The sequence below is a fragment of the Brassica rapa genome, chromosome A10 (genome assembly GCF_000309985.2).
Source record: "Brassica rapa cultivar Chiifu-401-42 chromosome A10, CAAS_Brap_v3.01, whole genome shotgun sequence".
Lineage (NCBI taxonomy): Eukaryota > Viridiplantae > Streptophyta > Magnoliopsida > Brassicales > Brassicaceae > Brassica > Brassica rapa.
In genome coordinates this window covers 7,521,776-7,593,864 of record NC_024804.2, presented here as the reverse complement: position 1 = coordinate 7,593,864, position 72,089 = coordinate 7,521,776, and the positions used below count along the sequence as shown (strand labels likewise).

Here is a 72,089-nt window from a genome sequence, read left to right as displayed (position 1 = left end):
AACGAGACTCTCTGCCGTCAAAACACTTGCAGTATATATTCTACTAGGTTAAAAACTCGTCAGGGCATTTTGGTAATTTGGCTTGGCTTTGGTTTTTAAGTCTGCTGGATCCAAAATGTCGCGTCTAGTGTCTCGACATCGATCGATGGTACTTGTGGCGGCCAACGACGGTGGTGGCTTACCAGAAAATAACTGGTGGCGGCAGAGGCGCGGCGGCGATGGCGGACGGACGGTGGCTGGCTACAGCGGCCCCGCGAATATCTGGCGGAGACGGTGGATCGTGAATCCCACGCGCGGGACTTCTAGCTGCGCATGAGGGCGTGTGACAGTGGCTCTTGGGCTGGTCTTCTTTGTCCGGACTCGTCTAGCGCGTCACGAACACAATGGTGGCCTTGGATTCGCGAAATACCACAAGGTTAGAGAGATATGTTCAATTTATCAACCGAAAAACATGAACCTAGGCCATGCCGGTTAACGGTGGTGAGATGTTCGATCTCGACGAATGCGACGGTGGCTGCGGCTGGACTATCTCAGATCTACTTGACGGCTCAATTTTATCAGAGTTTCGAGGCTTTAGACTTTTCTGAATAAAATAATAGGCTAGCACTATTTAAATAGGAACTCACCTAGGGTTTCCTGCAACCCTACTGAGCCTTGACGGGCCAAAATTACTGGGCCGTGAAATGGTTCGTTACAGAGGGGCACCTCGAGAATCAGATCATCAAAGAATCATAAGAGAGGGACACGGGAACGAAAATTCATACTTGACAGAGTTCCGAATAATCCAAACGCAAACTCAGAGGAGTTTATGTCGGGAGACAGAGAAGGGTTCGCCGCTTATCATTGGTTTCTAAATCGAATTGAACCATAAAATATAGGGGAAAATGTAAAAAATGACTCAAAACTTGATTTTCAATCCAAAATTGTACCCCAAATTCAATCAAATACAAAAGTAACCCAAAAGGCTAGTAAAATAAAAAATGATTTTTGAAGCTTTCTCTGTTTTGAAGCCATTTGAATGCTTTTGAATATTCAGATTTTTTTCAGATCTGAGTCAGATTTTTGAAGCTTCTCTGAAGACTCTTGGAAGACTCTCAGAAGACTTTTGGAAGACGTCTTATGAAGTCTTCTAATGTATTTTATGCTAGAAGACTTCCCACAAAGACTTCGAGAAGTCTTCCGAAGTCTTCTATGAAATCTTCTAAGAGAAAATGAAATTTTATTAAGCATTGACATAAAAGACTCAGAGAAAACTTCTACATAAATCTTCTTCGAGAAGATTTCTTAAGAAGTCTTCTATTTAGGTCATTTTTGCAATTGCAAATTTACTAAGGAATATTTCTTAGGAAATCTACTTTACATAAGACATCTTAAGAAGTCCTCATTTGTAAATATTTTCTTACTTTTGAATTAAAAAAAATCTCGAAAATGCCAGAGAAGACTTCTCGAGAAGTCTTTGCGGATAAACATGTTAGTTTTGCAATTGACCGAAATTTGTCAAAAATTAGACTTTTTTATAGAAACTTCTTGGGAAATCTTCTCGGGAAAGACTTCTATATAAGTCTTCTCAAAGTCTTCTCAATGTCATAAAAAGTCTACATGGGATACTTTTGCAATTGACTATATTTGAATTTTCTAGAGAAGACTTCAATAGAAGTTTTCTCTAGTAACCAAAGGTTTGACCAAAACCCGAAATAAAATTTGTGAAGACTTCTCGAGAAGTCTTCTATAAAAAGTCAATTTTCTGACAAACTTCGATCAATTGCAAAACTAACATCTTTATCCGAAAAAATTTCTCGAGAAGTTTTCTCTGAGATTTTTTGGTTTGTTTTCTAAATAAAAGAAAGTCATAAGACTTCTAGGGAAATCTTCTTGATGGTGAACACATCTAGCGAAGTCTTCTGAAAGTCTTCCCGAAGTCTTCTGAAAGTCTTCGCGAACAGATATGTGAAAAAAACGATTTTATACTTTGAACTTTTGAGATGACTTGTTTAGCTTCTCCAAGCACCCATAACTTCACTACAAAAGCTACCAAATCGTTAATGACCGCAAATCATGAGCTTCATTGTCTCTATGAACCTTGCAAGCTTAGAATCAAAATCTTGATTTTTTTGGATGAATTTGAAGAGAGAGTGAAAGAAGTTTACTGATTTGTGTGCATAACTAATGAGATAGGAAGAGTAAAAATCAATATTTTGGTGCATTAAGATTCAAATTGGTTTTTCATGGTGGTTAGTGTATTGATGGCAATGACAATATTGTAAATATTTTGTGAAGATGAGAGTGATAAGGTAAAATCTCATTTTCGAAAAAAAAAAAAAAAATTAATGGCATTTTCGTGAATAACTCAAACTTTTAGGGTGAATAGGGAAAAAAGTTAAAAAAAAATTGGATAATTTTTGTGTTTAACTTCAAATTTTATGTCATATTTGGAAAAAAAAACCCTAAAATATATTCGGTTTTGCGTTTAACTTTTTTGTGTTTTATTCGGGATTTTATAGCTGTTTTTTCTTTGACATTTAATTATTTGGTTAAATTAAGTGTAATGCCTAGTATTTTTTTATTTTATTTTCTTTCGACAATAAATAAACAAAATAGCAATTTTCTTTAATAGTTTTATCCATTCACTAATTTTATTACGCAGATAGATCTTACATCGTATTTTTTGAACACAAAAACATTAAGGGGAAGAAAAATGAAAAGAAACACATTGAAAAATTAAGAAGAGGGGGGGGGGGGGGGGGGGGGGGGGAGGGGGGGGGATGAAAAACAAGAGAAAGATCATTCATTCATTTTATACACTAATTATCTTCTCGTTTGCGTTTTCTTCATCTGAACACAAAGTAAAGAAACACCATCAGCGAACACGTCGCAACAAAGATAGCACACATTCGCAGTAGACGAAACACCAGGTTGATCAGCCGCATCAGGACGGCCATCCATACGTACTGCACTACATAGATAAACCAGTAAGCAACAGCCAAAAAAAGAGCTAAGAAAAATAGAATTTTCCACATCTCTCTCTAAACTTTAATCCTAAGTTTTCTGTGCTCCACCCAGATAGATAGAAGCCATGGACGCCATGGAAGCATATGCTTCCGGCCTTGACAATGTAAAAAATTATCCAATTTTTTTCCACATCTCTCTCATATAATGCAAATATATATATATATATATATAAACCTTGAGTAGGTGACCAGTGTTTAATACTACTGATTTTCACTCAAAATAAGAACATGGCGTCTCCAAGTTTCCAAAGTGTTTTTAGCATCTGCTTTTATTTCCATACAATTTTCTATATAATTCAGTGATAGACTCACAGAGTATACTTTCCTTATTTAACTACTGAAGTCTGAACAAGTATGGCATGTATATCTCTATCCCTCTCCTTTTCGGTTCTACAGTTCGGTCCAGTTCTACATTATGTATTTGGTGTTGTGGACGAACAAACCCACCATATATATAAAATTTGGGAAAGGGCATTTACCTCCATCATTGTGGCTAATGTACTACCATCGCCCGCCCCCCCAATATATATAATTGCATCCTAGAAAACTGTATCAGAAGGTTTTTTTTTTTTTAATTGTCGAACGGTCATTCTATTATTTAAGCTTGAGGTGGTCTGTGTAACCAGACCGGAATAGAATAACCAATGAAAAGGTTAAGTTATAATATAATTCTACTTTAATAGTTCAAACTTGTAGTTAGTTATATTTTACTTAAAACAAAATTTGACTGGTTGTGTTCATTAAATTAGATCATTTAGAATACAGTAACTATTTTTATGTTATATATGTACGTGTTAAATTATATCATTCATTGATTCACATAATTTAACATTTTTATACTAACCAACCATATAAGTATAAGTAGTTGATGAAACAATTAGATTTATGTGTCTGGAACAATATTGTCGGATGATAAGTTCGTCTATATAGCTCTTGCATTAATATGATCAGAGGAATAGTGTAGAATAAGAGCTCCATCCTCTTGAGAGGAAACAATACCAAAGCCTAAGAGCATTTTGGTCTTTTGGAGCTACAATCGTCGGGTAGATAGACAAAAATAACCCTGGAGAGATGAAATGTGCAATAAAACAGAGCAGAATGCTACGTTATTTTCTCTATAAGCACAAAGACGTACTTGAGCCAGATCATTAATTAGAGCACTGATTCCACTTTAAAAGCAGCAGAATAAGATAAAAAAGATATATCCAACAGCTTTATTTATAACCAAACACCTGAACAATTGATTAATCTCTTGTTCACACCAAGTAGGTAATTCATTTGCCTAACCTCTTTCTTTTAATTATTGTTTACTCAGTTTAAACTAAACTTGGTACATATTTCAGAACAAGAGACAAATTTTACACTGATTCCTTGGTTGAAGCAACCAAAACATTCCGCAAAACTGATATATCTTTTTTTTTTGTTTTGGGTGTAACTAATATACGAGTTATTCTTGGGTTCACCAACCAATAAGATTTTTGTTATTTCATATTCGATTTTTTTTTTAAAAATAAAAAAATATATTGTCATGTTATATTATGTTTTTAAAATAAAAAAGGTAAAAAATAAATAACAAATAGTAGTATTTCCAAAAAAAAAGAATTGTTTTCTAAACATATTTTAACCGTCCTCAGCAGAACACTAACCCCTAAACCCTAACCCTAATAGTGTTTTTAAGATTTAGTGTTTAGTGTTTTTGATTTAGAGTTTTTTTGAGCAGACGTATTCTTAATTTACTGTATCATGAACGGTTTCGAAAGTATTAATAAAAGGGACTAAGTTTCCAATGATTATTGAAAATTAGGCATGGGCACTTTATCCGCCCATAAAAACTGAACCGGAGATGACCCAAAAATACCTGATTCGAAATCAAACCAAAAATTTATAATTACCTAGTTAGGTCCAAAATTCTTATACCAAAAGAACCTGAACCAAACCACAACCAAAAAGAACCGAACCAGAGAGACCTAGACCCAAAAAGAACCGACTCGAATAGATCCAACCCGATAAGAACTGACTTGAATAGACCCAACCTAAAAATATGAATATCCAACACTTTTATTTTGTTTTGGTTTTATAATTTATATTCTAGTTTATAATTTAGTTAAAATGTCTTTTTATTAAAAATTTCATTATTATTTTGTAACATTTTCAAGTAATATGAAACTTTAAATGTCAAATTTATAATTTAAAAATGTTTAATTTCAATTATTAATAGTTTATTTTTGTTTATTTTATAAAATTAAAAATACATATGACGGATTCGGGAAATATTTTGACGGAATTTGGATATTCGGATATTTAAAATTCTAAATACTCGAACATGACTCGAACCCTCTACGGACCAAAAAATTACACATATTTTACATGTATTTTAATTATAGATTTAAACCGACTCGGACCCAAAAGAAACCGACCCAAAAGGAACCGCCCCAAACCCAAACCAAAGTTTTTCAAGTACCTAATTGGCTCCAAATGTGTAGAACCCGAAGGATACGGACTCAAACCGACCTGAACTTGACCCGAACGCCTGAACCTATTGAAAACAAAAGCAAAGAAAAGACAGAAGCTGCTTAGTTGCAAAGTAAACTATTTCTTTTTTTGAAAAAAAGGTTAAATTCGGGTCTATTAAAAACACATACCTAACCTCCGGGTGGGAGGTGCAACCCATGGATGGATTCTCTCCCGGGTATTCAAATGGGCCGTAAGCATGAGCCCATATCCGCGTGGCCAGATGTAGAGCTAATAATTTCGCACTAGAGGGGACTAGATCCCTGGCATGGACCAACATGGCAACTCCTCCTTTAGTGGAAACCACTAGGCCACCACCACGTGGTTAAGTAAACTATTTCTTCTTAACAAAAAATATCCCTTGTCTGAAAATGACAGCTTCTTTCTTGCGATGATGGTGTGTTTCGTCGAAATCTCAAAAGAAAATCAGGAGGATGCTGATATGCTGTTGACTCTGTGGTCGTCTCTACATACTTGGTGACTTTCTCAGTGTTCATAAGTTTGTGTGTTTTCCACGAAGATCACATACTTCAACTCTGAAGTGATCCTGGATAGATTGATCACGTCCCTGAATGTTCTCCAACGATTGTGATGATGAAATAAGCAGTGGATTGAGATGATACTTCTAAGAGTTGCGGAATTGGCTCTCAGACTATCGGATTTTGCTTTCTATGTAAGGATGAATCCGAAATACACTAGACAAGCTTTGATCAAACAAGATTCAGAGATAATTTTTATTAGAAAAGAGTTTGATGATTTTATTGAGGAATTTCGTCCATAATATATAGAGAAGAAGACTGTACATGCACAACTTCTTGGAAACACAACATAATTAATGAAAATAAGGACTAAAGTTCAAATTTAAAAGATAGACTTATGGATAATTCTTCATGGACAAAAATGGGACAAGAAATGGGCATGGTTTCATCAAGAGTCTCATGTGTAGTGTTGTGTCCAAGCCTCATTAAAAACCTTGTTTGGAAAACCTAGTGGGACAAAAGCAAACCAAGGAAAAGATTGCAGGTCACAACACCTCTCTTGATGAATGACCTAGGCGGCTTGAATCACAACCAGTGTGGTTGGATCAGGACACTCTAGACTGCCTTGGATAGTGTGTAGGAGTTGGTGAAGAGCTTGCTGCAACCTTGCTTGTTTAGAACGAGTCATCGGACCAAGTGGTATGTGTAAATCGTCAGAATGGCATCCACGGGGTTGCATCCATAGAATTGTATCCACTGGATTGCATCCCTTCTGTAGCATCCACCGAGTCGCATTCTTTGACTTCCTTAAGTTCTGGTACAAGCTGTTCTATCTCCTTAGTTGCATGATACCACTCAAATTACCCTAAGGAGTATTACTCTCATCAAAAGAGGTTCAGATGTAGTACTTAGGGATCGAATCCACAAGGAGCTAGGGAACAATTAAATCTAGTGTTTATTAATTCTAAAGGTTGTAATGTTTTAAATAAAATAGTAATAGTAACTAACGAGTAAATGATAAATGTAACTAAGGTTGGAAATGATATTAGATGCAGGGCCACTATTCAGGTGTTGGAGATTATAATTTCTATAGATGCCTAACTGTTGCATGCATGATATATTAGAGCTCATTCGCTTAACTCAGTGATCAGCTGTCGCATGTACCACTGGTTAACAGACTAGATCTTGTGTCTCACCGGTTAGATGCAGACACAAGAGAGTGTCGATCGATAGTCTATTAAGACGTCGACCGATACACTTTTGCCAACATCGATCGATTGTCAGTTGAGGACATCGATCGACGGGTTCTAGCCAGGCCTATGCGCGAGTATGAAAATGCTCTACTAAGATCCTAAATTGGCGGTTAGCCCTCTCTAGCAATCCTAGTATGATAGATAGATGTCAGGATGGGATAACAAGGGTGCTTGAATATGCAATCCTATGATCATGTTCTAGTTAGCTAGGCTAAAACAAGCAATGAATACAAATCTATCATGAATATCACGACAAGGCAGATCTATAGTTTGGGGCTAATCCCACAAACCTATCTGAACCCTGGATCTAACAGTTGAACTACTCAGACATAGCAAAGCAATTCATATCAATGGGTAAATAGAAACTCATAGAATAGATGATAAGAAATAGAAACAAGGAGTTCCAATCACAAGTGATCTTCTCTCCCAAATGAAACTTGTAACAAAACTAGGTCTAGAAAAGTAAAAGCTCTCTCTGCCGTCAAACACTTAGGTAGTATATATTCTACTAGGTTAAGAACTCGTCAGGGCATTTTGGTAATTTGGCTTGGCCTTGGTTTTTAAGTCTGCTGAATCCAAAATGTCGCGTCTGGTGTCTCGACATCGATCGACGGTACATGTGTACATCGATCGATATTAATCTTCATCTGTCGAGGCTTTTCCTGATATCGATCGTCAGCACTGATGCGCATCGATCGATTATTCTTCCTCTCGTCGACCTCTAAGTGGTCAGCTCGGGTGAAATGTCCTTTATGCTCTAAAATGCTCCAAAGTCATAGCTTTACTCCGAAATGCACCTGAAGCTGAAAACATACCTAGAAGAGTAGAAAACATAGATATATATAGTAAAATACTAATATACCATGGATAAAAATGGGTCAAATCCAAGGTATATCATAAACCCATTGAATAAAATCGTAAAGCTTGTCATCATTCTGATTCAAAAAAAATGTACATATTAGGATTTAGTAATAAAAGAGTAGACACCATGACAGTGAGTTTATCTAACCTTGTAGTTCAAGTTTGAGATTGGCTCGTATTGTTTTCTTTGAATAGTTGTGTGGCTTATAGTCCTAAATATTCTGATCAATTGCCATGAACCAAGCTATTTTATAATCCGAAACTGAACCATATGTGTTTAAGTGCTTTTTTTTCTTATGACTGTGGTTATGATTGAAATCGCACCACCGGTTTGAATTTCGAAAAAAAATTCAGTACTTTCATTTTCTAAGGCCCTTTCACCTAAGGGCCCATCTGCCGCAGAACATTGATCTATTCCGGTTTGAGATAAAAAGGTGAGAGATGTATGTCCACTAGAGATGACTGTCCACTAGGGCACTGTCATCACTTCAGCTCTGTCTAAGGGCCAATTATTATATTTTCCCTGATTCCTGCTTCATGCCTCTCTTCTGGTAGAGTTTTTCATTTATGTTGCATTTGTCCCTTATCATTCCCATTTTCTATTGGTTTTTTTTTTTTTTTTTTTTTGCCTAAACTTAACTTTTATTTCATCTGCAAAAAAACGTTTTTACAAGCAATAGCCTAAACTTTAAGTTCTAAAATAGAAACCTATAAGCAACTTTTAGAAAAGACTAAGCCAAATTCCCAAGTACGTAAGAGAGGAGCTACTAGCGAGCCTCATGTTCCTGGACAGAGGATCCAGCTTCAGAGACATGGTCTTCTTCAACTCTTGAATGATCGTTTGAGCCGGTTTGCATGTGCCAGAGTGCAATCGAGAGTTTCTCTCCTTCCAAATCAGATAGATGGTGGCTTGGAAGAGAAGTCTAGTAATGAGGACAACGTTCGTCTCTGAGGATGGTGCCTTCAACCACCGTAAACAATCCTCATAATCAGCAGGAGGTGAAAGGCGCAGGCGCGAGCAAAAATGACTCCATACTTCAGCACTGTATGTGCAATCAAAGAATAAGTGTTGTCTACATTCAACAGAACCTGAGCACAACAGACAGCTTGGAGACACCTCAATTCCCCACCCTCGCATTCTGTCCCGTGTGGCTAAACGATTCCAAGCAACCAGCCAAGATATGAAGGCGTGTTTTGGAACTCGATCCTTAAACCAGATCTGCGAATGCCAAGATACTAAGGGACCTGGCGGGTGAAGGGTGATCCATGTCCTTGCTGTAGAGAAGCGGTTTGAAGGGGAATCATTTCCCGTTCTCCATAGGTATATGTCGTCAGATACCGACTGCGCTATAGGGATAGATGAAGGCAAGCACTGCTTGAGAAGAGTGATGATCGCGTTTCTGCTTCTTGAAGCACTTAACCACCAATTCCCATTTACTAACGCTTCAGCAACTGTCGCATCCTTATGCATACCCGAGACTAGGGGACCTCGCTCACCAGTTAGATGAATCAAAGGTCCTAGGTCCGTCCAATTATCATACCAGAAGCTCGCTGAATGACCTGCTCCCACCTCACACACTACAAAAGGCCTAGCAACTGGTCTCAGCTTACATAACTTCTTCCATATCCAGCTGTCTCCTCTCCGAGGTTCCAGCTCCCAAAAATTAACGGACCTAATTCTATAGGTTTTCATCCACGACACCCATAACGAACCTCCACCTGCAAACAGCAGCCAGATCAGCTTCAGTGCGAGGACCTGATTCCACTCAGCCAATCTCCGCAAGCCAAGACCTCCTTCTGCCTTAGGAGTACATACTGTTTCCCAGCTAATCTTAGCTCCTCTCGCAGATTGAGGGGCTCCCCTCCAAAGGAATGCGCTACACATGCGCTCTAGGATCCTGATACACTCATTCGGGAGAATGAATATCGAAGTCCAGAAAGAGATAGTGGAGTAGATAACAGCTTGAATAAGTTGGAACCTTCCCGCAAAAGAGAGATGTTTAACCGTCCACGAGTTAAATCTAGCTTCAATCTTGTCAAGCAACGGTTTAAAGTCTGATTTTTTCATCTTCTTAGCAGATAACGGCACTCCAAGATATCTAACCGGTAAAGAGCCTTGCTTAATCCCCACTGCATCAGCCAGCTCCTGACACAAGGAGTAGCTTCCACCATCGATTAGAAGCTCTGTTTTTTCTCTGTTGACACTAAGACCTGATATCTGCTTAAACTCCTCCAAGATTTCCAAAATACCTCTCAGCGATTCCTCAGACCCATCAAAGAAGACTAATACATCGTCTGCAAAGCTTAGATGTGTGATTAAAGGGGCTTCGCATGATGGATGTGGCTTAAACCGTTGATTCAAGGCTCCTTCATCAAGCATCTTTGATAGGACGTCCATGGCAAGAACAAACAGAAGAGACGAGATCGGGTCTCCTTGTCTAAGTCCCTTCCTGCCTTGGAAATAACCATGAAGCTCCCCATTGATCACCATACTGAAAGAGGTTGTCGTGATGCACTCTCTGATCCAATTAATTACTGTTTCAGGGATGTCAATCGCTTCTAACAACCTGAGTATGAACTGCCAGCTGATATTATCATAGGCCTTAGCAAGATCGATCTTCAAACAACCCCTAGACACACGACCCTCCACATGGAAATCTGTCACTAGCTCCGACGCTAGCAACACATTCTCACACAGTAATCTTCCCTGAAGAAATCCAACCTGATTCCGCTGAACCACCTCGTCAATGAACAAGTTGATCTTCTTTTTTATTATCCTCGCAATAACTTTATAGATGGTAGAACAGAGAGAGATTGGTCTGAACAGACTTAATCTGTCTGCTCCTATAATCTTCGGGATCAAGGCAATCGCTGTTGCGTTAAACTTCTTCAACATTCTACCTCCAACAAAGAACTCCTTCACCGCTGCAACTACATCATCTCCGACAACAGACCATGCTTCCCAAAAGAACTCAACAGGGAAACCATCTGGTCCCGGAGCTTTGCTCTTCGGCATAGCCATCAATGTTGCCTTGATCTCCTCCGCACTAGGCACCACACACATCAAGGTACCTATAGAGGTGGGACATTGGTACCTCATCAGGCTCCGGAGATCCAAGACAGAGGGAGGAACTGAAGGCGAGTCTGACCCAAGTAGATGTTGAAAGTAAGATACCACCATATCCTTTATCTGAGCCCTGTTGGTTATCTTCACCTCAAACTCATCAAACAAATAACGGATAGCATTTCTTGCTTGATGCGCCAGCACTGACTTGAAGAAGAATCTAGTATTCGCGTCACCTTCTTTCAGCCATCTAATTCTTGACTTAGCTTTGTAGAAGATCTGCAACGCCTCATCAAGAAACTTCCATTTTTTCCGGGCCACGAATTCTCTTCTGAATACAGACTCTGATGGTAATGACAACATCTCTCTTTGGATCTCTTGCAACTCCTCCATCGCAAGCTTTGTTTTCTGTTGGATATTCCCAAACCCAATCCTATTAATCCTCCTGCAAGCTCCCTTAACAGCTTTCAGTCTTTGGGCCAAGAAAAACAGTTCTGATCCTACTGCAATCTCCTTACGCCAAGCTTCCAATATACCATCCATGAACTGCGGATGAGTTGAGAGGAAAGAGAAGTACTTGAAGCTGACCTTTCTGATCTCAGTGACCGTTAGTAAATCCACTATACACGGTGAGTGATCTGATTCTCCTGGCGCTTCAAACTGAGCAACAACATCTGGGAAGGCTATTCTCCAAGCTTCATTACCTAGAGCTCTGTCTAGTTTACGAAGAATCGGGTCCTCTGGTCTATTATTAGTCCATGTGTAGAAAGTTCCTCGAGTCTCCAAATCCTCTAGTTCACATTGTAGTAGACAATCACTAAACTCTTCCATACCTCTGATGGGCAGCTCATATGGTAAGATTGAGAAATGCTCTGAAGCACTCACAATCTGGTTGAAATCGCCAAGGATGAGGAATGGCTTATCCTTAACCAGATGATGAGCCGACACACTTCTAAGCTCCTGCCACAAAACCCTCCTCTGTGCTTCCGTATTGAAAGCATACACAAACCCCACTGTCACTGATACCTGAGACGCTGGATCAAACACTCCACAAACCATTAATTGCTCCGACTTTTTAAATACCACCACTGACAAAGACTGTTCCCACACGATCCAAATTCTCCCTCCATTAACTTCTGAGTAATTACTGTCATAACTTAACCCCTGAAGCAAACTTGACATCATAGCTGCGGAATTCTCCTCACTGACCCGAGTCTCAATCAAAGCACCCACTGAACAACCCAAACTATTCACAAAGCTACGAACTTTATTCTGGCGACTGCCATTATTCAGACCCCTAACGTTCCAAGAAAATATCTTCATATATACAAGTTTGAAGACCGCCTTGCGGTTAGAGATTGTGCGTCTTCATTGAGGCTGAGCCCCAATTCCGAAACGAGAACGCACTTTTAGGAGGCTGCTTCTTAATGGTCGAATGCCATAGCTCTTGTCTGATGGCTTTCCGGACTGCCTTAGGGTGTTTGAACCAGAGCCTCTCATCCTCTTCACGATCGTCACCTGATGGAGTTTTTGGCTCATTCTCTTCCTCCTCTAGCAAAACATCCTGATTCACTCCTTTTCCATCACTAAGCACAGACACTACACGTGAATGCTCCTTCACTTCCTCTTGATTTTCATCAACAGCCACATCCCTTATCTCAGACTTCTCTACTTTCTCGATCCTTTCCACAACACCAGAGCCCTCTGGGATGACTAGGAGAGGCTGATCCTCCAAAGTCGTTGAGTTCACTACCAACGAAGAACTTGGCACACGAGACCGAGACCGGCCCTTTCTCTTAGACTTCTTCTTATTTGCTCTCTTTTCTTCCGGCACCTCGTGGTCAACCTTGATTTCTCCCTCCTCCTCCTGTTCTGATGCTCCTGTCTCCAGGCTTATCTTTGTGGAGGTAGAAACCATTTTGTCTTGTTGAAGGCTTGTCTGAACAAAAGGTTTATTTCTCTTGACAAGCGGCTTCAAACATCTGTTGAGGAGATGACCAAATTTACCACAGTTAAGACATCTTGGTGGTAAGCTAGGATACTCAACCTGAATCCGCACAGCATTACCCTGATCATCCCTTACTTCCACCAGCCTGGGAGGTTCACTTTCTAGCTGGATCTCAATCTTAACCTTTGTATCTCCAAAATGGTATGGATCCAGTCTTGATTTCTCCGTGTGAAGCGGTTCACCAATCGCACTCGAGACCACACTTATTCCATCGATAGAGTATAACTGTGGCGGGACGTAACCTTTGAGCGATTTGCTACATCTTCCTCCCATTTTACATGTGCCTAAGCTTGGACCAGTATATCCTACATATTTTCCGTCTGGTAGCAGACCCCTTTTAAACGCCAAGATTTTAGTTGAGCATGACATCCTAGGATGGCTACCTTTTTCTTGTTCAAGCGCGCTATATAGCTACACAAAGGTTCAGCTCGATGCAGGAGGACCTCGTAGAGGTCATCGGCTGTTTTATAGGCTCCTGCTACTTACGCATTGTTCAACAGACTTGTCAGGCAGGTTTGCGAAGGAGCGTATCGACCCATTTGGTAGGTTGATGTACCATTGTAAAGCGGGTCCGGTTAATGTTTGGATAAAACCGTTCAACATAGTGGCCTCTATGAGCTCTTTTTGGATTGCTACAGCAAGCATCCGTTGCTTGTATTGGTAAACATGATTGTCTTGATCATTGGAACCGTCATATATCCTTATATTGTGGAAATAGAACTTGGCACCTGCACAGATGTGATTTCGTCTGCAAAAGGCTTATCCACATAGGAGTCAAGAGAACTTCTTCGGATTGGAGGAGCTATCCCTGGAATTCTCTATATTATTGAATAAACGGCTTTTAATTTCTTAGAGAACATTCGCTCAAGGTATGCAGTCATGGTGGACTTCCTTGCCATCTGGCCTTCCGGTGTCTCCTCGTCGGTTTCCATATTGGAATCATCGCCCTCTGTAAAGTTAGCTTGACTTCTTCTTTCACCTTCAACTCTCGTAGTCGCCTCTCCATTCAAAGGTGGAGCTGTCGGGTTGTGTTACCCTTTTCAACCGGAGTTTCCATAAATTGCACTCATCGTTAGAGAGCTTAATTCTGTTCTCGGAGAAGTAGGTTCTCAGCTTCGACCTGTAAGAACTTCTCCATGCTTTTCTCTTACAGCTTGGAGTGTTTGTTCAACGTGTTCTTAAAGAATTGAACCTCTGAGAGAATCTGAGGATTATCTGCAGCAAAGTCTCAAGCGTTAGGTAACTTGGTGACTGGATTATGCAAGGCTTTGATTCGAGCTTGAAATTGGATTTCGACTGGGGTGGCCGTAGGTTGCTTGATATGCTCACTTTCTATCATCGTTACGTATATTATATCATCGTCCTCCTTCTAGTGCCAAACAGTTAGGGATCGTATTTATATCGTTGTAATCCAGCGAAATAATTGTAGTTGTTTTTAATAAGTAAATAAATTTTGTTAAATCATTTTTGAAATATGTTGGGATCAAAATCGGTAGCGACGAAATCAATGTCGGAAATTTCTGAGAAACCTTTCTAAAACGAAAATAAGAATACGAAAAGCTAAAACTTCGTATTTTTAGAGACTATTGCACAACAAGCTCCTCGCAAGGGATCACTCACCCCATCTAAGGGACAATCCCTGAGCATTGGAACAACCAAACCAGCATTGTCCGACCCGCCATCGGGGAAATTGGATAAGCAAAGTCCAACTCACCCAATGGCGAGTTGGATCAGTCTTTTCCAGTTCGCCATTAGCCAAGTTGGATCAGTCCAATGATATGCATTCTCGTCTCCAGAACTCCCCCCCCCCCTCGAGTCTCGGTCAAATTGTGTCTTATTTCGTCCTGATCGGAGTAACCGTTGAAACTTTACGAAAAAAACGATGAAGACTTATTTTCTCGTATAAGTTCGGATCAATCGTATAAAACGATAACGGTTTACTAACCACCAATGTTATCTCAGCTATATGATTGATCTCCACTGTTTCGTAAAACCGGCCTCGTACTGAAAGTTATTCTTCCGGAAAAAACATTGTAAAAATGTTTTCGTCGAAAACGCCCCAAAGGGTCTAAAACGCGGCCAAAGCCCACTTACGATTTTTAACGAAAAATCGGTCCAAAGTCACAATGACGGTTTATTTATTAGTCGCGGGAAGAGATAAATGTCAAGTTTGAAAATAAATTTTAAGTTTGAAGATAAATGTCAAGTTTGAAGCGATAATTATGTAGATCGGGAAAAATGGAATATTTCCGTAAGAAGATTAACTCGACCCAAGAGCAAAAAAGGAATGCCCAAATAGACCTTTGTGGAAACTGAAATTCGCACTGTCAATTTCGTTGATTTAGGAAAGATAGGAAACCCTAAATTTCCCATAGGTCCCGAATATCTGCTAAATCACACGCCAAGCAATCAAAAACACGAAAATATAGACAAAAAAATATGAGAATCGAAAAGAGAGGAAGAAGTGTTTTATTTTGAATCTGCGTTTGAGCGTTAAAACAAGGTAAGAGCCTTGGCCACGAGACCTGCCGGCGAGATCTCTAGTTCTAGCAACCTAAGACTGCGGAAACCTAGTTGAGTCGCAGCTCGATAACAAAAACAAAAAGTTGCCTAAATGCCCCAAGTGCTAAGTTTGCTCTGGGAAAAAAATTGCGTCTCTCTGCATCTTCAACCTTGACATCCTTATATACTCCTCCAAGAGGCGGTTTGCTCTTTCCCTTTTTGCCCTCGGTCAAGTTTATTACTTCGCGGAAAGATTCCATTTTTCTTCAATCTTCGTATTTATCTTTGGAAACTTCACATTTATCCTCCAAACTTGACATTTATCTTCTCATGTAGAATAAAAGATAAGCCGTCATAACGATTGGGCTCAATTTCATATAAAATCCTAGTGGGCTTCTAGCCGCGTTCTGGACCCCTCTGAGCCGTTTTCCGACTTAAGCGTTCTTACGATTATCAAAAGAGAGCTTCCGAAATGACGTCGATTCCGAAGAAGGTTCAAATTTCTCATATAATGGAGGCTGTTCAAGGTGTTTAGTTAACCATTGCAGCTTTATATGATCAATTCGAACTTCATACGAGAAAACGAGTTCTTGCGGTTTTTAAATCGTAAAGTTTCAATGGTGACTCCGATCGAGATGAAACAAGATTAGGTTGGGTCCGATCTTGAAGGAGGGAGCTACAAGGACGGGATGAAGGCAGACTAGTTGATCCAACTCGCCGAACGGGCGAGTCAGACTGCTTGTTTGGTCCAACTCGCCCGTTCGGCGAGTTGGAGAGCTTTATGGTTGTTTCGCTGTTTGGGATCCGTTTGTCCGAGTCCTGAAGTAACCTTTCTCGAAGACATATCGTGTGAATCCTTTTCAGATTTGATACGAAACTCGATTTAGGTTTTCCTCCTTTTCTCTTACTTTGAATTTTATCGTTTCATTTTCAAAGAGGACATTTCCTGGGAAGTTTCTGACGTTGATTCCGTCGTAACTAATTAGGACCCCAACAACCATGGAGGAATATATAAGTGACGCAAAGGCAAGAGGCGCAAGAGAGAACCTTACACACAACAAAATTTAGCATTTAGAGCAATTTAGGCAATTTAAGTTTTTGTTATCGAGCTGCAACTCAACTAGGTTACACAGTCTTAGGTCGTTAGAACTAGGAAGAAATGGGCAGAATCGACCAGCTCCATTGCGACCCACTCGTTATCAATCTCGTAATCAGGGATCTCGTAATCAGAGATCTCGAGGTCGCAAGGATCCTCGTTGATACAGGAAGTACGGTCAACAACATCTTCCGCGACACCCTCAATAGGATGAACATCGAACTAGGTGTTGGGGTCAAAATCGGTCACGACGGAATCAATGTCTGAAAGTCTGTAAAAATCAGCACGAACGTTTTTACGAAAAGTAATCTTCATAAAGATATCTTTACGAAGAGCCTTGCGGGAAAATCTTGTTCAAATCTCAATCGAACCACTAAATACCGATTGTCCGAAGGCAACGGACATGTATCCAAATCGGCCGCGGACAAGCTCTAGTATGGAAATCGGACCACGGACAAGCCAAGCTCGATCGATACACGGCGACCAAGCATGCACACAGATCGATCGCTACGTAGCGACCGAGCCCGAGCCTAGCTCGGTCGCCACGTAGCGACCGAGCGTGATGCGCCCTTGAGTAGCGCACCGGGCAAAACAGACATGCATAGCTTGATCATGGAAAGCAGTAATGATATATGTTCATTGTTTGACTCATATCTTCCAAAATACGAGTCCTCTACACATGAAATAACTTGAAGAATGTTCTTAACTCAATTACGGAGCTCCTCGAAGAAGAATCAGATCAAACGGAGTTAAGATGTGGGAGTTATGCAATTTGCAAATCAGGAGACCTTCAGTTCTCGCGAATTTGGGCCGTACGGATCGTCCAGCCCACATCTTGATCCTTACCGCGAAGGAACCACTTGGTTCAGACGAACCTGGACGTTAGCCGAAGAGTCTCTTTGACCAGATCTGAGATCCAAGAGTTTTAATACATTGTCTTTAAATTTCTCATCTTGCTTCGATTTACTAAGTTTGTCTTTAATACATTTTTAAGTCTTTTTCTATTCCTCAAGTAGTATAAATATGTAAACATTTCTCCTAATAAAATCAGTCTATGTTTTTGAGTTTATTTTGTTTCTTCTCTGAGTGAGAGAGAGAGTTCTTTAGCTAGTTCATTGGTGTGAACCGGCTTGTTGATTTGGTGGTCAGCCAATTTATCTTTGTGTGTTATTTGGTGGCTAGCCAACACATTCTTTCTTTCTTAGGTGGTTAGCTTTAGATCGTGGGTATATCAAGAGCCATTCCGTATCTCTTGACGATCCTTTCAATCCATCTCAGTTCAAGAAATGCCGTTTGCCTTCTCGGATCATATCCAACACCCAGCTAAAGTGATCCTTCCCGATTTAGGGCATATCAAGTGGTATCAGAGCCACTTTGGCTGGTTTGTTTTCATTTCATCTTTTCATCTTCTCATCTCTCCACGATTTTATTTTCTTATTTCTTGTTGGATCCTGGCTGTTCCTTTACTCCCTTGTGATCGCCAGTTATTAAAAAAAAAGAAAAGAAAAAAAAATCGATCAAAAAAAAAAATGAGTGAAAGTTTTGGCTTGAATCACTTCTGAAGAGAAATCCAGGGGGAGTGGTGGAAGAGAAACCCTGCTGGCTGAAGAGAAACCCAACCTTAGGAAAAATAAGACGGATCCATATCAAAATTCTCTTGATCTTTCTTTCTCTTTTCTTTTCCCACAAAAGTTTGTTTTGGGTTTTGATTGCTGAATTTTGACTGCCTATCATCCTTTGAACCAGTGGAAAGAACTCTGAGTGATCACCTAAAAATCGTGAGCTAAACACTTTGAGAGTGTGAGGATTTTTATTTGCTAACTCTTTTGTTAAGTGTTTTCAGGATGTTTGGACTTCACAAGAAATCAAATCAGGCTTCAAAACTACAACAAGATGTTTATTATCCTTTTAAAACCGTGCTTGAAACAAAGCAAATGATTTTTGGAGATAAGACACATTTTTCTTCTAATGGTTTGATTCTGCGCAGAAAAAAAGAAACCAAAGAAAGATGCAAAACAGGTTCGATGATGATGAGAAAAGGGTCAAAAATGGTGATCGTCCCTTCACCAAGGCCAAGAGAAGCAACTGTGATGTGCTTGACCGAACGAGCTTCAGACTTATGCCAGTTTGGAGAAGATGTTGCATAAGGCAATTTTTGCTATTCATCAACTCAAAAAGAAAGGAAACACCAACACTTCGTCTCCACCAAAACAACAATGTAAGTTTTCTTCTCTTTCAAATTCCGATTTGAAAATTAATGTGTTTTCTTTTGATAAAAGCAAAGCTGTGAAACCCACAAGCAAAGCTCATTCTGCCAGGTGCTTCAAATACCATAGGATCGGTCATTATGCTAACAAGTGCCAAAACCAGAAACCGTTGGTGACTTTGGAGAATGAGAACGTTCAAACCGAGCCAGAAAAGCTAGAATTTGCAGACCCATTGCCAATTTTCGATAACTACACACATGAGCCAATGGCAGGTTTGAAATCTTGTGAACATAAGGACTTATTTTCTTCTCAATCTGAATCAATTCCTGATGAATCTTGCTTTCAATTACCTGTTTCACAACCAGAGAATCCAAGTAGTTTTGAATTAATTTCTCAGTTTGAAAAGGATTCTGAAAACGTTTTGAACAAGGATGAATTTTCTGGTCCTCTGAATGCTCTTGATATTGGTGCATATGACTTTGGTCTTGAAAGCTTTGTGTCAATGCAGGAAGGGCCAGATGAAGAACAAAACTGTGGTCATCAAGCAAACCAAGAAAGCTCTTCTTCCATTCAAAAACCGAACCAAACTCAAGGTGAGCAATGTTCTGATTATAATTCCTTTTTTTATAACCCTTTTCCTTTTAATGTTCCAGATTTAAGGACAAATATTTTTGAAGAGGGAGGGAATGATGCGCCCTTGAGTAGCGCACCGGGCAAAACAGACATGCATAGCTTGATCATGGAAAGCAGTAATGATATATGTTCATTGTTTGACTCATATCTTCCAAAATACGAGTCCTCTACGCATGAAATAACTTGGAGAATGTTCTTAACTCAATTACAGAGCTCCTCAAAGAAGAATCAGATCAAACAGAGTTCAGATGTGGGAGTTATGAAATTCGCAAATCAGGAGACTGTCAGTTCTCGCGAATTTGGGCCGTACGGATCGTCCAGTCCACATCTTGATCCTTACCGCGAAGGAACCACTTGGTTCAGACGAACCTGGACGTTAGCCGAAGAGTCTCTTTGACCAGATCTGAGATCCAAGAGTTTTAATACATTGTCTTTAAATTACTCATCTTGATTCGATTTACTAAGTTTGTCTTTAATACATTTTTAAGTATTTTTCTATTCCTCAAGTAGTATAAATATGTAAACATTTCTCATAATAAAATCAGTCTATGTTTTTGAGTTTATTTTGTTTCTTCTCTGAGTGAGAGAGAGAGTTCTTTAGCTAGTTCATTGGTGTGAACCGGCTTGTTGATTTGGTGGTCAGCCAATTCATCTTTGTGTGTTGTTTGGTGGCTAGCCAACACATTCTTTCTTTCTTAGGTGGTTAGCATTAGATCGTGGGTATATCAAGAGCCATTCCGCATCTCTTGACGATCCTTTCAATCCATCTCAGTTCCAGAAGTGCCGTTTGCCTTCTCGAATCATATCCAACACCCAGCTAACGTGATCCTTCCCGATTTAGGGCGTATCAGAGCGTCTGTCCCGCTCGGTCGCTATGTAGCGACCGATCTCGAGACAAGCTCGGTCGCTACGTAGCGACCGAGCTCTTCCGATACATCGATACGACACCAGTCCATGGATTCTCGTCTATCCTTCGATGCTATCTCCAGAAGACCGTAGCGAACTCGGTTCATGTTTTCCGCCATTCTAAGTCATCGATCAAACTTTGCAGTAAAAACCGCGGAAAGTTCGTTCTTTATCGAAAGAAGTCGCAATAAACGTTTCGAGTCGGAAGACGGCCCAAAGGGACCGAAGACACGACTCGAGGCCCATCTTACGATTTCTTAACCAAAAGCCTGTAAACCGTAGGACGGTTTACGCTTGGCGCGCAAGGAAGGATAAATGTCAAGTTTCCGCGGATAAATACGAAATTTTGAAGATAATTACGAAGATCGGAAAAAAGGGAATATCTCCATTTTATGCTATGACGGCTTAAGGGCAGAAGAGTAAAAGCATAAACCGACATTGGAGCGAGTATATAAGGAGTCCTAGGCGATAGGCATGGGGGAAGAACTTTTTCAGAGCAAACTTAGCACTTAGAGCAATTAGGCAACTTTCCGTTTTTGTTATTTCGAGCTGCGACTCAATTAGGTTTAGCCGTCTTAGGGTTGATAGAACTAGGAATCTCGCCGACAGCTCTCGAGCCCAGGCTTATACCTTGTTGTAAACGCTCATACGCAAATTCGGAATAAAACTTCTCTTTGCTCTCTTTTACGATCTTTTATATTTTGTCGTTGTTATCTCGTGTTCTGATTGCTTAGCGTGTGGTATTAGCAGATATCCGGGACCTCTGGGAAACTAGGGTTCTCCTACTTTCCTTATTTTAACGGAAATCGACAGTGCGAATTTTGGTTCCCACACTAGGCAAAGTGGAATATTTTTCCCTAACAAGGAGAGCAAGAGGCAACAAAAAAAGGATCCGCAAATAATCACACACACTTACTTTCGGCTAGAACTAGGGTTTTCATCTATTTCTCGCCGACTTGTACGATCCGGGCCGGTTTGCTTTCTACCGCTTATTTCCTTATTTGTAAACCGACCAGATGATTTTCTGATCTAATAAACGCTTTTTTCTCGACCCACCGACGAGTTCTCATCTTCTTTTCACTAGTTTCCCAACAGATCTCGGTTCAAACAGTTGGCGCCCCCCGTGGAGCCTGACAATGTAGCGTCAGCAAAGATCAGCATGGTTCGCTCAGACTCGCCGTCCGGCGAAGAGTACACCCCAGCTGAAGCAGCTCCAACAGCAGCATCTTTCATCGACACCATCATGGAGAAAATGGCTCAACAAGACGCCGTTCAAAAGGCGATGAACGAGCAGCTCATCGCTATTGCCGCCATCCTCGCTCCCTTAACCAGAAACCCTGCAGATCCGGCTTTGACGATTCGACGACAGCTATTTGATACCCATCGAACGGCCTGCGCCGGAAAAGTAGGTACAAGCGCCGCCCAAACTCCCGGCGGCCCAGATCTGACGACTGTCCAAGAACTCGCAGAGCTTGAACAATCACTTCAGGATATCCAAAGTCAGATCCACAAAGGCACAACCTCTGCGCTGTTAATCGAAAGTGTTCTCGCCGAAACCCTAAGAAATCCATTTACCCGGCGAATCACCGATGTACGATTCTGACCGACGGAGAAAATCCGTCTACCGTCTTTCGCTGGAAAGTCCGACCCCACCGATCATATTACTGCGTTCAACATAGCAATGGGTCGAACTAACTTCTCCGACAACGAAAAGGACGCTGGGTTTTGCCGATTTTTCGTAGAAAGTCTTCAAGGGCCAGCACTGGGTTGGTTCACCTGGCTGGAAGAGAACTCCATCGACAGTTTCCACGCCCTGTCGGCCTCTTTCCTTAAACAGTGCATCATGTCTACGAGAGAGGGAGCTACCTTGTCCGACCTATGGCACCTATCCCAAACCCAAAACCATAGCCTCCGCGACTTCATGGAGAATTTTAAAGTTGTCGTCTCAAAAGTACACGTCCCAGAGAGCATCGCCGTCGACTCTCTTATGAATACTCTCTTTGTCCATTACCCATTCCGAAGCGATCTCTATCAAAATCGCACCAGGTCGCTTCAAGATGCGATCGCGAGGTCAAACATGATGTGCCCCGGTTCGTGGATCAGTCCATTGGAGCCAACCAGCCTGGAGATTAGGACGTTCTGAACAATTTGACCGAGGTTTGTTCATCCGACCGTACCGATCAGACTGACCGAGCCATCCCGCATGCGTCCCAATTGGAGCTTTGGCTGGAACCACAGCCCGTCTTCCCCGACCAACTCGACATTCTAAGACCCACGGTTGAGCCAGACTTAGCTTGGGTCGTGAAGAAACCGAAGACGAACATGCATTCTTATCCAGCGGACCATCCGGACAGTCCCGCAAGCATCCTTATCTTTACCCCGTGCATCCATCTGGTTCAGATGAACCTTGACATTATCTGAAGGGTCATCTTTGACCAATCTGCATGGAAGACTGAGTCTTTGACTCATTAATTCAGATCTGGTCAAATTTGTATTTTCTATGTATTATTTTCCGTGTATTATCTTTATTAGTCTTTGACTACAAACACTATAAATATGTAGTCTTATTCTATGAATAAAATCAGCCTATGTTTTTGAGTTTATTTTAGTTTCTTCTATGAGTGAGAGAGAGAGAGTTCTTTAGCTAGTTCATTGGTGTAAACCGGTTTGTTGATTTGGTGGTCAGCCAATTCATCTTTGTGTGATGTTTGGTGGTTAGCCAACACATTAATTCTTTCTTGGGTGGTTAGCCTTAGATCGTGGGTATATCAAGAGCCATTCCGCATCTCTTGACGATCCTTTCAATCCATCTCAGTTCCAGAAGTGCAGTTTGCCTTCTCGGATCATATCCAACACCCAGCTAAAGTGATCCTTCCCAGTTTAGGGCGTATCAAGTGGTATCAGAGCCACTTTTGCTGGTTTGTTTTCTTTCATCTTTCATCTTCTCATCTCTCTACGTTTTTCTTTTCTTATTTCTTGGATCTGGGCTGTTCCTTTACTCCCTTGTGATCGCCTATTATAAAAAAAAATATATCGATTAAAAAAAGAAAAAAGTTTTTGCTTGAATCACTCCTGAAGATAAATCCAGAGGGAGTGGTGGAAGAGAAAACCTGCTGGCTGAAGAGAAACCCAGCCTTAGGACAGTTAAGGCAGATCCATATCAAAAATCTCTTCATCTTTCTTTCTCTTTTTTTTTCCCACAAAAGTTTGTTTTGGGTTTTGATTGCTGAATTTGACTGCCTATCATCCTTTGAACCAGTGGAATGAACTCTGAGTGATCACCTAAAAATCGTGAGCTAAACACTTTGAGAGTGTGAGGATTTTTATTTGTTAACTCTTTTGTTAAGTGTTTTCAGGATGTTTGGACTTCTAAAGAAATAAAAATCACAACAAGACGTTTACTTTCCTTTTAAAACCATGTTAGAAAAAGAGCAAATGATTTTTGGAAATAAGAAACAGTTTGCTTCTAATGTGTTTGATTTTGTGAAACAAAGAAACCAAAGGAAGAGACAAAACATGTTCGATGATGATGAGAAGTGGGTCAGAAGTGGTGATCGTCCCTTCACCAAAGCCAAGAGAAGCAACCGTGTTGTGTTTGATCAGAATGAGCTTCAGACTTATGTAAGCTTAGAGAAGATGTTGCATAAGACAATTCATGCTATCCGACAACTCAAAAAGAAGGGAAACACCAACACTTCTCCTGCACCAAAACAACAAAGTAATTTTTCTTTTTTTTCAAATTCTGATTTGAAAACTAATGTGTTGTCTTCTGATAAAAGCAAAGCGGTAAAACCCACAAGAAAATCTCATTCTACCAGGTGCTTGAAATGCCATAGGATCGGTCATTAAGGTAACAAGTGTCAAAAGCAAAGACCGTTGGTGACTTTGGAGAATGAGAACGTTGAATCCGAGCCAGAAAAGGTAGACCCATTACCAAATTTCGATGACTACACATATGAGTCAATGGAGGCGATAGATGAAGAACAAATTCGTGGTCATCAAGCCAACCAAGAAGAATCATCTTCCATTCAAAAAATGGACCAAAAGGTGAGAATTGTGCTGATTATGGTTCTTTTGCTTATAATCCTTTTCCTTTTAATGTTTCAGATTTGAGGACAAATATTTTTGAAAAGGAAGGGAATGATGTGCCCTGGTGTGTGGATCATTCCATTGGAGCCAACCAGCATGGAGATCTGGATGTTCTGAACAATTTGACCGAGGTTTGTTCATCCGACCGTACCGATCAGACTGACCGAGCCGTCCCGCGTGCGTCCCGATTGGAGCTTCGGCTGGAACCACGTCCAGACGACCGAACCAACAGAATCATAGCCTGTATTCCCCGACCAACTCGACATGCTAAGACCAACAATCGAGCCAGACTTAGCTTGGGTCGTGAAGAAACCGAAGACGAACATGCATTCTTATCCGGCGGACCATCCAGACAGTCCCGCAAGTGTCCTTATCTTTACCCCGTGCATCCATCTGGTTCAGATGAACCTGGACATTATCTGAAGGGTCATATTTGACCAATCTGCATGGAAGACTGAGGCTTTGACTCATTAATTCAGATCTGGTCAAATTTTTATTTTCTATGCATTATTTTCCGTCTTTTTTCTTTATTAGTTTTTGACTACAAACACTATAAATATGTAGTCTCATTCTATGAATAAAATAAGTCTATGTTTTTGAGTTTATTTTAGTTTCTTCTCTGAGTGCGAGAGAGAGTTCTTTAGCTAGTTCATTGGTGTGAACCAGCTTGTTGATTTGGTGGTAAGCCAATTCATCTTTGTGTGTTGTTTGGTGGTTAGCCAACACATTCATTCTTTCTTGGGTGGTTAGCCTTAGATCGTGGGTATATCAAGAGCCATTCCGCATCTCTTGACGATCCTTTCAATCCATCTCAGTTCCAGAAGTGCAGTTTGCCTTCTCGGATCATATTCAACACCCAGCTAAAGTGATCCTTCCCGATTTAGGGCGTATGAAAACAACTTCATCCGAATGGAAGAAGACACATCAGCGATACTAAAGTAAATAAACGCGACTAAGCCGACAGTTCCGAAAAATATAGAGATACGACAGGAGCCTCGACAGTACGCTCCCAACATCAAACCAAACAAAAACAAAAAATTTCTTTATGTCGTCAACGAAGACGACCTCTCGGGATCAACTGTCGTCGTATGCAAAAAGGGATGGAACCACTGGGACATGGAAGATGACGAGAAGTCACCAACCTCCTCAGCACCTTTGAGTTCGAGTCCTAAGTCAGCCGACCTCAATCAATGGTGCAGCTACCACAAGTCTAAGGCTTACGATACGAGAAACTGTAGGCACATGGTCGACCCCTTGTTCTCATCCAACAAGAGAGGGACACCAGACATCGAGCTACCTAAGCCAAGACAGAACAACGCCAAGACCTGGAGCAAAAAAAAGGAAAGGAAAGCTCAGAGTCCCCAGGATAAGGCTGCTCAGACCAGCGCACGACCGAAACGCGCAGAAGATGATAAGCCCGACGAACAGGAAGAAGGAGAAGCATGCGCTGACGACGACCAACCTCGCAACCGTCGACGCGTTCAGGTCATCTTCGCCTGACCAAGTTCTTTGTATGATGAAGAAGAAGATACTAGAGTCCGCGATTCACATGAGCGTTCCATCGAACGACCGAGTGAAAACAGCAACGCAACCGGAGCCTGCGACTTAAGGAGTAAACTTAAGAGAAAATCGCAAGCAATCAAGAGCGCGTATGTTTCCAAGAATGACCTTCGAGCGGTCATCAAAGAATCCAAAGCTAAAATAGTTGATAGTATCAGCATTCGACCTCACTCAAATCCTCGAGTGTCGACCTACGCGACCGGTTTAACCCGAAATCCGAAGACCTCGGATCAAGCTCAATCGATCAACACTACAAGAAAACACAGATTTTGCGACTGATTTTCCCGACTGATTGTGTAGTAGCTAAATTTACTAACTGTTTACCGACTGATTAGCGACTGATGTGCGACCGAAAGATTTCAGAAGCGAAACAGTCGTTAAATAACGACTCGGGAAACAATCACCTTTTAGTCGTAAATTAGCTACTAAAATGCGACTAATATATAGTTGGCACATAGCAGTCGGAAATCAGTAGGAAAACAGTCAGTAAATATTATCATAAACCTAAAACTGATACCCTAAACATATTTTAAACCCTAAACATGTTTAAACTCAAAACTCTAAATACAAACCTTAGAAATCTAAAGTTTCACACAATAAATCTTAATCTAAACCCTAAACACAATTTCTTAAAACCCTATATCATAAATACAAACTCCAATTATAATATTTTAAAACTTAAATATAAAATTTTAACAACAATTCTTAAATTTAAACTTAAAACTAATCTTATAATAATGAATCTTAAATCTATAACCCAAATACTATGCACCAAACCCTAAACTTTTAACCTAAAACTTGTACTCCAAATCACAAATCTAAATACCATTTCTAAATTTCAAATTTAAATACAAATCTAATCATTTAAAATTGTTATCTCAAATCTTACTTTAAACTCCTAACTTTCAAACTCCAAATTAACCTTATACCCCAAATCTATATTTCAAAATTTAGACTTTAACTAAAATTTACTATAGTAAATTAAAAGTGGTTAGAAATTTATATTGATTATTATGTTGTTGTCATCTTCATTAGTCATTACCTCTGCGTGAATCATATCATATGCATTAAATTTGTGAGTAAGACCATTAAGAAATCGAAGAAAAAGAATACGTAACGATTCTAAACGCATAACATGTTACACTCACGTTCACTACCACCCGTAGAGGTACATACATTCAACTTCATTTCATCTACTAATAAATTCGTATATGAACCTTACATAAAAAAATCCAATCTAAATCTTAAACTTAAACTATAAACTTATTCTTTTAGAAAACTTAATCTCAAATCTTAATAAAAAAAGTAATCACATTCTTAAACCCTAAACCCTATATTCCATATGCTATACCCTGATAATTTTTGTATTAATAATATTTTAAATCACTAACTTGAAGTCCAAAATTAAATCCACTTATATCACTATCACACAATAAAAACTAACTACACAATAAAAACATAAATTTAAATAAATAAATATTAGAGAAAGCTTCCCATTGGTCAATTTGAAAAACACAAGGATTAATATTATCTACCGTTGGATTAAATTGATCCAACAGATGTAAATTAACTGACTTTTTCTCTTTCCTCCTCACCTTCTACGAATCTTATCCTCCTATCTCTCTGTATCGCACTATCTCTCTCTCAAAATCTTATCCTCATATCTCTCTTTACACAATGACCAACAAATCAACAAAGACTGAGAGAATAAGAAGCAATCTCACTATCTCTATGTCACAAGAAGAAGGAGATGTCATGAAGAAGCAGAGATGGAGAGGGAGCTTCGGTGTGGGTGTGGCTCTACCTCATCTCGTCGCCACCTCTCTCCATTTCGTCTCCAGTTATCGAGTTCTTCTCAGCCTCTCTTTGCCATGAACCTCACCGGTCAAGCTCTCTCTATTTCTCTGATTTTGTATTGTGTTGCGGGGGTGTTGCAAGCCGCCTCTGGTCAATGGAGAGTAAAGACGAAGCTTCATGGTCGTTTCCGTCGGAGTTATCAGCCAGGAATGGGGAGAGCTGAGAAAGATTGAAGACAAGGACTGGAGCTAAGGGTCACCGGAGAGCATGGCGGCGGCGGTTTGATAACGATCTCTTTGTCGGTTCTCTAGGGCTTCTTTAATTTTTCGGTTTAATTGTCTGGTTTCTTATTTTATCTGATTGTATCTGGTTAACCACCATTCCCGGTTTGGGACAAAAATTAATAATACTAATTTGTTTTAAAAAATTACTAATAGTAAATTTTTTTTTTTTTTTTAATTTTTTATTTGGCATGTAGTCGTAAAAATAGTCGCAAAATCAGTCGGTAATTAGTAGCAATTCAGTAGTAAATTTTAGTGACTATTTAGCGACGAGCATTATTACGACGTTATGATCAGTCGTAAATTAGTCGTAAATTCTTGTTTAGCGACCGATTACCTACTGTTTTTGCAGTCGGGAAAAACCTGTTTTCTTGTAGTGCAAAGCGTTCTGACTTAAGGCAAAAGTTGGAAGAAACAAAGGCTAGAGCCGGCAGCAAGCCCATAAACTATCATCGAAGACCTGTCCAACGACCAGAGGACCCAGCTACGAAACAAGCGAGCAGAGCGCGCCCCGTTTTTAAATGTAATCATGGGAGGATCTCCTCCCTGCGGCGACTCATTTCAATCAGTCAAGGATTATTTTCAACAAGCTGTAACTTCAAAAATTGGCCATCAAAACCCGAGAATGATCACCAGATCACTTTCTCGCCTGTTGACTCTGTTGGCGTCCACATGCCTCACAACGATCCTTTACTCGTCGAGTTAGGCATCGCGACGTGTGACGTCGCCAAAGTATTGATCTACACAAGTAGCTCCGTAGATCTGATCTTACGCAATACACTCGATAAGATGGGAGTCAACCTGCACGACATGAAACCATTATCCCGATCCCTCACAGGATTCAATGGAGCTTCCGAGACAACGATTGGGATGATCAAAATCCCAGTCTACGCATGCGGAGTAACACGCACTGTCAAATTATCCGTGATGCGCACGTCAGCCCCGTATAACGCGATCCTCGGAACCCCATGGCTACACTCGATGAATGCGATATCATCTACATACCACCAGTGCGTAAAGTTCCCGGGACCCGGCGGTCATATACAAACCCTTCGAGAAGACCAGCAGGCTGCACATGACCTATTGATTGCCACAGTGAAGATGCAGCAGTCGACCCCTCGCATCAACGCAATATCAAAGCAGATCCAACCTCAGAAGGACGAGATTCTGTAGATCTCGATTGATGAAGCCGACCAGAGCAAAGTAGTTCGAGTCGGTGTGTTCCTATCCGAAGAAATGCAACGCGCAGTCATCGATTTCCTGAAGCAAACCTTTTTCTACGTTCGTATGGGCGACTTCAGATATGAAAGGCACCAACCCCACTGAAGGACCCTAAGATCGGCTCACTCGAATGGATCAGATTTGGATATGAACTCCAGATGGAGAACTAGATGGATTTAAGGGTCTCACGAAGGATGCGGATTGGCTTTCGATATTCCCAACTTCAGATGGTGCTTGATATGACTCACAAGTTCACCAAAAGAAGAATCTCGAACCGTTGCCTGATATGACTCACAAGACCAACGATTTAGAGACGGTGTTTGCTTGGATATGACTCACCAAGAAACTAAGAACAAGTTCTTTAAACGAAGAACAAAGAGTTTAACTCAAAACTTTAGACAAAATCGATTTTTTATTCCAAATAAAGAGTTTACATACTTATAGAGTTTTGTAGATCTAGGCATTAAATAGAAAAGTAGATCTAGATCTGACCAGATGCATCCGAACCAGCTAAGTCCAAAGCAGTAAGGATCAGCACATAGGCAGGACGATCAGCAAGGACCGCAAGACTTTCTGATCGGACTAGTTGCATTCCAACAAAGCCCAAGTCTTCTGATAGCTTAAGGATCCTTTCCTTAGAGAAATTTCCAAAGGAAAAGTCCATGATCGGATCGAACAAGGTAGAGATCATCAGCACGGTCGTCGGTACATGCGGTACGAGCCAATCGAGCCAAAAGAGAAGTCTCGATCATTTTGTGAAACCTCATGATCCAAGTCAAGTCTGGCATGATCCAAGTCAAGTCTGGAATGATCCACGTCAATTCTGGCATGATCCAAGTCAAGTCTGTGATACGCCCTGGATCGAGCGTCGACCAGTTTGGTTCATGGACACAGCCCAAGGTGGCGTTCTTGTTTACCAGCTCGACCAAACCGAGGTCTTCATGTCGGATTATGCCAGTCCTACTGCCCGTGTCATTCCATCTGATCATTCCGTCCACGCTGATCATAATTTCCCTGATCGTGCTGATCAGACCGTCCGTCCGGACCCATCCGATCACCCCGACTGTCCAGAACGCGCCTCGTCCATCCTGCTCCTTACCGCGAAGGAACCACTTGGTTCAGACGAACCTGGACGTTAGTCATTTATGACCAGATCTGGAACTCAAGATATTTTCTACTTTGTCTCTAATTCCAGATCCATATCCAGATCCATATCCAGATCTAGATCTAGATCTAGATCTATCATTAATACTTTTTATGTCTTTTTCTACTATAAATATTCAAACACTTCTATCAATAAAATCATTCCATTTTCTTTCAAGTTTTGAGTCTTTACTCTTTGTTCTTTGTTTAGAACATTTCTTAGTTTCTTTGGTGTGGTTAGCTCCAACCAAACGCCTCTTTCTTGTTGGACCGGTGCGTCATATCCGGCAACAGATTGAGTTTGCTTCCTTGTCGGACCTGTGAGTCATATCAGGCGACAATCAAGCACCCTGGTAGTATCATTGGGCCATCCGCAACCCATTGTGTCACCATTCATTCCATCAATTCTCCTTCCTCACGGATCGAGTCCATATCTTTCCTTACCGGTCGAGTGTTCGTTCCTTAGGGCGCATCAAGTGGTATCAGAGCCACTCTTCTGGTATCTCTTTTCATTTCATCTTTCTCATCTACCATTTTTTTCATAAAAAAAAAAATTCTTCTTCTATCTTTCTTGAATCCGGGCCCCTCATTACGAACGATTTAAAAAAAAAAGTTTCAAGTTTGATTTGTGGATTGGTGGTGGAAGAAAAAGCCTGCTGGCTGAGGAGAAATCTAACCTTTGAGGTGGTTAAAGCGGATTCCAACAGCCAAAACTCTTATCTTCCTCTCTTTACAAAAAAAAAACCTTTGTTTGCTTGGATCTATCCATTGGGATTCCTTGATCTGTTCTCTAAGAACATTGAGAAGAAGCTTGTGTGATTACCATAAAATCTGAGAGAAACATTTGAGTGGGTGAGATTAAACACTTGAGAGTGTGAGGTTTTATTTCCTAACTTTTGTGTTGAGAATTTCAGGTTATGATGTTTGGTCTCTGAAGGAAAAGTAGCAAGGAGAAATCCCCCGAAAAACTGTCTTTCAATCTCCATTTAAATATTCTTTGAATAATTTTGATGAGTTTGTTAGTGTGCAGGAACGGCTAGACATAAGGTGCAAGGATCATATCAAAACGACCAAAGATGTGGCTAATCAAAAAAGGTGATTACTTCAGTTTGATGTCCAAGAAATCTATGACAACTTTGAGAAGGGGATGATGAAAGCCCTAAAAGACATCAGCAAGAGCCATAAGAAAAGCACATCCACAAGTGCACTTGTAGCTGAGCCATCCTTTTTCATCAGAAAAAAATCCAAAGGTAAATCTGAAACCCATATTGAGGAGTTGAAAGACTTTTCAGATTATTTACCTACTTTTGATGAATATGATGAAGAACCAATTGAAAGCTTGATGATTTGTGAGAAAAACTGTGATTTTCCTTCTCTTAAATCTGAGTTTATGAATGATAATGAACAAACTATTGTAGAACTAACTGTTTTTGCAACCGGAGCATCCGAGTAGTCTTGTTTTGTCTCAACAGGTTTTTGAGGAAGAGCCACTGGACTATCCACATCAAGGACGACGTCTTGACACTAGAAACCCCATGGATGAGGATCTAGGTCCTATCTTTGATGAGGAGGATGAACCTGGCCCAGTCTTTGATGAAGAAGCAACAAGCATCACCTCCATCGTAATGGAGAGCCATCTATGTTTTGATCCGGCACAACTCCTTCCCCTTTGACTCCTGATCTTCAAGAGCACTGTGAGAAATCTGAATTGATTAATTCTCTGCCTAATATGTTTGTAAAGATCAGCTCTCATGATTTGATTTGTGTTGGTCTTGACAAGATGAAAGATTTTTGTGTTTCAAAATCTGTTTTTGAAAACATGATTAATTCTTTTAAATTGTTTAAACCTGAGAAACTTCTTGATCAAAAATGTTTTCAAAAAGGCAATGGCATCAAGTCTGAATTTATTTTGAGTTTTAGTCAGTTCTTAAAGCATAGCAAAGGCTTTGATCATTTTGAAAAATCTCTTGAGCTTGATTTAAAACAAACTGATTTTTGTGCTAGAAAATATTTTGATTCGTTTGTTTTCAAAAAGAATAGCTTTGATCTGAGTTCTTCTAAACATGCAATGATCACTGATAATTTGATTGCATCCTCTTGTGCATTGGACAATTTCTTGATTAAAAAGATGCTGGAACAGAAATCACTTGAAACTGAAATTGATTTTTGTGATTATGTTTTGCAGCTTGATCTCTTGAGTTCTGAAACTGATAAAACATGGCATTCTCTGAGATCAATTCTTGATAATTGTGTTGTTTTGAGCCTTGATGATATTGTGGTTTACAACACTTTCTTTGAAAAACATCTCGAGTCTTTGATAGTTAATTCTCATTATGAACTTAAGCTTGTGTGTTCAGATGTTGAGCAGAATATGCACGTCTTGAAAATGAATACTATTGCTGCATATCTTGATAAAATTCTGGTCTGTGATGTCTACTTTGATGTGCATCTTGACAAGCTGAAATGTGTGCTACTTGTTCTTGAAAAAGATATCTTGGTTTTTGATTTGAACAAGTATTTGTCTTGCATATTTGATCTTGGTCTTTTAGTGTTTGTTTTGAGTATCCGGGAAAGACAGATTCAGCCTCTGAGAAATGAAAGCATTGACCGTGCCCAACAGCCTGAGATTTGGAGAAGCTTTGTTGTCCAAACCGGCTACCTTGGAGATGACAGCGACATGGGTTCAGTCCATAACGGATATCTCAACATTCAAAAGGTCTTTTGTCATGAATTAAATTTTCCTAGAAAGCCAACTCACTACGGATTCACTGAGGCTTAACCTTCACGGAGGAAGGAGTTATGAATTTTCCAAACCGGAGATTCTCCAGTCCGTCTATCCGCGAGTACCAGACTTCTAATGGAGATTCATGCCCAAGAAAGGAGCGGCCTGAGCCAAAACCGATCCTCAACAAACCAAAGGTGTTTCCTCAGTCAACCTCCTATCCAAACCAATAGCACTGTAAGGATCATGGGTTGATTGTCTCTGCTCATCTTGAAAATGTTTTGAAACCGAGAATTTCTAAGCAAAAACAAATCTTTACTTGGTTGAAAAATGTTTTGCTTAAACATTTTCATGAATTGTTTTCATTTAGCTGTGCTTTGAAAGAGATTTGGTTTAGGAAAAGGCATGAACCAAAACTGCTTAGGCCAAAAAATCAATTTGATGAGAATTTTTCAGATTTGGCATTGTCTCTTTTTTTCCCTAACCGTTTCACAGCTTTGCCTAATTTTAAAATTGATAAACCAATTTTTGGTGATCAGTTTACTTGCTTAATGCTCGCCCACGTGCTTGATGATTATCCTAAGGGTTTGAATCCTGATTTTGATGTCTTAAGGATAGAGAAACCCGTTGATTATTTCTTTCGCAGATTTGATGTGGTTACCCTAGTAGTTTTGAAAGTGCAGGATATAAAGGGTCAGTTTCACAAGGAAGCAGGTATAGTAGGTCGACGCAACACTTGTGTTCTTGGAACATGGAACTGGAAGTACTTGAGGAAAACAAGTTCAAAACTCCAAGGAAGTTTCTCTCCAAATTTATCATGCATTGAATTTTACTTGTTTTTAAAATTCTCTTTGTCTGATTCATTTTCTTTTGATTCAGGTAAAATGGATTTGAGGACAAATTCTTTTGAAGAGGGAGAGTATGATATGCCTTTGATCGAGCATCGACCCGTTTGGTTCATGGACACAGCCCAATGTGGCGTTCATGTTTACCAGCTCGACCAAACCGAGTTCTTCATGTCGGATTATGCCAGTCCTACTGCCCGTGTCTTTCCATCTGATCATTCCGTCCATGCTGATCATAATTTCCCTGATCGTGCTGATCAGACCGTCCGTCCTGACCCATCCGATCACCCCAACTGTCCAGAACGCGCCTCGTCCGTCCTGCTCCTTACCGCGAAGGAACCACTTGGTTCAGACGAACCTGGACGTTAGTCATTTATGACCAGATCTGGAACTCAAGATATTTTCTACTTTGTCTTTAATTCCAGATCCTGATCCAGATCTAAATCTAGATCTAGATCTATACATTATACGTTTTATGTCTTTTTTTACTATAAATATTCAAACACTTCTATCAATAATATCATTTCATTTTCTTTCAACTTTTGAGTCTTTACTCTTTGTTCTTAGTTTAGAACATTTCTTAGTTTCTTTGGTGTGGTTAGCTCCAAACAAACGCCTCTTTCTTGTTGGACCGGTGCGTCATATCCCGCAACAGATTGAGTTTGCTTCCTTGTCGGACCTGTTGTTGGGGTCAAAAATGGTCACGACGAAGTTAACGTCCAAATCTCCGCAATATATAAGTATGACTCTCCGCAACATAGCTTCTCGAGATAAAGTTTCATCTCGAACTTCGTTTAGATCGAACATAAGCCATCGGAAACATACCCAAACCAATTACGGATAAGTTCGAGTATGACAATCGGAACACGGACAAACCAAGCTCGGTCATTTCGCAACTACCGCACATGCACGCTGTCCGGTCGTTACGTAGCGATCAAGCTCGAGCAAACTCAGTTCATGTTTTCCGCCATTCTAAATCATCGATCAAACTTTGCGGTTAAAACCGCGGAAAGTTCGTTCTTTATCGAAAGAAGTCGCAGTAAACGCTTCGAGTCGGAAGACGGCCCAATGGGACCTAAAACACGACTCGAGTCCCATCCTACGATTTCTTAACCAAAAGCCCGTAAACCGTAGCACGGTTTACGCTTGGCGCGCAAAGAAGGATAAATGTCAAGTTTCCGCGGATAAATACGAAATTTTGAGGATAATTTCGAAGATTGGAAAAAATGGAATATCTCCATTTTATGCTATGACGGCTTAAGGGCAGAAGAGTAAAAGCGTAAACCGAACTTGGAGCGAGTATATAAGGAGTCCTAGGCGAGAGGCATGGAGAGAGAACTTTTTCAGAGAAAACTTAGCATTTAGAGCAATTTAGGCATATTTCCGTTTTTGTTATTCGAGCTGCGACTTAATTAGGTTACTGCCGTCTTAGGGTTTTAGAATTAGGAATATCGCCGATAGCTCTCGTAGCCCAGTCTCTTACCTTGTTGTAACGCTCAAACGCAAATTCTGTATAAGATCTACTTTGCTCTCTTTTCGATTTCTTATATTTTATCGTTGTCATTCTCGTGTTCTGATTGCTTGATGTGTGGTATTAGCAGATATCCGGGACCTCTGGGAAATTAGGGTTTTCCTAGTTTCCTTATTTAAACGGAAATCGACAGTGCGAATTTTGGTTCTCACACCTGTGAGTCATATCAGGTATCAGGCGACAATCAAGCACCCTGGTAGTATCATTGGGCCATCCGCAACCCTTTGTGTCACCATTCATTCCATCAGTTCTCCTTCCTCACGGATCGAGTCCATATCTTTCCTTACCGGTCGAGTGTTCGTTCCTTAGGGCGCATAAGTCTGGCTCGGCTGTTGGCTTTGGCTTGTCGAGATTGCTGGGAAGGTCGCGTACTGGTTCGGTCAGATCGGTCATCCGGCCATGGTTCCAACCAAAGCTCCTTTCCGGACGGATGCGGGACGGTCCAGTACACTGCACGGTCAGTCTGTCCGGTACGGTGAAAAACATGAACCTCGGTTGAAATGTTCAGAACATCCTGAACTCCATGCTGAGCTGGTTCCATGTACTGATCCGTGGACTGCGGCACATAATTCCCTCCCTCTCAAAAGGATTTGTCCTCAAATCCATTGTACATGTATCAAAAGGGAATAAATCAGATACAAATGATTTAAAATTCATGGAAAACTCAGTGAATGAAAAGTTTGGACAAAAACTTCCTTGGAGGTTTGAACTCGTTTCCGTCAAGTATGTCCGGTTCCATGTTCCACGAACACATGTCCTTAGGTGCTCACCAGTGCTTGCTCTCCTTGGAAACTGATCATGATTATCATGTTCATTCGAAACAACTAGAGAAACCACATCAAATCTGCGAAAGAAAAAGTCAAAAGGTTTCTCTATCCTTAAGACATAAAAATCAGGATCCAAGCCCTTAAGATAATCATCAAGCACGTGGGCAAGCATCAAGCAAGTAAAATGATTGCCAAAAATTTGGTTTATCAATGTCAAAATCAGGCCAAGCTGTGAAACTGTTAGGAAAAGAATGAGGCAATGCCAATTTCAAAAAATTCTCATCATGAATGAAATCAAATTGATTCTCTGGCCTAAGCAATTTTGGTTCATGCCTTTTCCTAAACCAAATCTCTTTCAAAGCACAGCTCAATGAAAACAATTCATGAAATGGTTTAAGTAAAACGATTTTCAACCAAGTAAAGATTTGTTTTTGCTTAGAAATTCTCGGATTCAAAACGTTTTCATGACGAGTAGAGTCAATGATACCACTCAAATTACCCTAAGGAGTAAATTTCTCTCTCAAATAAGAGGTTCAATTGTGGTACTTAGGGATCGAATCCACAAGGAGCTAAGGAACCTATTAAATCTAGATGATTTTTAATTCTAAGGTTTTTTTTTATTGGTTTAAAAGTAAATAGCAATCCTAAATGAGCAAGTCTATTGCTCGACTAACAAGATGATTGTGGGTGTAACTTATTGGAAAAATATTAGATGCAGGGTTTCTATTCAGGTGTTGGAGATTATAATCCTATAGATACCTATCAGTTGCTTGCATGATATGTTAGAACTCAACCCCTTAACATAGTGATCAGCAATGGCAATGTTTCACTGGTTAACTAACTAGATCTTGGATCTCAACTGTCGTTTATTGACCACAAGAAAGTGTCGATCGATGGTCATATAGGGACATCAATCGATACACCTTTCGCAAGATCGATCGATTGTCAGAAGACAGTATCGATCGATGCTTCTAGTTAAGCCCTAGGCACAAGTTGATAATGAACACTAGCTTCATGGTTCAGCGGTAGCCTTTTTCCTATCGTCTAGTCCGACATATTAGATTCAGGACTGGATTGTCAACGTTGCTTGACTCATGCAGATTCCTAGATTCAATATTCTAGGTAGCTAATCTAGAACAAGCATTAAGATCAATCCATCAATAAATACCACAACTTAGCAATCTATAGTTGGGGTTAATTCCTCTAACCTATTCACTTAGGGAAGTATATAATCTATACGGTTAAAAACTCGTCAGGGGTATTCTTGTAATTTGGTGAAGTCCTGGGTTTAAAGTCAGCTGCAACTAGGTCGCGCGTCCCATCTCGGCATCGATCGATGGTACAGGATGTACATTGATTCATCATAATCTTTAATCGTCGAGGCGTCTCTTCTGTATCGATCGACGACACTGGATGTGCATCGATCGATTGTCCCTCCTTCGTATCGACCTCTAATGGTCAGCTCAGATGAAATCTCATTTAAGCTCCTAAATGCTCCATAATCATCACTTTACTCCAAGATACTTCTGAACCTGAAAACATACCTAAGGATAGAATATATAATATATAGATAGTAAAATACTTATATACCATGGATGAAAATGGGTCAAATCCATGGTATAGCAGTCAATCAAACCATGATCCTTACAGTGCTTTTGGTTTGGATAGGAGGTTGACTGAGGAAACACCTTTGGTTCATGAGGATCGGTTTTGGCTCAGGCCGCTTCTTTCTTGGGTATGAATCTCATTTAGAAGTCTGGTACTCGCGGATAGACGGACTGGAGAACCTCCGGTTTGGAAAATTCATAACTCCTTCCTCCGTGAAGCTTTTCAAGTGATTCCAAGCCTCAGTGAATCCTTGGTGAGTTGGCTGCCAGGGAAATTGGTTTCATGAAAAAAGACCTTCGTAATGTTGAGATATCCGTTTTTGACTTTACCCCTGTCGCTGGCATCTCCAAGGTAGCCAGTTTGGACAACAAAGCTTCTCCAAATCTCAGACTGTTGGACACGGTCATTGCTTTTATTTCTCAGAGGCTGAACCTGTCTTTCCTGGAAACTCAAAACAAACAAGTTCTCTTGAAGATCAGGAGTCAAAGGGACAGGACTTGTGTCGGGATCAAAACATAGATGGCTCTCCATAACGATGGAGGTGATGCTTGTTGTTTCTTCATCAAAGACTGGGCCAGGTTCGTCCTCCTCATCAAAGATAGGACCTAAATTCTCATCCAACGGGTTCTTAGAGTCAAGACGTGGTCTTTGATGTGGATAGTCTAATGGCTCTTCCTCAAAAACCTGTTGAGACAAAACAAGACTACTCGGATGCTCTGGTTGCAAAATGGTTAGTTCTACAATAGTCTGTTCATTATCATTCATAAACTCAGATTCAGAAGAAGGAAAATTACAGTTTTTCTCGCAAATCATCAAGCTTTCAATTGGTTCTTCATCATATTCATCATAGATGGGTAAAGAATCTGAAAAATCTTTTAACTCCTCAACATGGGTTTCAGATTTACCTTTGGATTTCTTGCTGATGAATAAGGATTGCTCAGCTACAGGTGCACGTGTGGATGTGCTCTTCTTATTGGTCTGGTTGACATCCTTGAGGGTTTTCACCACTTCCTCGACAAAGTTATCACAAAACTCTTGGACATCAAACTGAAGCAAACGCCTCTTTGGATCAGCCACATCTCTGGTCGTTTTTCTCCATATGTCTGGCTGTTCTTGCACACTAACAAACTCATCAAAATTATTCAAAGAATATTTAAATGGAGATTGAGAGACAGTTTGTCATGGGGATTTCTCCTTGCTACTTTTCCTTTGAAGACCATACATCATAACCTGAAAATCTCAACACAAAAGTTAGGAAATAAAACCTCACACTCTCAAGTGTTTAATCTCACCCACTCAAGTGTTTCTCTCAGATTTAGGTGATCACACACAAGTTTCTACTCAATGTTCTAAGAGAACAAATCAAAGAATCCCAATGGACACAAGTTGTCGGCGTCCGCGTCTCGGCATGGATCAATGGTACAGGACGTACATCGATCGATCATAATGTTCAATCGTCGAGGCGTCTCTTCTGTATCGATCAACGACACTGGATGTGCATCGATTGATTGTCTCTCCTTCGTACCGACCTCTAATGGTCAGCTCGGATGAAATCTCATTTAAGCTCCTAAATGCTCCATAATCATCACTTTACTCCAAGATACTTCTGAACCTGAAAACATACCTAATAGGATAGAATATATAGTATATAGATAGTAAAATACTTATATACCATGGATGAAAATGAGTCAAATCCATGGTACATCAACTCCCCCAGACTTACCCTTTTGCTTGTCCTCAAGCAAACAAACAGGTAGTCTCTCTGAAAGAGGATTGAAAACAACAAGGACTTATAGATTAATCACATAGAAATCATCACCTCTACAATTTCGCAATCCACATCCAAAAGCACATTATGCATTATCCTAGCTTAGCAACCAAATTCAACTAGTCTACAACTCAGCAAATCTTGTCTGACATTCCCCTCTACTAACCTCATTTCTTAGCATAAATAGAAAACTGCATGCTTTACCTTTGGAGTATCGATCACAAGATGCAAGGATTTTCAGACCAAAGTATCTGGATCTGCAGGTAAACGTTAGTTCCTAATTTCTCTCTCTAATTTCTCTTTTGAGTCAAAGTCTGCTTCCATTGCAGGATCAGTGACCAAGATTGGACAGTCTTCCATGAATCAAGTCTTAATGGTGTTTGCCACCAAGCCATGTTCACTTCTTTTTGACATATATCCAAGAATTCATATGAACCGAGACTTGGAGATTGCCTCCTCCAAGTCCCGTTCGAATTCTTTTTGTTTGGAATCCTTATGAAGCAAGCCTTAATGGTTGTAGCCACCAAGTCATGTTCAGATTCCACCTAACTAAATCTTAAGTCCTAATAAAGCAATAAATTTTTGGATTTAAAACTAATACTAACTACTCTAGGGTCGAAATAGAGAGAGAAAATGTGATAATAAAATCTACATAAGGCTTTACCTTCCAGACTTGTCTGAGGAATGTGATCTCATGTATACCAAGCCCCAAAACAAGCAGTTATGTCAGGTTTAGTATTGAAGGCCAGCTTTGGTTCCTTCAAACAATCAAGGTAAGTGTGTATAGTTGACAGGTTGATCCACTTTAGCATCTTAGTACTATCTACAGTCAGTAAGAAGATCCACTTTATGGGGTGTGTCCATGTTCACGGTGTCCATCATAGCTTCACGGTGAATCGCGTCGCATTCAGAAAGAAGATCCCCGGCCGCATATCTCGCAGGACTCGATCCGGTTGCCACTTCTTTCCATTTCTGCTTCAAAAACGGTCATAACAGAATTAACGCCCAAAAACCCTCGGAAATTATATCTCCGAAGAGATAGTAAAAGAAAAATATGATTTTCGTAAAAATAACCAAAGACAAAGTTTTTACGAAAAAGTATCCTTGAAAGCTCGAAGCAGACAAACCAAGCTTGGTCATAGAGCAACCACCACACATGCACGCTATCCGGTCGTTACGTAGCGACCGAGCTCGAGCCAAGCTACCGAGCTCGAGCCAAGCTCGGTCGCTAGCTCGGTCGCTACGTAGCGACCGAGCGTCCGTCTCGGTCACTACGTAACGACCGAGCTCGAGCCAAGCTCGGTCGCTACGTAACGACCGAGCTCGAGCCAAGCTCGGTCGCTACGTAGCAACCAAGCATCCGTCTCGGTCGCTACGTAGCGACCGAGCACTTCCGAAACGTCGATACGACACCAGTCCATGCATTCCCGTCTATCCTACGATCCTATCTCCCGAAGACCGTAGCAAATTCGGTTCATGCCTTCCGACCATTCTAAGACATCAACTAAACTTCGCGGTAAAAACCGCGGAAAGTTCGTTCATTATCGAAGAGAAATCATAATAAACGTATCAAGTTGGAAGACGGCCCATAGGGACCTAAGACACGAATCAAGGCCCAACGTACGATTTCTTAACCAAAGCCCGTAAACCGTAGGACAGTTTACGCTTGGTCCACAAGGAAAGATAAATGTCAAGTTTCCGCGGATAAATACGGAAGTTTAAAGATAATTGTGAAGATCGGAGAAAAATGGAATATCTCCATTTTATGCTATGACGGCTTAAGGGCAGAAGAGTAAAAGCGTAAACCGACCTTGGAGCTAGTATATAAGGAGTCCTAGGCGAGAGCATGAGGAGAACTTTTTTCAGAGCAAACGTAGCACTTAGAGCGATTTAGGCATATTTCCGTTTTTGTTATTCGAGCTGCGACTCAATTAGGTTTTAGCCGTCTTAGGGTTTTAGAACTAGGAATCTCGCCGACAGCTCTCGAGCCCAGGCTTATACCTTGTTGTAACGCTCAAACGCAGATTCGAAATAAGATCTATTTTCCTCTCTTTTTGATTTCTTTTATTTTATCGTTGTTATTTCTCGTGTTCTGATTGCTTGGCGTGTGGTATTAGCAGATATCCGGGACCTCTGGGAAATTAGGGTTTTCCTAGTTTCCTTATTTAAACGGAAATCGACGGTGTGAATTTCGGTTCCCACAGTTTGGCGCTAGAAGGAGGGGGGGGGGTACGGATCAATCTAACTCTCAACCACATCACGCTCAACCAGACATGTCAACTGACGACGCGGATAACGTGCAGACTCCTCTCGACGGAGGCAGTGGCACCGATCTCCATACTCCAGCAGCGGACGTATCCACGGCCAACGCACCAGCCAACGCCGCGGCGCTCGAGGAGTTTAAAAAGATGTTCGCCACCTATGAGAAAAGGTCGGAAGAACAGGATAAGCTCGTGAGTACGTTGACCAAACAGGTTGAAACCTTAACGGCAAGGTCTCAAGCAATCCGTCCCCGCGGAACCACCAAAATCCGCGGGAAAAGACTCGACTTCGCTACCCCACTCGACAGATCTGGAGTCGCGCGGGAACGACCTTCGTGTCAAAACCCTAGCGAGAAATCTCCCATCGAAAAGGGGAACCCTGAAAGTCCTCCGCCTCCTGCAAAGGTTTCGGAGGATAACGAAGCCGAATGCATCGACCTGGATCCTAGCGATGTCTCCAACGACACCGACGAGGACGTCGACAGACATCCAAAAAGGACCAGAAGCCGATCTGCTCGGGAAAGCTCTCCGTTCGAAAAACCGATGACAGAAGAGGAGGAAATCCTCTACTGGAACGAACAGGAAGAGCTAGCTGAAAAGCAGACCGAGCTCACTCGCAGCAAACGCCGACAAGCTCGGAAATCTGCTGGCGAGACGTCGGATATTCGCAATCTCCGCGACTACATCACCAAAACTGCGGCTGAAGTAAGAGCCGTAAAATCGCAAATCCATCATGCTACTAGCGCTGCCCCCGAGATCGACTGACTCCTGGAAGGAGCTCGGAAGACCCCCTTTACCTGTCGCATTTCGGATATGAGGGTATTCGATCCAGGAAAGATCAAAGTATCGAAGTATGATGGTACAACCGATCCGAAAGCGCATCTTCACGCTTTCCATATCGCAATGGGAAGAGCGAGGCTGAAGGACGGCGAAAAGGATGCCGGCTACTGCCGCCTGTTCATCGAGAATCTGGAAGGAGCGGCACTCGAATTGTTCGCACGCCTTCCTCGCAACACTATCGGGAGTTTCCGACAGCTAGCATCGGAATTTCTCAAACAATACTCTGTATTCATCGACAGGGAAACTTCCGATGTCGACCTCTGGAGTCTTTCCCAGAGGGAAGACGAACTACTCCGCGAGTTCATCAGCCGGTTCAAACTGATAATGTCCAGGGTCGGCGGAATAAGCGACAAAGTGGCCATCGAGGCGCTGAGAAAGACGCTCTGGTACAAGTCAAAATTCAGAAAATGGATAACCCTCGACAAACCGCGAACGATCCAGGACGCCCTCCACAAGGCAACGGACTACATCATAGTCGAGGAAGAGACAAAAGTCTTGTCGCAAAAACATAAGGCGGCAAAACCATCCTCGAAAGACGTAGATCCGAAAGCTAAAAAGAAGAATTCTCGTAACGACAAGTATGTCCACCACGAGGGGGAAGATCTCCAAGGGGCGCATAATTACGCGATCAGTTCGGACCAAGCCCGAACCACAGGTAATACGTGGACTCGCAATCAAGGATATGATGAGAACACCTTCTGCGAGTTCCATCAGTCCCGAGGACACTCCACAACTAACTGCAAGGTCTTGTGAGAAAGGCTGGCCGCGAAGCTACTCGCTGGAGAGCTCTCGGAAGTAACCAGCGTCAAAGATCTCATCCTCGATTCCGATCGACCTCCAAGGACGGATAGAAATCCGCCCGCTGAAAAATCCCCTCAACGAAACCAATCCGGGGATAAACGCGGCACGAGGCCGGACGAAAAGGGGAATGACAACAATCGGCGCAGAGTCAACATGATCATCGGAGGATCGCAATACTGCGGCGATACTGTTTCGGCCATCAAGGCTTATCAGCGCAAGGCAGAATCGAGTGCAAACTGGCCTACGTGGTCTCCTCCTCGAGATAGCCTAGATTGCCCAATCACCTTTACGAAGGAGGAGGCTTGCGGCATAGATCAACCTCACTGCGATCCGCTCGTCATAGACCTTGTCGTTCGAGACCTAGAGGTTGGAAGAATCCTCATCGACACGGGAAGCACGGTCAACGTGATCTTCCGTGATACTCTCAATCGAATGAGCATCAAACTTGGAGAAGTAGTTCAGACACCAAAACCACTCACGGGTTTTTCAGGCGAGGTATCGATGACCCTCGGATCAATCCAGTTGCCGGTCATGGCCAAAGAGATCACGAAAATCGTCGAGTTCGCGGTAGTCGATCACCCCGCTATCTACAATGTGATCATGGGAACCCCATGGCTCAACGCCATGCAAGCCGTCCCATCAACGTATCACCTGGGCATCAAGTTCCCAACCCCAAGCGGAGTCGCAGCTATATGGGGATGTCAGAAACAGTCACGACTGTACTTTCTAGCGGAGCACAAGTTAAGACAAATCGCGACCTCTGCCGCAGCAAATCGCAAGCGCACGAAGATAGACCACTCTTCGGCCGAAAACGCGTCAAACGATCTGACATCTTCCGCCGACGCAAACGCCTCGGACGTCGAAACTGAACGCGAGTCCGAAGCGGACACTTCAACCCAACCGGAAAATCCGGAAAAAATCATTGAACCAGCCACGATCGTCACGATCAAGGCGGTCAGCACGGCGACAACCGCCGAGTATAAAATGCTCGCGGCATGAAACAGAACTACGAGATGGCTTGATCCTCGAAAGAGGTACGTAGGCAGCTCATCGAAAGACGAGTTCAGCTATCCCCCTCTCTAAAAAGGGGGAGGGGGGAGTGGGTGCGTATACTCGTATACTCCCACATAGGAAAAGATGCACTATTGTAATCAAGTTTTTAGAAACTCCGAAAACTTTTACTACAATCCCCATTACTCCTTTTTATCGAAAAACGTTTACGCTTAATTCAGCACAAAAACAAACTTCACAACACGTCTAGAAACATCAAAACTCTTGTCAACGGCCTCACCCGTCCCAAAAATCGTTTTTTAAAACATCCTTCAAACACTTAAGAAATACGCGTATAATCTTCGAAATAACTGCGAGACGTCGCAAAGTTAAAATTCGAAGATAATACGAACAAATTTGTCCGAACGCGACCACCAAAAATCTATACCATGTTCGTCGATTGGCCCTGACGAACGCTCCAGCTGTCTTAAACAAACGCAACTCGATCACTCTTTTGATCTTCAAAACATCCAGCACTTTGACGAAAGCGCGCTACAACAAAAATCCGAAATTTTGGTTTAGTACTCCCAGTTGGCTTAAAAATTGCCTCTGAGAAGATTTTCGATTCGTACCACACGAGTTATATAAGCCGATAACTTATCGCGGACTTTAAATCGGTACGAGTCAGGAAGAAATCGCAACAGGAAAAACGATAGCCGGCTAGTCACCGCATAAACCTTAAACCGAAAGTAAACCTAGGTCTTGCCCTAAACCCATCGCATTGGTCTCAAACATCTCAAGACATGATATCTAAGTGATACGAGATCTTAAACCATGTCTCTCCGTTCACATCTTAACGTTCCCAAAAACCGTAACAAGAAGCAAAATCTTCTACGAAAGGTCATGAACGAACCGATAGATTGAACGTCATACCAGAACAAGATATGAGACGACAACTCATATTTATTTCAAAACCTACTCAGAAAAACTCGAAATAAGACGTTCATAATATATAAGCCGCGAAGTGGTAGGGGATTCAAAGCCACCAACGGCCAGTCCCAACAAATACAAACTCAACCATCAGCGTTGCACGATCAGTTCTCGCAATCGTTACCCACCGTAACCAGGGACAGGGTCCTCAACCATCGGCTCTGCATCGTCCTCAGTGTCGAGTGACCTCCGACCACTGCTCTGTCCAGTAGCATAGACAGCGGACGAAGAGGCGCCTTCAAAGGACACCCCCATATCATCGTCAATCGTCGAGCTAAAACGAGATCGATGGGTCTCAACCGCAACACGAACCCTCTCGGGGGAGAAATGACCCCAAAACAACGGACCACCACGGAGAAGGTCCCGGACGACGAACAGATCCTTCGGACAAGGAGGAATGGGGTTGTACACTGCAAAATAGGCGTAGTTCAGATATAAAATAAAGGTAGTAGGAAAACAACGAGTGATCATTCAAACATGTTACCTCCTACTCCCCATAGTCACCTAAACGCAGGAAGGCACTCCACGGCGACCGAGGCTTGGTCCAATCTAACATAAAAGAAGTAACTCTTCCAAACACGACTGCCCTGGGGAAATCCTCTCAGAATCTCCATATAAGTACGCGGTCTAAACCCGTACAGACGATCGTTCCCAACTAGAGAAAGGGTAAGGAGAGCTTCGAGGTAACCAGCGCTGAGCTCTATGCCTCGCTCATATCCTAAGACTAGCAGCTCGACAAGGTGTTTTATACCGCGGGGGGAAATCTGACTTATCGAAACTTCCAGACGGTTCAGAAACTCTATTATAACCGACGGGATGGGAAACCATAAACGAGCACGCATCAGATGATCCTCGTACAAAGTAAAGAAGCCTTCGGGAGGCTCGTCAGCTCTCTCTCCCTCGAGGGGTAATCGAAAGTCCACGTTTTCCGGGACATGACAAAATCTGCGTACGGTTCCAAGGAATGGGAGGGTACACCTGCTCGGTCTTCCAACGACCCTTTCTGAAAAATGTCTCATGGGAACCCACGGCTCGGGAGGCGGTTCTTCCACATTGCACGTGGCCACCCAATACGCGTCGGCCTCGGCAGGATCAACGGAGTACGCTACGAACTCGACCTCTTGGACAACCTCACCACGTCGGTTACGGACGGTTTCACGATTAAAGATAGTAGGATGAGCGTTGTCCGAAATCCCTTGAGACATTCTCAGAAAAAAAAAGGGAAAGAAGAAACCACAACAGCAGAGAGAGAGAATTGAAAGGATCTTTTCACTCTTGAGTTTGAAAAATAATGAAGTGAAAAGATAGAAGCAAGTTACCTCCCTCTTATAGGCATGAGAATTTACTATTCAAACTCGGACTTTCGGGTATTAATTACATTCAACACGCCTAACTTGCCAAACATGCCTAACCGCATGCTAGGAACCTACGATGCATGGTCCTAACGGGCTGGGGGGCTAACTGTTCGGGATCAAAAACGGTCATAACGAAATTAACGCCCGAAAACCCTCGGAAATTATATCTCCGAAGAGATAGTAAAAGAAAAATATGATTTTCGTAAAAATAACCAAAGACGAAGTTTTACGAAAAAGTTTCCTTGAAAGCTCGAAGCAAACAAACCAAGCTTGGTCATAGAGCAACCACCACACATGCACGCTATCCGGTCGTTACGTAGCGACCAAGTCCACGCCATAGCTCGATCGCTGCATAGCCACCAAGCGTCCGTCCCGCTCGGTCGCTACGTAGCGACCGAGCTCAAGCCAAGCTCGGTCGCTACGAAGCGACCGAGCATCCGTCTCGGTCGCTACGTAGCGACCGAGCGTCCGTCTCGGTCTCTACGTTCCGAAACGTCGATACGACACCAGTCCATGCATTCTCGTCTATCCTACGATGCTATCTCCCGAAGACCGTAGCAAATTCGGTTCATGCCTTCCGACCATTCTAAGACATCAACTAAACTTCGCGGTAAAAACCGCGGAAAGTTCGTTCTTTATCGAAGAGAAATCGTAATAAACGTATCAAGTCGGAAGACGGCCCATAGGGACCTAAGACACGACTCAAGGCCCAACTTACGATTTCTTAACCAAAGCCAGTAAACCGTAGAACGGTTTACGCTTGGTCCACAAGGAAAGATAAATGTAAAGTTTCCGCGGATAAATACGGAAGTTTAAATATAATTGTGAAGATCGGAGAAAAATGAAATATCTCCATTTTATGCTATGACGGCTTAAGGGCAGAAGAGTAAAAGCGTAAACCGACCTTGGAGCTAGTATATAAGGAGTCCTAGGCGAGAAGCATGAGGAGAACTTTTTTCAGAGCAAACTTAGCACTTAGAGCGATTTAGGCATATTTCCGTTTTTGTTATTCAAGCTGCGACTCAATTAGGTTTTAGCCGTCTTAGGGTTTTAGAACTAGGAATCTCGCCGACAGCTCTCGAGCCCAGGCTTATACCTTGTTGTAACGCTCAAACGCAGATTCGAAATAAGATCTATTTTGCTCTCTTTTTGATTTCTTTTATTTTATCGTTGTTATTTCTCGTGTTCTGATTGCTTGGCGTGTGGTATTAGCAGATATCCGGGACCTCTGGGAAATTAGGGTTTTCCTAGTTTCCTTATTTAAACGGAAATCGACGGTGTGAATTTCGGTTCCCACAGAATGTACCTGAAATCGCAGGAAGAATAGAGGGAAGAGGGGTATTTATAAGAAAAGGGGGTCGCATTTCGACTTCTCGAGGTGGACCAGAGCCGGTTTAGGCCAAAACCGGTGGTTACGTTCAGAACCGGGGAAATTTCGTCGGTTCGACCAAATGATGAATCCCGATGATTCGACGCGCGAGCGCAGCATGCAGCGATCAGTCGCAAGAAGATGCATGACGCGTCTAGCCAAGAAACAGACAGGAGTACAACTTCATAACAACTATCCCTCAGGCCTCACTTCCAAATTCACTGAGTCGGCTACGCTATTCACCAGTGAACTGGGAGTACTTACTGTTGGGTATGGATCCGATCCTCCCAAAAAGGCGCACAGAATAGTTGGTATGGCCCATAACAATTGGGAAGGGGCTCGGCTCGTCGGCTTACGAGCTCCCGATCAGCTCGACTCAAGACTGCTTTTAGTCGATCAAACGAGCGACTGAATGCACTCGACTCGACGGCTTGACACAAGGGCTCGATAGCTCGGCCCAACAAATGTAAAGCCCACCGAATGGAGACGAGTTAGGTCATCGACTGGTCGCCTATATAAGGAGAGCAAGAGGCAACAAAAAGGGGATCCACAAATCATCACACACACTTAATTTCGGCTAGAACTAGGGTTTCCATCTCTTTCTCGCCGACTTGTACAATCCGGCGAACTAGATTTTGCCGGTTTGCTTTCTACCGCTTATTTCCTTATTTGTAAACCGCCCGGACGATTCTCTGATCTAATAAACGCTTTTGTCTCGAACCACCGACGAGGTCTCGTCTACTTTTCACTAGTTTCCCGACAGATCTCGGTTCAAACATATCTCCCCTCTATTTCTCTATTATGCATCTGATTTTGTTTTCTTTTTGCTAAAGATAGGTGGAGGAGGCAAGGTTCATGGTATTTGGAGGAGGTAAGGCCCATTGTGGCTTGAAGACGCAAGTCTCGTGGCGGCTGGAGGGGGCAAGGCTCATGGCCGTTGGAAGAGGGGCAAGGATATGGAGAAGGCAGCTGGAGTCTCTTTTTTGTTAGGTTTAGATTTGGTTTAGTGTAAACCAGTTTAGAGAAATTGTACTGGTTTGAGTTTATTTTAAATTTCTGGTTTAGTTTTGTAAAATAAAATTAATTTGTAAGCCAATTTTAATTTATAAATAAAATTTATTTTATTTCAATATAAAACAATTTTTGGTTTCATTTTTAGTTATTTTATTTTTAATTATATTTATTTTTTGGTTTATCGTAGAAAGATTTTTTATAACACGAAATATGGATCGTTATTTAAGTTAATAATAGCATTCGAATATTGCTATCATATCTCTATTTTTCGTAGCATTACAAAAATGTTATCGTAGAAGGGGTACTTACGATGACTGTAATTACGTAACATTTATGAATTTGCTATTAAATCCCTACTATAACATATATCATGTGCTAAAAATGTACATATTCTTTGTAGTGTGTCAAGAAAAAAAAAAACTGCTTAACACTCGGCATGTGGGTTAACATATCAAATCAAATGAACTTGATATGTAATATTTATATCATCACATACTATATATTCTATATTTGATATCGTTTTCGCATTTTTTTTTTGTCATCTGGTAGATTAAAAGAAGGTTCAGTAAAGTTACAATCATTCAGAAACTACAACAAAGCCCGAGAAGGATACATGAGACACAGCTCGAGAGAAATATACCGGAGACAAAGCCGGCAAATACATATCTTTCCGGAGCCATGATACTAAACAATAGAAATAAAAACAACAACAAACTAACTAATGCGAGTTTCATCCACGAAACTTAAACTTTCAGCTGACACTGCAAATAGAACTACGGCAAGCCAACATTAAAAGAAAGGATAAGATGATCTCTTGCTTGACCCTTGTCTCAAGGTAATCAGATACCCGGTGAAGCCACAAGTTCAATACATCGTCCTACAAAAACTGATGGAGACAACTACTCTACAAATCCAAACAGTGGGGGAAGTAGGACCCCTCTAAGAAACCACAAATACCACCTCACAGCCGGCAGGCGCAAACATGTAACCCAAAAACAGCACCCTATATCACCGGGAAGAAACACAAACACAAATAGAGCCACAATGGAGATGACTCTCTTCATAAATTTTATACAGAAACAACCCGATAGGAATCTGAACTTACCAAGAGGAGGCAAACAGCCACAATAGCATTTTATATTAAGTCTTAAATTGTATTTAATTTATATATTCAAAACTATAAACTTCACATTTTCTAATAAGAATTACTATATAAATTTATAGAATAAATTTAAATAAGTATTATATTTTTACAGAATCATATTTTATATAACTGACAATTATATACTTTACTGATATATATAGTTGTTTACAAATCAAATTCATCTGTACATATGTGCGGACCGTCCACCTAGTAATGGTGTAAGTGGAAGTAGAGTTTAAACGGAACCAGAATAAAATTTTAAGTAACCAAAAAACAACGGAAACTTATTCTAATATAGATCGAAATTCAGGTGATTCTGTTGGTAAACCCGGATGCTTTGCGATGTTAAAGCTCAATGTTAGTTTAAATGTGTTATACTGTCTTTGGAAGAAGAAAATAAAATGGAATGGATGTAGCGGAGAATGACACAAGGACAAGGATTGGTGTAAGAATAGAGTGAAATGTGTTACAAGAAAAAAAAAAAATAGAAAAGACGATCGAAGAGCGAAAGAGTTTTTTTTTTTTTGAGCGAAAGAGCGAAAGAGTTTTATAGTTGGTTTAATAAGGGTGTCGGGGACTTTTTGGATTGTACATTTGTACTAGAATCTCCGAAGACCATTTCTCTTTGGATCTATAAGAGCCAAAGTTCCGTATATGAAAAAGAAGTCATATATACATTGTTTTCTTGTCGTACACTGTCACGCCGGTCCTTGGGGAGTAATTTAGACAAAAACTCACTTATCCTTTTGTCATCCTAATTCCTAGGGATGTTGTGATGGGGAAAATTACCCGGTCCGGCCCGAACCCAAAATAAACCCGCCAAAAAAATACCCTAAACTAAAAAATCCGTAAAACCTGGTATCATTAGGGTAACCCTTGAAAAACCTTGTCTCTATATTTTTTTTTTTTAAGTTTTGTGGATTTTTAGTTAAAGCTTTTTAGTTTTAGACTAAATTTATATGTATTGTATAATTAATTTTTAATCATTTTTTGAGTTTTATAGTTTTAAATTAAGTTTTGAGCTTCAAGATTAAAAAATATGTCATCCAGTACCATGAGGTATCTGCACAACCTCACAAAGTATTGATGCTTTGATTTCTAGACGCTAAAGAAGTGAAACACTAGACAAAAAACTGGTGTAATATCAAGAAGTTCAAATGCCATTATAAGCAAATACATAATGCAAAAACATTCCACTGTTAGCTAGCATGATCCGGTTTCGAGATAAATCTTATGTTTAATATAGAAGCGTGACTATAAAACACATAAATCCAAAAGAAATAAATCCCAAATAGAGAAGATAATTACTACAAACATAGCTAAGAGCCTCATGATATGTTTTGAAACGAGTTCAAAAGCAGAAACAAAGTTCAGAAATTAAGCAGAAACAAAGTTCAAAAGCAGAAACAAACTCAGAATCCAGAAACACAGAGTATCAACTTAAAGTAACAGATTCAAAATGACCCAAGGTTTTTTTAACTAATTCCAGAACTACTAGCTGTGGTTGTAATATCCTTGTCTTCATCAAAATAATCTTCAACATCACCTGCAATTATAAAATATAATCTGTAGTTACATAAATTGACATATATATGAAACAAGAACATACAATTTCAAAACTAATAATTTACCTTCAAACTCAACAAAATCTCTAAACCAGTTTCGAGTATCAAGTACTGCTTGGACATTTTCCGGAAGAAGACATTTTCTGTAAGGACTTATCACCCGCCCTCCAATGCTAAATACTGATTCCGATGCCACATTTGTGATTGAAATGTTGAGCAAATCACATCCAAGAAAAGCTAAATCGCCATAGAGTTGTCCTTGATCTTTCCAATAACCTAAAACCTCTATGTCAGTAAAGGACCTCAAATCTAGCCTAGGATCTTCTAAATATATCTCCAGATTCGTCTTCTTATTGTCTAGACCAGGATGGATGCTCCGGTCAAGTTCAAACAAATCCTATGTTATTATATTAAAGAAGCATCACATTAGATAGATAAAAAAAATTATGACATGAATTTATAGATTGGAAAAATACTTACATAATTCAGATAATCTTCTTATGGTGATTCAGTAAGAAGCTCAAGTGGAGTTGGTGTTGCTGAAGAGGTAGAAGAAGAACTTTGAAACTTGGCTACATAATCTTTATAAAGCATTTTAAGATTCTTCTTGACAACTTCAACTTTTTTCTCAGCAGTTCTCGAATCCACTTTGTCATAAGTTGTTCTAATTATTTGCAGTTTAAATCTTGGATCTAAAACAGCTCTCATAGCTAGAATAAGATTATATTCATCCCAATACTTAGAAAACTTAACTCTCATTTTCTTAGCCATCTCTTTCATTACTCCATCATCACAACTGACATACTTCATCAGCAAGCATTCAATTTTCCACACTGGTAGAAAATATGCATTAGCCATGGGGTAACTAATGCCTGAGAAGTATGTGGTAATACTGCTGAAAAGGCTTCAAAAACTAACAAAATTTCTCCCCTCGATCTCATTCATCCTATGAAGGCAGTGTGCTCTGTAACTCCTGTCACACTCTTTCAAGCTAGTGAACGTGTCACGAAACTTCAGAGCTCTAGCAAGCATATCATAAGTTGAATTCCATATTGTTGGTACATCTAGAGACAATCTATCTCCACTCCTAATCCCTGCACTCTGAATACATGCTGCAAATGCTTCTATCCGTGATCCAGATGCTTTGACAAACTTAACACTCTCTTGGATATTTTCCAGAAGACCAGCAGCAAGTTCTAAACCTTCTTTCCTATGAGATTCAAAATGTGTGCACAACATCTAACATGGAAGAACCTCCCATCACACAACAACCCGTTGCCACTTATCATTTGAAGTTGATGCTTGAGAATCTTCTGCATACTATCGTTAATATTGGCATTATCCAATATCATAAAGAAGCCCTTTTTCTCTGATCCCCACTCCTTCAAACAACTAAGAAGTTTATTAGCCACTTCTTCACCTCTATGTGGAGGTTTCAGCTCACAGAATGCTAATATCTTGTTGTCCAGCATGAAGCTATCATCAACACAATGAGCTGTTAGACAGATATAGCCGACCATAGTAGTAGAAGTTGTTCACATATCTGATTTAAAAGATATCCGACCCTTGAATTCTGCAAACCCTTTCTTCAGCTTCTCTCTTTTTTTCCACATATCTGTTATAAACATCAGCTCCGACTGTTTGCCTACATATATGCTGGCATTTGGGACGCAAATACTTGTCCCTAGCCCTAACCTTCTCATACTCAACATACTTAAAAGGCTGATCATGGTAAATGATGATCTCACTGATCATATCACGATCTACTTTGTGATCATACTCAGGCTCACCTCTTTATCCAGAAGGCTTTTTTGGACAGATTTCTAAATGTCGTTCCAAAGAAGATATTCCTGAGGCAGGTTCTGATACTAGCTTATTGTTACAATGAATGCAACGACTCCTTCTTTTTCCATCTGCATCTACTGCTATGGGGTCAAAATCTTTCCAAACAAGAGACTTTGTGCATTTTGAATGACTCACAGTTTTAGTTGCTCGAATAGGATAAGTTTCACTATGTGCTTGTCCTTAAGTTTCTGTTTCATCCTCATCATCAATCTACATTTGCTCATTGGCAGCATTAAATGCTGTTATTGTGTCAAGTGTTTGCGAATCCATTCTGAAAAACTAATAACAATCACAAAATTTAAGTTTCTATTGAGTCGAAACGTAAGGCCACTTATTAGATAGCAAATCATCGAATAATTTTTATATATACTTACATCTGTAAGGGGAAACACTTTGACTTGCTTAGAATCCTCGAGTGAACCTAGAATAGGTCTCACAGAAGCTGGCAGAAAGAGTCCTACAAACAAAGTAAAGACAAAGATTAAATGGCGATTCTGAGTGCGATATTGACGACGGTTTCGTTGGTTCGATGGCGACGGCGGATCCGCCGGATTTACCGGGTTCTCCGGGAGGGGAATCGGGGGGGAAGTCTCGGAATGAGGATAAGGTGTTGGGGGAGAAGAAAATGGATCAAAGTTGGGCTGCTGTGGCGCATGATAAGAAATCTCGGAAGAAATACGATGTTGAGATCTTGGAAAAAGGGGGGAAACAAACTGTGGTGATTCCGGAAGAGGTAATCACTAAATCGACTCCGATTTGGGAGGATTTTTTAGTTGGGAAGTTTTTGGATCAAGCTCCTCACGTAGCAAAAGTCCATATGGTTCTCAATAAGATCTGGAAATATGGGGATCTAGCAGCAAAGGTGGAGGTCTATGAAGTGAATGAAACGATGATGAGGTTCAAGGTTTCGAATCCTAAAGCAAGGGAGAAGATTATTAGGCGTGGGATGTGGAACATTGTGGGGATTCCGATGGTTGTCAGTAAATGGACACCACGTTCTGAAGAAGAGAAGCAAGAGGAGGATACGATACCCATGTGGATCAATCTTACAAAGGTTCCATTGCATATGTTCTCTTGGGAGGGCCTGAGTCTCCTGGCGAGTCCAGTGGGTTTCCCAGTTAAGCTTCATCCGGAGACACTTGCCTGTACTAGCTTTGAAGTGGCGAAGATTTTTGTAAAAGTGGATGTTACAAAAGTTTTGCCAAAGGAGATGAGTTTTACAAGTAGAGGTGAGGAGTTTACAGTGGAGTTTGATTATCCATGGCTTCTCTCTAAGTGTAAACATTGCGACAAATGGGGACACTCAGAGAAGGTGTGTGCTATGGGTAAAAAAGGAAAAGAAAAGGAAATTGCTCCTGATCTAAAGGATGATAATGTCAGAAAGGATGGAGAAGAACATAAGGAGGAAAGTGTTGGAGTCAGTGCTGGAGTTAGTGTTGAGGATTCTGGGGAAGCATCACCTTTGAGAGAAGTTCAGCCAGAGAGAAACAAGGAGGAGATAAGTGATGATACTGGGGATGACTGGGCTAAAGTGCCACAGGGGAGAATTGGTCGTTCACAACCAAGTACCCCGAAGCAAATAGGGAGTGAGATACATATATCCTCGTCAAAGTATAGTGTTTTGAGCACTAATGAGGAAGAGGAAGGAGAAATAGTAGAGGAAGGGAAAGAAATTATTGAGGAGGAAGGTAATGTGGATGTGATAGAGGAAATCTTAGAGGAAGATAAGATTGAGGATGGTTTGTTAGAAAAGAGTAGAGGGAAAAATAAAGTAGTGAGTCAACGGGGAAGGAAAAAAGGGCAGAAGGCTAAAGCTCGGGATGAAAATCCAGGGACTAAAAGGTCTTCTCGTCATCAAAACTAAGTATGGCTGGGTTCTTTTGGAATGTGCGCGGATTTAATAAGTTGTTGAAGCATTCCGTTGTAAAAGAATGGATCCGTGGAAGTGATATGTTGTTTGGGTGTGTGCTAGAAACAAGGGTGAAGGAAGGGAGAGCAGGGAAGATACTAAGTTCGGTTTTTAGTGATTGGTCAGTGATGGCAAATTACGAATATAGTCAGGGGGGGAGGATTTGGCTACTCTGGAGAGACTCGGTGAGGATGACTCCGGTTTACAAGTCAGATCAGTTTATTACTTGCTCTGTGGGTTTGCAGAATGAAGATGATTTTTTCTGCACTTTCATATATGCTAGTAATGCGGTTGAAGAGAGGAAGGTGTTATGGGTCATCATTCTTCTCCGATGTTTCGAGGTAAAGAGTGGATGTTGATGGGAGATTTTAATGATATTTTGGAGGGTGAGGAAAGCTCGGGTTTTTCAAATCTTGGTAGGCGTCCAAGCGGGATGAGAGATTTTCAACGGATGGTCTTGCGGTGTGATCTATCAGACATGGGTTATCAAGGGCCACTTTATACATGGTGCAATAAAAGAGAGGAGGGAGTGATTTGCAAGAAGCTTGACAGAGTTCTGATGAATGGTGCTGCTCTGAATAGGTTTCAGAATGGTTTTGCAACGTTTGAGCCAGGGGGTTGCTCTGATCACCTGCGGTGCAAAATCCAGTTGAAGCCACCAGTGGAAAAGATAAAGAAGCCGTTTAAATATGTGAACGCAATTGGGAGTTTATCAGGTTTCCTACCTATGGTTCAGGAATACTGGGAGTCGACTGAGGTTCTTTTCCATTCTACTTCTGCTATGTTCAGATTCTCAAAAAAGTTAAAGAACCTGAAACCTCTTATTCGTACGCTGGGAAGAGAGAAGCTAGGTAATCTTACAAAGCGAGCTCAGGAAGCCTATGAAGTTCTTTGTGAAAAGCAGAAGAATACTTTAGTTTTGGCTATGGATGTAAGTGTTCAAGAGGAGGCAGAAGCTTATGAGAAATGGATGTTTGTGGCTGGGTTAGAGGAAGATCATCTTAAACAAAAAGCCAAGTTGCATTGGTTGGAAGTGGGGGATCTCAACAACAAAACTTTTCATAACTCTATCCGAGTTAGAAGAGCACAAAATGCTATGAGAGAAATTCGCTGTTCTGATGGTAGGAGGGTTGTAACTCACGAGGAAATAAAAGGGGAGGCTGAAAGGCATTTCTCTGAGTTTCTGAACCAGTGTCCTGATGATTATAAGGGTGTGTCTGTAGATGAACTAAAAGAGCTGTTGCAGTATAGATGTTCTGAAGAGGATGGTAGATACTTGGATGCGGAGGTAACTGGTGAGGAGATTCGTAAGGTTCTTTTCTCTATGCCTTCTCATAAATCACCAGGACCTGATGGATTCCCAAGTGAATTCTTCCGTACTGCTTGGCCAGTGGTTGGTCATGATTTCATTGTAGCTGTACAGTCAGTGTTCAAGTTCAGCTTTCTCCCGAAAGGTGTGAACTCTACAATTCTTGCTCTGGTTCCGAAGAAGGAAGACTCGTTGGAGATGAAGGATTTTAGGCCAATATCTTGTTGTAACGTCTTGTACAAGGTGGTTTCAAAGATACTGGCTAATAGATTGAAGAGAATTCTTCCCAAGATAATATCTGAGAACAAGTCTGCTTTCATTGAGGGGCGTCTATTGATGGAGAATGTTCTCTTGGCTTCTGAGTTAGTGAAGGACTATCACAAGGGTTCAGGTTCGCCGAGGGGAGTTATGAAGATTGATATTTCCAAGGCCTTTGACTCAGTACAATGGGACTTTGTTTTGAAGAGTTTAGAAGCTTTGGGAATCCCGGAGAAGTTCATTGGTCTGATCAAACTCTGTATATCCACGGCTTCTTTTTCAGTACAAGTTAATGGGGATTTGGCTGGATATTTTCAAAGCTCAAGAGGGTTGCGCCAAGGGTGTTCTCTTTCTCCATACCTATTTGTTCTATGTATGAATGTGCTCTCCAAAAAGATTGACAGTGCCGCAGCGGTAAGAGCTTTCAAGTATCATCCTCGCTGTAAGTCCCTAGCTCTTACTCACTTGTGTTTTGCGGATGATCTGATGATATTCGTGGAAGGATCAAAGGAGTCAGTCCAAGGAGCCTTATCTGTCTTTGATCAGTTTTCTGAGTGGTCGGGTTTGAAGATTAGCATTGAAAAGTCTACGTTGTATCTTTCTGGGGTCTCTGAAGGGGAAGAGAGTAGAATATTATCAAATTTTCCTTTTGCGAAGGGTGAGCTCCCAGTCCGTTATCTGGGACTGCCTTTGACTACCAAAGCTATGCGGCAGCAAGATTACTCTCCTTTGGTGGAGAAGATTAGATGTCGGATTAGCACATGGACGAGTAGGTTTCTCTCTTATGCCGGGCGCTTGCAGTTGATCAAAGCTGTGATAATGAGTTTGGTAAATTTTTGGGCTTCAGTCTATCTACTTCCTAGTAAATGTATCCGGGATATTGAGCGAATCTGTCGAGCTTTTTTGTGGTCGGGTCCAGAACTGAAGTCTACCGGTGCTAAAGTGGCTTGGCCAACGGTTTGTTGGGAAAAAGAGGAGGGAGGACTGGGCATAAGAGATCTTAAGGTGGTGAATAGAGAGAATGTTTTAAAAATCATTTGGAGGCTACTCACGGGATCATCTCTCTGGGGGAAATGGATAAGGAGTAACCTATTAAAGCAAAAGAATTTTTGGGAGATCAAGGAGGATACACAGATGGGGTCTTGGATGTGGAGAAAGATGATCAAAATGAGAGGAGTTGCAAGGAGTTTTCATAAAAAAGACTTGGGGAATGGTAGGAATACTTCTTTCTGGTTTGATCATTGGTCTGAGAAGGGAGTTCTAATTACACTGTTGGGGGAAAGAGGTATTGTAGATATGGGCATTAAACGTGAAGCCACAGTAGCAGAAGCTATTATGAGAGATAAAAGGAGGAGAAGTTATCGTTCTTTGGCTCTTAGGGAAATTGAGGCAGAAATGGAGACTGTTCGGAGGAAGCTACAAGTGGAGAATGAGGATGTAAATATGTGGAGGGATGGGTCGGGGTATAGGAAAAAATTCTCAACACATGCTACTTGGATGTTGCTTCGTTCGCAGAAGGAGAGGTGCAGTTGGGCTAGGAGTATTTGGTTCTCAAAGGCGACTCCTAAGTATGCGTTTGTTTCATGGCTGGCTGCTCGGAACAGACTCTCAACAATGGACAAAATCGTTCAGTGGGATCCTGGTGCGGACACAACTTGTGTGCTTTGTAAAAGGGATTTGGAGTCTAGGAACCATTTATTTTTTGAATGTTCCTTCTCTAGTCAGCTGTGGGAGCAGTTAACTAAGGGGATTCTGGCTGGTGATTACACAAATGTTTGGTCGAGAATCTTTGAGATCATATCGGATGAGGGAATGGAAAGGAAGAAGAGGTTTTGTCTGTGCTATGCTTTGCAAATTGCTGTGCATACTTTGTGGAGGGAGAGAAATAGGATCAAACATGAAGAGAAGCCTACTCCTATTGAAGCTATTATAAAAATGGTGGACAAAGGTATAAGAAACAAGCTGAGCATTATGAGGTCCAAAAGAGAAAGAGGGTGGGAAAGTGGCTTGCAGTTTTGGTTTAGTACTAGAATTTAAAAACTTTTCTAAGATTGGAGGTTTTTAGTAGGCTTATCTCAATTTAAAGGTATACACTTGATGTAAGAAGGGTTTTTTGATGAATAAATTTAGCATTCATTCAAAAAAAAAAAAAAGAAGATTAAATAACACATTTCCTTTTGCTGACATTACTTAATATATGCAATCATAGCTTGTCAGAAGACAAATGAAATTAAAATTTTATTGCTAGCAACATCAAACAATAATAATAGGAAACATAAATAATATTAATACCACCATACAAAAAAAAGTAATAGTTTCAGATCCTTAACAACACCAAACAAAGATTCTGCCTAAAACTAATAGTGCTTTAGATTCATGATTATGTTGGTGCAGTTACATACTACAATTTTGTCAAGTTCTTGAGATTGATTGAGGACTTAGGGAGTTGACTAGTGAAGTTGTTTGCAGAGAGAGGCCTGTGACATAAATCAATCAAATCACTCAAGTAAAAACTGTAGTAACAATACATGAAGTAAAAAAAAATATTTGATCAAGAATCTTACAAGCTATTTAAACTTCTTAAGTTCCCTAGGCCTGAGGGAATTTTTCCTGAGAGTAAATTAGATTCTAGATTCCTGAAAATGTTTTGTTACAATGTAATCAGACTTAAATGAGATCACGGGTAATCATGAGAAACAGGGAGGAGCTCTTAGACATGCGGATACGTTTATACATTTCAACAATGTGATAGAAAATTGTGGTCTGATGGAATTTCCAAGTCTTGGAAATACTCTTTCTTGGAGCGGACGAAGAGCTGGAAATGATGTTAAGTGTTGTTTGGATAGAGCATTGGAAAATAATGAGTGGCATAATCTATTTCCTTGCTCTTTTGTTGAATATTTGGACATGATTAGTTCTGATCATAGGCCGATTGTGGCTTCGATAGAAGATAAAGTACTAATATTTTGGCGGCAATTTAGGTTTGATAAGAGATGGATTGGGCAGGATGGATTGATGGAATCTATTGAACGTGGGTGGGGTTCCCAGAGAGGTGGAGGACGAAGGAGTATAGTAGATAACATCCATAATTGTCGGCATGAGATTTCGGTTTGGAGAAAGGATAATCCATCTTATGGGAAAGAAAAAATAGATACCCTAGAGAAGGCTCTGGAGGAAGTTCAAAACGATATGACGAAATATTATGAAGAGGTGGTTGAAGTTTCCCGAAAATTAAAAGAAGCATATCGAGATGAGGAATTATACTGGGAACAAAAGAGTAGGACTCTGTGGCATACATGTGGAGATAGAAACACAAAATTTTATCATGCTTTGACCAAACAGAGACGTATACAGAATAGAATTATTGGTTTATACAATGAGGATGGGGATTGGATTAACTCTAAAGCTGACATTGAAGGAGTGGCAGTGAAATATATCAAGGATTTGTTCCACTCTACCTCACCTTCAGAGTTTGATAGCTTTCTAGTGGAAGTTCCCCAGTTGGTAACAGATGTACATAATAGTAGGCTCACAGCTCTGGCTTCGGAGGAGGAAGTCAGAACGGCTCTATTCATGATGCATCCTGAAAGAGCTCCTGGCCTGTTGACATGAAGACATTCAGAGTATAAACAAGAAGTAGAGATCAAGAGAAGCATGCTTGATGAGGAGTTAAGTGGCGCATCCGTACAAGGGTGTACGGATATCTCTCCCTTAACCTAGCTTGGATATCAAGGCAAGTACTGGTAAGGCATTGACATGAGATCGCGTGTAAGAGCATCCTAAGTCCCTGGAGTTGTTTAATATAAAGAAGGTGACCGTTGGAAGCTAAGGAACAAAGCAAGATCACATGTGAGGTTAAGGAAGAGAGAGATTGGCGAGAGGTCACTATCACCTCACCTGTCCGAGCTCAGCTTGTCCTATTTGTCTACATTGTTTATAGTTTCTTGTTTGTCTTAGTATAGCAACTTGTAGTCTATATTAAGGATGTAACCAGACACAAAATAAATCAAGGAAATGAGTTCCTCTTCTCTTTAGTCTTATGCGATTCTCTCTCTCTCTCTCTCTCTCTCTCTCGATTCTCTTCACCTTCTTCATAATTCTCATAATGACTTAAACAAATCTCATATTCTTTCATGGTATCAGAGCAACCTTACTCTTGAGACCTAAACCTTTTTCTTTCTTCCGCAAATTCTCTGAGTTCTAAATTCTATTTTTGGCAAAGTTCATCTTGTTCTTGATTCTTTGTTTCCAGAATTTGCCAAAAATAGCAAAAACCATCCGAAACCTTTTCTTTTCTTTTCTCTCTTGATGGATACCTCTGAGAACACAAAGATGGTGATGATACCAGTCACACTCAAGGGTCCTAACTACCTGACATGGGCAAGACTTGCCAAAACAGCTCTCGGAGGCAGAGGTCTTTGGGAAGTTGTTGAAGAAGGCCGCCCCACCAAGAAGACTGTCCTAGGAGAGGATGGCAAAGAGGTGGTGATTGCGGATGCTGGGAAGAAGAAGAAAGGTCAGGAGGACCTCATGGTGTTGTCTATCATCCAGAATAGCCTCGCTCCTTCTCTCCAAGAGGCTTATGCCTTTTGTGAGACCTCCAAAGAGTTGTGGGACACTCTTAAGAAGGTATATGCTAATAAATCCAACATAAGCAAGGTGTATGAAGTGAAAGGAGCCATCAACTCTCTCAGTCAAGAGGACACAGACTTTGATGCTCACTTTGGGAAGTTCCGGTCCCTATGGGCCGAGCTAGAGATGCTCAGGCCAGCCACTGTCGACCCAGATGTTCTTCATGAGAGGAGAGAGCAGGATAAGGTCTTTGCCTTACTACTTACCCTTAACCCAGGGTATGATGACCTAATCAGGCACATACTGAGGAACAAGGAGCTTCCCTCCCTTGATGAAGTGTGTGCGGAGATCCAAAAGGAGCACGGCTCAGTGGGTCTCTTTAAGAGAAAGGGAGAGATGGTGATGGCCAATCAAGCTGAAGGAGCCGAGAACAAACCTGCCGGAGTAGCCAACAAAGGATACTATAAGCCTGAGGATAGGAAGGTGTGGGTGTGTGACCACTGCAAGAAGAAGGGTCATGGGAAGGACAAGTGCTGGATCCTTCACCCACATCTCAAACCGGCCAAATTCAGAACTGAAGGAAGGGCCAACTACTCGGGTGACATTGGAGAAACATCCAACCGCTCTCAAGCTGTTGAGGAGAAGAAGCAGGGCCATGATGATACCATCAAGAAGTCTGACATTGAGGCTCTCATCAAAGCTCTTAAGGAGTCCGGTAACACCCTTGGAACTTCTCTTAATGCTACTTATCACACGCCTAGAGGTCTCTTTACTTCTTATCAAGTAGCTCACCAAACTGAGAGAGTTAAGCCTTTAGTTATAGACTCAGGCGCCTCTCACCATATGATAAGTGATGTTAACTTGATTAGTAACATAGAACCTGTGATAGGCAATGTGATGATAGCTAATGGTGATAAAATTCCAATTAAGGGAGTAGGAACACTTAAGCTGTTTGATAAAGACTCTAAAGCTTTCTATATGCCTACTTTTGCCTCTAACCTTCTTTCTGTAAAAAGGGCTACTACTGATCTAAATTGTAATGTCATATTTAGTCCTAATGAAGTTGTGTTTCAGGATATTGAGACTCTTAAGTTGATTGGCAAAGGTGTGACAAAGGGAGATCTCTACCTTCTTGAAGACGCCAAGACTCCTTCTTATTTATCTTCAGCTTTTAGTTCAATACCTGTCTTAGATCATGATGTATTGTGGCATGCTAGGCTAGGCCATCCTCATTCCCGTGCACTGAACTTGTTGTTACCTGATATTTCTTTTAAAAATGATGGCTGTGAAGCTTGTATCCTTGGTAAACATTGCAAGACCGTTTTCCCTAAGTCATCTACAATCTATGAAAATTGCTTTGATCTTATACACTCTGATGTTTGGACTGCACCATGCATATCTAGGGAGAATCATAAGTATTTTGTCACATTTATAGATCAGAAATCAAAATATACTTGGCTGACTATGATTCCAACTAAAGATAGAGTGCTAGATGCTTTCATTAATTTCCAAACTTACATAACTAATCAATTCAATGTTAAGATCAAAGTGTTCAGGTCAGATAATGGGGGGGAATACACAAGTCATGGTTTCAAAAATTACCTAGCCAAGCATGGAATACTTCATCAAACGAGCTGTCCATATACACCCCAACAGAATGGAGTGGCTGAGAGGAAAAACCGGCACCTTATGGGCGTGGCCAGATCCATGATGTTTCAGACCAATGTTCCTAAGCGGTTCTGGAGTGATGCAGTCATGACAGCATGTTATCTGATCAACCGCACTCCAACCAGAATCCTTGGTGACCTCACACCATATGAGGTACTGAACAAAAGAAAACCCTCTATTGATCATTTACGTGTATTTGGTTGCTTGTGTTATGTCTTGCAGCCAGATGGACAGAGAAACAAGCTTGAGCCACGGAGCACCAAGGCAGTTTTTCTTGGCTATTCCACTACCCAAAAGGGGTATAAATGCTATGTTCCAGAGGCCAGGAAGGTCTTAGTCTCCAGAGATGTGAAGTTTGTGGAATCCAGAGGATACTTTGAGAAGAAAAGTTGGGATGAGCTCAAAGATCTCTCTCAACCTTCCTCGGACAGAGCAGACACACTAAGGCGGCTTATGCAGAACTTGGGAATCAGTTTGTTTCCATCTGCTGGCACTCAGGAGACTGGAGCTGTTCCGGAGACAGTGAGAGCTCCACAAGATTCTACCACAACCCCACATCCTCATCCTGATCCTGAATGGGGGAACAACAATGATCATGAAGCTGAGAGCAATGATCCTAATGTTCATGATCCGGATGAGCAGATGCAGCAAGAGGCTGACCAAACCACTGATGTGAACTCTGGAGGAGTCGAATCAAGTGGACAAGAAGATGTACAAGAGGTGCAGCAGCTTAGGAGAAGCACAAGACAGAGGAAACCGGTTTCAAACTGGAACAACACTAGAGTATACTTCAACGCAGAGGCAATAGCTCATCCACCCAGTGCCGTGTGCTCCCTTGCTTACTATCCAGAAGAACATCAAGCCTTTGTGGGTTCATTGGATCAGGAATGGATACCAAGAACATATGCAGAAGCTATGGATAATGATGAATGGAGGGAATCAGTGAATGATGAAATGGGAGCTATGGAAAGAAACAACACCTGGTATGAGACAGAGCTTCCAAGAGGGAAGAAAGCCGTGACCAGTAGACTCATACACACCATCAAGTATCTTGCAAATGGGAAACCAGAAAGAAAGAAGACCAGGCTGGTGGCAAGGGGATACACACAAGTGTATGGAGAAGACTATCTAGACACCTTTGCACCAGTGGCCAAGCTTCATACAATCCGGATAGTCCTCTCACTAGCAGTGAACCTAGAGTGGGATCTTTGGCAAATGGATGTGAAGAACGCTTTCTTGCAAGGTGAACTAGAAGATGAAGTATACATGAGGCCACCTCCTGGAATGGAAGAGATGGTGAAACCAGGGAATGTTCTCAGACTCAGAAAGGCTATCTATGGCTTAAAGCAATCACCAAGAGCCTGGTACCACAAGCTAAGTACTACACTGAATGGAAGAGGCTTTGTGAAGTCTCAAGCTGATCATACACTCTTTACTCTCACAAGCAAGCAAGGGATTGTGGTAATCCTAGTCTATGTGGATGATATTATCATCACTGGTAGTAACAAGGAGGGAATCAACTCAACCAAGACATTCCTCAAGACTGCATTTGACATCAAGGATCTAGGAGAGCTGAAGTACTTCCTCGGCATTGAGATGTGCAGAACAAAGGAAGGATTGTTTCTGTCCCAAAGAAAGTATACTTTGGACATTATAAAGGAGGCAGGAGACCTTGGAGGAAGAGTGGCCAAGACACCACTAGAAGAAGGCTACAAGGTTATGCGTGAGGGGGAGTTTGATGCAACTCCCTTTGAGGATGTCAAGAGGTATAGAAGAATGGTTGGGAAGCTTATCTATCTTACTATCACAAGGCCGGATGTGTGTTTTGCTGTGAACCAAGTGAGCCAACATATGCAAGCTCCTAAGGTACATCATTGGAACATGGTGGAAAGGATCTTGAGATACTTAAGAGAGGCGCCAGGTCAAGGAGTGTGGATGGCGTGCAACAAGAGTACTGAAGTTGTTGGGTATTGTGATGCTGATTGGGCTGGAGATCGAGTTGATAGGAGATCAACCACAGGCTATTGCACCTTTATTGGAGGAAACCTAGTCACATGGAAGAGCAAGAAGCAGAAGGTTGTCTCTTGCTCAAGTGCTGAGGCAGAGTACCGATCTATGAGGAAGCTTACTAGTGAACTCATATGGATCAAGGGACTGCTAAAGGACTTGGGCATAGAGATCTCCACGCCAATGACTATGCATTGTGACAATCAGGCAGCAATACACATTGCATCAAACTCTGTGTTCCATGAGAGGACTAAGCATATAGAAGTGGACTGTCACAAAGTGAGACAAGCAGTGGAGCAGCAAGTGATTCTTCCATGCTACACAAGAAGTGAAGATCAACTAGCTGACATATTCACCAAGGCAGCCAGCAACAAAGTTTGTGAGTCCATTCTTCCTAGGCTTGGACTCATAAACATTCCATGTCAATGATCCCCTCACCATGGAGTGTTCTACTCTTTTTCCTTTGCTTGGTTTTTATCCCAAGTGGTTTTTCCAAGTAAAGGTTTTAATGAGGGAATACTTCATGCCTTTCCAAGCTTGACACTCACCACTGTCAAGCTTGAGGGGGAGTGTTGACATGAAGACATTCAGAGTATAAACAAGAAGTAGAGATCAAGAGAAGCATGCTTGATGAGGAGTTAAGTGGCGCATCCGTACAAGGGTGTACGGATATCTCTCCCTTAACCTAGCTTGGATATCAAGGCAAGTACTGGTAAGGCATTGACATGAGATCGCGTGTAATAGCATCCTAAGTCCCTGGAGTTGTTTAATATAAAGAAGGTGACCGTTGGAAGCTAAGGAACAAAGCAAGATCACATGTGAGGTTAAGGAAGAGAGAGATTGGCGAGAGGTCACTATCACCTCACCTGTCCGAGCTCAGCTTGTCCTATTTGTCTACATTGTTTATAGTTTCTTGTTTGTCTTAGTATAGCAACTTGTAGTCTATATTAAGGATGTAACCAGACACAAAATAAATCAAGGAAATGAGTTCCTCTTCTCTTTAGTCTTATGCGATTCTCTCTCTCTCTCTCTCTCTCTCTCTCGATTCTCTTCACCTTCTTCATAATTCTCATAATGACTTAAACAAATCTCATATTCTTTCATGGCCCAGATGGGATGACGGCCTTATTTTATCAGCAATCTTGGTCAGTAATTAAGATGGATGTAGTTAATATGGTTAATGACTTCCTTAGCTCGGGAAGTTTTGATGATCCGCTAAATATGAGAAATACTTGCCTTATTCCTAAAACAGTAAGGCCAAATAGGATGACGGAGTTGAGGCCTATTAGTCTCTGTAATGTCGGCTACAAAATTATATCCAAGGTTTTGTGTCAGCGATTGAAAACTTTATTGCCAAACCTTATATCAGAAACCCAATCGGCATTTGTCTCAGGAAGGTTAATTTCGGATAATATTCTTATTGCTCAGGAGATGTTTCATGGACTGCGAACAAATAATGCATGTAAAGAAAAATTTATGGCAATAAAAACATATTTGAGTAAAGCATATGACAGGGTAGAATGGTCCTTTATGGAGCGGTTATTATTGAAAATGGGTTTTTGTTCGGTCTGGGTAGCCAGGGTGTTGACATGCATTTCTTCGGTTTCTTATAAGGACTTACTTAACGGTCAACCTAAGGGAAGCATTATTCCAGAAAGGGGTTTGAGACAAGGGGATCATCCCCTATCTCCGTATTTATTCATTTTATGTACAGAAGCTCTTATTGCAAATATTAGGAAAGAGGAGAGAGATAAAAGGTTAACAGGGCTTAAAATATCGCGAGGAGGACCTTCGGTCTCACATTTTTTCTTTGCGGATGATAGTTTGTTTTTCTGTAAGGCGAATGTGATTGAATGTGATGTTATCCTCAAGCTCCTCAAAGACTATGAAGCTGTGTCGGGCCAACTGATAAATTTTGATAAATCATCTTTGCAATTTGGTCATAAGATACCAGAGTCACAAAGGGTGGAAATTCAAAATAAACTGGGCATAACTAAATTGGGTGGTATAGGAAATTATTTGGGAATACCAGAAAGTTTGGGTGGATCTAAAACACAAATTTTTGGTTTTTTAAATGAAAGAGTAAATAATAAGGTGAACAATTGGATGGTTTGGTTCCTAACTAAGGGCGGAAAAGAGGTGATGATAAATTCAGTGGCGTCGACAATGCCAAATCATACTATGTCTTGTTATAGATTACCAAAGACAGTTATAAAGAAAATTACCGGGGCTATTTTTCACTTCTGGTGGGGTAGTGGTAACAATAAAAGAGGTATACATTGGTTCTCCTGGGATAAAGTATGTAAATCTAAGGAGGAGGGAGGTCTTAGCTTTCGCGATCTTCAAGATTTTAATACGGCCTTATTGGCTAAGCAATTATGGCGGTTGATAGATAAACCAGATTTTTTGTTTTCAAAGGTATTTAAAGGCCGATATTTTCGGAATACTGATCCGTTGGATCCTCACAGATCTTATTCACCTTCCTATGGTTGGAGAAGTATCTGCTCAGCTAGATCTCTGGTTAATAAATGGCTAATCAAAAGAGTAGGAACATGACAGACCATCTCCGAATGGAATGATCCGTGGATTCCTGCTCCTCGCCCGAGGTCAGCTAAACCAAAAACGCTACCCCAATTTTTAAATCCTTCTTTAAAGGTGGATCATCTTCGTTGAATAAGTCTTGGAATGTTGATTTTCTAAATGCATACATACATCCGGATGATGTTAAGATTATTAGAGGCCAGGCTATAAGCCGGAACGATAGGAAGGATTCTTATGGGTGGTCCTTCACAGAGTCAGGAAAATATTCTGTTAAGTCTGGATATAGGGTTGAATAATTATTTCCAGATAAAGCACATGATTTAGTTCTTTATGGTCCAAATATCAAACCTCTTTTGGCTTTTTGCTGGAAACTTAAATGTCCTCCGAAATTGAGACATTTTGTTTGGCAAGTTCTCTCATGTACTATATCGGTTGCAAAAAATTTAAGGTCACAGGGGATTAATTGTGATACAGGATGTAGTATTTGTGGCGCAGAGGAAGAGTCAGTTAATCATGCTTTATTTGAATGTCCTCCAGCTCTGCAAACTTGGGCTTTATCAAAAATCCCCTCAGCCCCTGGTGTTTTCCCAACGAATTCGGTATTTACCAATATGGATTATGTCTTCTGGAGATTGCCAAAAGAGCATGATTTTAGTAACTTTCCATGGATTATGTGGTACATTTGGAAAAATAAAAATAATAAAGTTTTCAATAACAGAGATGGAAATCCTGAGGAAATACTTAGATATGCAGAAGTGGAGAGCGAGGTATGGGCGGAGGCTCAGACTACGATTCCAAAAAGACAAGTTTTGGGTCCACAAAACTTTGAATGGCAAACATTGGGACAATCAAGAATCTATTTTATAGATGGTGCGTGGAAAGAGAATGACAAATTCACGGGGCAGGGATGGTTCTGCAGAGTAGTAGGATCAGAAGAGAAGATGATGGGGGCAATGAATCTCCGAAGAAGCTTATCAGCTCTACATGCCGAATGTGAAGCTTTGATATCGGCTATGGAGTGCATGAAGACCCTTGATTTTTCAGACGTAGTTTTTGCAACAGACTGTTCTCAATTGGTGAAGATGGTGTCCTCACCAGACGAATGGCCAGATTTTGCTACACACATGGAGGAGTTTCGACGCAGTAAGTGTTTCTTCCTTTCCTTCAAGATTCAACATATACCAAGAGCAACTAATCTAGTGGCGGACAAGTTTGCACGAGGTGCTCGGAGTTCCCCTTCAGCTGTGTTTTATGTTGATTCTACCCCACGGTTTGGTTTTCCGAGCCGGTAGGTTTCTTATCATAGTTTAGTTGTTGTTGTCAAAAAAAAAAAATCAGACAATTAGTCAAATGATCTAATGGAACAAAACACACAGAGATAACAACAAACAAGGAATCGTCTCTTTCAGTATCTAATACACTGAAAGTTTGATACTTTTGTCTCTTATCGCTACACAGACAACAAAACATCACAAATAACCAAACAAAAAAAGATGAGAATTTGACATTCCGGGTATGTGAGAATGGTGATGCAGTTAGAAGGCTCAAGCAAGCAAAGACACTGTGGAAGTCGAAAGGAATCAGAGCTTGAATGCAGAACAGATGAGCAGATGTGGCTGTGAGTCTTGGCCACAAGAGAGAAAAGAATTAGGGTAGAAGATTACGTAAACGACATCGTTTTACATAGCTTTAAAAAAAAAAACCCAACGGGTATCAAATACCTGATAGGGTAATTTTAAATCAATACCCGCCCAAAATAAATCCGCAAGATTTTAAAAGTAAACATACGGGTTTTGGGCTCAAAATTTTAGTCAGGTTTAGGGTATCCTAAGGGTAATCTCGACTATGCGAGAACGGTGTTCATTTCGACTAAAACCCGAATAAAATTTTTTCGAAATAAGCATGGTCTTTTTAACGACTATGTGAGAGGTGTCCCTAAGGGTACCCTAAACCCGACTAAAATTTTGAGCCCAAACCCGTATGTTTACTTTGGAATTGAGAGGCACGAGTCTTCATCACCTCAACGATCTCCCTCTTACCTTTCCGCTCCGCCTTACGAACAGCCCTCGCATGGTCACGAGCGAGTTGCGCATCTCGCTCCAACATCTCGCCTTGCATGCGAGCAACATCCCTTTCCGCTTTCTCCGCTTTGAAGCAATAGACCATGGCTTCTCTATGGCTCGTCTCAATGGCCGAGCCCAGCAAGCTCAGGCCCTGCAAAACCGATTGACATGTTATAAGCGGAAAAAGAAATACTTAAGGCAATCACCAAAAATTCTTGAAAACTAACCCCATTGATGATGCGAGACCCTTTCACGACGACTTTCGGCCTCACCGATTCGTTCGTAGGCGGAGGAGCGTCGAAGCCCGAGGGTAGACCAGCAAAGAAATTATCGAAGTGCGGAATAGGGACCTCGCTCGTATCACTTCCAACGACGTAAGCAAGGTCTGGACCCCATCCTGGAAGCATAGAGTCATCCACCAAAAACTCTATGTCACCAAGGTCGATATCTTTCCCCTTCCAAGAGTTCAACTCCGTCGCAACTGCTGGAGCTGCGACGGGACTCAGGTCATCGGGTTCGGGGTCGCTTCCCGTTTCCGCGACCAAAGCAGGACCGGGGTGCACAAACCTCAACGCCTTTCGAACTCTCTTCGGCGTAAAGGAGGTCCAGAAAAACGGACCGTTCCTGAGGAGATCCCTCACTGCGATAATATCCTCGGGGAACGGAGCGAGAGGATTTATGAAGGGACGATCGTTCGGCAACCTCCGAAACAACGGAATACAACTCTCTTCGACAAACATGCAGCGTCTATACGAACGAAGAAGAAAAACTTCTTCCACGAGTTGAAGTTGGAGATGAACCTTTTAACCACCGACATGAAGCTCCGAGGGACCAGCCTATACTTGTCCGTATCCTTGACGATAAGGGAGAGACCATGCTCATAGCCCAGGACCAAGACTCCAATGAGGTGCTGAATGGCAAGGGGATTCAGTTGGCTTATCGCCACCTCGAAACGATCCAACACACGGACAATAATTTCGGGAATTGGGAACCACAAGCGACAGTGCACTATGAACGGTTCGTAGCAAGTAAAGTAACCCTCCGGGGGACTACTAGCACGCTCTCCTTGACGAGGAACCCGGAATTCCACCGTGTCCGGAATATGGTCGAGAACTCGTCAGTACTCCTGCTTGGAGCCCCTTCCTCGACTGAACGATGGGTCATGACCGGGAATGACTTCTCTTTGGGAGGTGTGATCGAACCGTAACACGCAACCCACCATGCCTCGTTCTCGGCCGGATTTACCGAATGAGGCATGAATTCTACCTTCGGCACAAGGAGATCTTCATGAACGTTTGCGGACGAGGATCCTTTTCTCGAAGTCCTTTTCTTACTCGACATTTTGTATTCTCTTTTGGGAAACAAGAATAAAAGGATAGAGAGAAAGAAAAAAAAATTCTTAAGGAAAATCTTTATGAGAATAAGCAAGTGAAAAAATTGTGAAGATGTTACCTCCCTTCTTATAGGCATGAGGAATTACTATTTACTTGCAGATTTTCGGACACAAACTTCACCCAAATACACCAATCTCGTCCGAACTCGCCATACTGCGCGTTAGAATCTCACTAGAAACCCACAATTCTAACGGACTGGGGGGCTAATTGTTGGGGTCGAAAACGGTTACGACAAAGTTAACGTCCAAATCTCCGCAAAAATCATGCTCGGTCAAGAGAACGTCACAACTTATCTTCTCGAGATGAAGTTTTATTCGAATTCTATTTAGATCAC

General features: G+C 41.3%; 1 protein-coding gene and 2 long non-coding RNA genes across 3 annotated transcripts; 2 read left to right on the top strand and 1 right to left on the bottom strand.

The window, feature by feature from the left end:
- Positions 1-2,753: 2,753 nt before the first annotated feature.
- LOC117129265 lies at positions 2,754-3,232 on the top strand. Its single transcript, XR_004452920.1, has 2 exons — positions 2,754-2,969; positions 3,061-3,232. It is a non-coding gene; the product is annotated as an uncharacterized LOC117129265 (long non-coding RNA).
- Positions 3,233-12,527: 9,295 nt separating this feature from the next.
- LOC117129308 lies at positions 12,528-13,457 on the bottom strand. The gene has a single exon (XM_033282876.1). The coding sequence runs from the start codon at positions 13,455-13,457 to the stop codon at positions 12,528-12,530; it is 930 nt and encodes a 309-aa protein (XP_033138767.1).
- A 5,818-nt stretch (positions 13,458-19,275) lies between these two features.
- On the top strand, positions 19,276-25,220 carry LOC117128908. Its single transcript, XR_004452321.1, has 3 exons — positions 19,276-19,738; positions 19,834-20,407; positions 23,358-25,220. It is a non-coding gene; the product is annotated as an uncharacterized LOC117128908 (long non-coding RNA).
- The last annotated feature ends 46,869 nt before the right edge of the window (positions 25,221-72,089 follow it).

Excerpts from the sequence above, each read along its gene's own strand:
- LOC117129308 (XM_033282876.1), bottom strand. The coding sequence starts at position 13,457 with ATGGGAGGAAGATGTAGCAAATCGCTCAAAGGTTACGTCCCGCCACAG.